Here is a 68,335-nt window from a genome sequence, read left to right as displayed (position 1 = left end):
CTGATATTGTTGCACCCAGAGGGACAGACCAATTATGATTGCTGCACATTTTCTACATAATTAAATCCTCTACCACACCGCTTGCTGCACACCTTGCTATAGAAATGTTATTTATTCAGTGTTAATTAACTGGATTTAAATTAGAAATACAGGCATTGAGATGCTCGTTTCACTCTGCCACTTCCCTGGGATATAGTCAGTGCCTGGTGTTTAACAAGAGAATTAGGGAAAATGGGATGATCACCAACTTTGAACAGACCCTGGAGTCACACAGGGAATTCATCTTCACCCAACAGTCACAGGAAAGGCAAGGCAAGAGGGAGGTGAGGCCCTGGCACAGGGTGCCCAGAGCAGCTGGGGCTGCCCCTGGATCCCTGGCAGTGCCCAAGGCCAGGCTGGACATTGGGGCTGGGAGCAGCCTGGGACAGTGGAAGGTGTCCCTGCCATGGCAGGGGTGCAGCAAGATGAGCTTTAAGGTCCCTTCCCACACAAACCAGTCTGGGATTCCATGAAATACAACTGGGATTGCTTTGTATTTTCTCCTTTCTGACATTTCTCACGTGGAAGTGGCTGCCTTTTATCATCCTTTGTTTACTTTGGATTGAAAAGATTCCACCTGAGCATCCAGCTCTTTCTTTTCCTTTTATTAACAAATTGTAACACCATCACTGGACCTCTGTAAAACATTTACCAGACACAGCTGCTTACAAAAAGACCCCATTTTTCTTCAGTCTCAAACAATGTCTGTCCCTTATCAGTGTCCTTTAGGGCAGCACTGTTGTCACAGACCCTGTCCATTCCTGGTCCCAACCAGGAGCATCAGGACATCAATCCCCACCTTTCAGCAGCTCCTGGAGATAGACTGAGTTGACGTGGTAGGCATTCATCCAGCTGAACTGCCAGTAACTCCTGCTGTAGTGGGACACTGCTGCGTAGTAGCTCTGCCAGGTGTCGTAGTAACATTTCCAGTACTCCTCGTGACTCCAGCCCTCATGCAGAGCATCATCCCAGGAGCTGCAGGTCTGCTCCTCTTCAGTTCTCCTCGTGGAAGGACTGGAGAATTGATGGCTGGGGCTTTTCTTGTGTTTAGCACTTGGTTTCAGAACTTTCTTTTTCACTTCATTTTGCCTTGGGATGTGGGGTCGCTCCCAAGGCTTCTCTGGTGTAGGACAGAAACCTGCCGGGCCCTGCCGTGCTGTGGGCACAGCATTTCGGTCCTGTGTGTCTGAAAGTGCCTCAGAGCACGACTTATTGGCCCCACTACTAAGGGAATCCCTGGAGCTGTCTGAGCCATCAGAGTCAGCAGACACATCCCCATGTGCTGCCATCTCTGTGTGATGTTCCATCTCTTCCCACTCCACATCCCCACTTCTGGGCAGCTCACGTTGCTCTCCTGGGCCTGAATAACTTCTTAAAATCTCCACCTCTCTCTCTGACCCTTCTTTAATGAAATACTCATAGTCTTCAACGAAATCTGAGAAGCTCCAGGGATTGGTGAGTTGGTTTTTGAAAGAAGACAAGCATGGAATTTTGGGAAGATTTTTTTTTAAGGCCTCCTCATCTGGAGCCTGAGTGCTGTGCTGTGCATCCATCCTGGAGATGGGTTTGACTTGATTCCTCTGTTCTGTGCGACAGTTGGAAGTTTGGGGGGTTCTACTATTTTTCTCTACATTTGCGGGATTTGTGCACTTTTTTATCTTTTTTTGCTTCAGAGTCTTTTTTGGCCTTTCTACAGAAGAATTACCCCTTGGAAGATTAGAGAGAGGCTGAGGTATGTCTGAAAAGCCATTCTGGACAGGCTGCAGCACTGGTTCCTCTGGTTTAGGACACACAGTGTCACAATTCCCCAGAGGAGCTGTAGGTATTGCAGGTTTAACTTCTACCTCCCCATCTTCAAACTGCTCCATCATTCCAGGAGGGATGGGCTCTGCACAGCAGAAAAAGCAGCCACTCAATCAAGTGCATCCCTCCCTCTGAACTCACACAAGTACCCAAGTGAAGCTTCTCAAAATCACATGTTAAGACATCAAGTGAGGACCACAAACCAACCCCTTCAATTCTTCAAGAGTTTAAAGAGCCAGAGCATTTCCTTCATAGAAGGCATCAAAGACTGCTCAAGATAAACACTACATCACTTCTCAGGAGCAGAGTGTGAAGAACCTGGACTAAAAGCAAAGCAGCCCCAGCAGAAGAGCCACACATCAGCCCCCTGGACTCGTCTGAAGCTCTGACTAGCAGAAAACCCCCAAGCCCAGCGGCATCCCCAGCACAGAGCCTACCTGGCAGAGGAAGAAGCTGCAGGTTGCACTTCTGAGCAATTTTCATCATCGTGTTCTCCTCCTCCCCACGGCAGCAGTAGGTCACAGATAAACCCAAGGTGCCTGTGAGATGGAACAGAGTTAATTCCCAAGGAGGGCCAGCAGAGCCCAGCAGAGCTGCAGGGTGCCAGGGCTGTCCCTACCGAAGCGCCCAGCTCGGCCAATGCGGTGCATGTAGGTCTCCCAGTCCAGGGGCACGTCCAGGTTGATGACCAGGTTCACCTTCTCAGCATCAATTCCACGAGATGTCTGCAGAAAGTGAGGAGGAAAAAAGGGCAGTGAGAGCTGAATAATTCAACAGAGCTTTAAATAAATACAGAACCACAGAGAGGCTGGTCGGGACCACAGTGGGGTCATCTGGTCCAACCTCCCCAGGGTCATCTCTGCTACGTTTGGCACTCACAACACACTGCCCACTGAGAAAAACTTCTAGCTGCAAAGCAACAGATAAATTGAAAACTACTTTTGAGCCAGATCACAGAATGGGTTGGGTTGGATGAGCCCTAAAAGTATCAGCTCATTCCAACCCCCTGCCATGGGCAGGCAGATGAGGCACTGGGGGTGATTTCTGAGCCTCGCAGTGAAAAGAAGTCCCACTCCACGGTGCTTATCAGCACATTCATGTTCTCTCCACTTCCAAGCCAAATCTAATCCTCTGAAGTAACTTTATGTGCAATACTCCTGCATGCTGTAAAAGTTGCAGAGCAGTTAATAAATTTGAAATAAAATCTGTAAAAAGCTTGTTTGAAAGCAGTAAAAGCTCACCAAGTCTGTGGAAATCAGAACTCTGCAGTGGAATTGCTTTAATTTAGCCATGGCATCAAGTCGCTGACTCTGATTCATGTTGCCTAGGAAGATAAAAATCAGAAGCAGGTTACATTCCTCATCTTTATGCCCCTCACATTTTAGAAAATGCTGCTTTGTATCATCAGAAGTAAGATAGAAACTTCCTCAAACACCAGTTCCAAATGAGTAAAGAAGGAACAAACAAAACTTGAAAACTCAGGTCACTCATTACAGAAATAATTCTTTTGCTTGTTGAGTCTTAAAAAGACCTGTGAAGGTTCAAATGCTCTTCTCAGCCATTTAACCAGAGGCCGTGCAAGGCAAGATTCAAGATTAATTTTCCTATTTTAGGTCACATTTATGCACGATTTCAGTAGAATCAGAAAGTTGTAAATGGATTTACCCGAAATGCACTCGGCAGGGAAGCCTCTGGATGTCAGTATTTCAGCCAGATGTTGAGCCCTGAGGGAACACACACACTGAAAATTGGAAATAAAACCCCAGGCCTAACAACCCCAGGGCATTTCTTAGGTTATTCTCTACAGCCAAGGACTGTATTTTCAGTATTTCCTGTATTTTCAGTATTTCCCACTGCATTCCTCAGGGTGTATTTCAGACCTGAAGTTTGCAGACTGCTCTGAGACCTCACAGGTCTCATAAATTTATCCATATGCACAGAAATTTATCCATGGCTGGACATTACAACCGCTGCTTTCAAACCAGCTTTGTCCAGAAGTTATTTCAAATGCATTACCTGCTGTGCAGATTTGAGAAGACTAAGGCTTGGTTGAATGGGATCTTACTGAACAACTCCTGCAGGTGCTGGGTTTTTTCTTCAAAGGTTTTATGTGGAAGGGGATGGGAATTCACAATTTTGTAGTATTGCTTCAGCCCTGAGCAAGAAACCAAAACAACAGATTAGGGGTTGCCATAAAAACCTGCACAGAGTCCTGTAAACATGTGATACTGCAGCTGAAGGAAAACTTCAAACAAAGACACGCATAAGAACCTCCAGGAAAAGTTTTTCTTAAAAGGCTGAAATATTTTTTGAATGATAGAAAAAGCAAAGTTCCATTTGTCACTGGTATTTTAAATATACAGAATCACAGACTGGTTTGGGATGGAAAGGCCCTCAAAGACCATCTCATTCCACTTCAAGATTCACGACATCAACACTGGGAATCAATATTCATAAACTGAACAACTCAGATACAGGTGAAATTATGGAAAATCATGCATTTTAAAGGCATGTGTTTTGGTTTTAGTCTCGTCCTCTTAATTTGTTGCTAACAGTGTCGCTCTAGCTGTTCATGCACTTACCAAGGAGGCCTGGATCCGTGGGGTTCAGCCTCACAAACGTGGGCTCCCTCATGTACCTGGTGAGAGCAGCAGCCAAGGACTCGGGGTAAGTGGCTGAAACTGCCAACATCTGCTTATTGACTGGGAGTGAAGAGTAGATCCAACTGCGGGACAAAGCCACGGGAATTATTTACCAAAACACACCGGATGTAATGAGACAGGCACGAGGGAAGGGTTCTTCCTTACTTGATCTGTTCCTGGAAGCTGCCCTCCTCCAGCAGCTTGTCTGCCTCGTCCAGGACGAAGAGCCGGACGCTGGCTGTGCTCAGGTAGTCCAGCTCGATGAGCTGCTTGATCCGACCTGCAGGGGAGGCAAAAGTAAAAACAGCTTCAAGAACACGAACTGAAACGTTCTAATGATGAACTTTTAAAGTATTTTTAAATTACCTTTGAGGCTGTGCCCTATTCATGACAACAAACAAACCCAACCCAGCCTTCCAAAGCCGCAGTTATTGTACTGTGGAGGATCACACAGGACACAAATCTCAGCAAAGCTCCTCCCTACCTGGGGAGCCCACAGCTATGTGGCACTTCTTCAGCCTGCTTTTGTCCTGGCTCAGAGGAGTCCCTCCAATGAAGACATGGCATTCCAAGCCTTCCATTTTTATGGCAATCGCTGTGATCACGGCGTGGATCTGCACCGCAATCTCCCTCGTGGGAGCCAGGATCAGGATCTGCGCGGGGCAAGGATTAAACGGGAGGATTAAAGCCGCAGGACGGCGCTGAGAGCTCGCCCCCAGCGCGGTGGTGCTTTCAGCGCTGTGTCTCACGGCCTTCAACGCCGTATTTCCCCCAAAAAGAGCGATTTCCTCTCCCAAAGCACCCCCGGGCTCACCTGCGTGGCGGGGCTCTCCAGCAGCACCGCGTCCAGGGCGATGGTGGCGAACACGCAGGTCTTGCCGGTGCCAGACTTGGCCTGCACGATGAGATCTGCAAAGAGCGGCCACGGGGGTCAGGGCAGCCCCCGGGGAGACCCCGGCCCCGCGCCCGGCCCGCCCGCTCACCCAGCCCGCAGCGCCCCAGAGGGATGGCCTTCAGCTGCACCGGCGACGGCCGATGGAACCCGGCAGCCTCCAGCCCCGCCAGCACCGGCGGCGACAGCAGGAGAGAGCCGAAGTCGGAGGGGCCGCCGGGCACCAGCACATCCCGGGTGCGGAACCGGCCCTGCGCCTCCGTGGGCGCCGCCATCTTGGCGGGGAGGGAGCGGGAAGCCTCGCGAGATGTGCCGAGATCCCGCGCCGGGGCGAGCAGCCGGTGCCGCCGCCAGGGGGCGCCGGGGCAGAGGGAAGATGGCGGCGGCTCCGCCTCAGGGCGGGACAGAGCGGTCCCGGTGCGGACGGGCCCGGAATTCCCCGAACCAGCACTGCCCCAGCTCCTGGCCCTGCACAGACACCCCAACATCCCACCCTGCGCTCCCTGAGCTCCGGCAGCCCTGGGGCCGCGCCCATCCCCGAGGAGAGGACACAGCTCACCGAACACACAAACATGATTTATGAGCCTACAGAAAATTTTTAAAAATTACTACAAAAAATTAACAGTACAGTATTCACTCAGCAAAGGGTAAACGTGTTAATCTGTATGTGCGTTACTTACTACCCTCTGTAGACCACTTATTTTAAATCGTGGGTGGGTTTATGCATATCAACTTTTCTTGTAGCACTTCAGAGGCTCTGGACATGCCGCTTCCATTCATTGCAAGGGGATTTGGAAAATCTCCACAGTGGCTTCTACTGTACAAGCACATACACTGTGGCATTATTCTTACAGTGCCGGGCAGCCTAAATGAATTTTAATGGCTTTGGTGTATCACAGGCTTGGTCACGCCTTTGAAATTCCTCATGTCTATATTCCTGGGGCAGAAAAGTCTGCCAGATTCTATTCAGTTATTTTTTATTATGAAGATATTTTCCTGTGAATATCTGCGTACCGAACACTGCAGGACAAAGAGCAGTTCCAGCCTGGAGAGCTCCCCTCCACCAAGGGGGACGCACCAGGTGACTGGGACTGTGCCCCAGAGCACAGGGAACAGGATGTGAAAAAGGATCTACGGGCATTCTGCTGGGCCAATTATTTTTAAAGTTTTAAGTGGATATTCTCATTGGTCGTCAAGGGGAAAGAGTCTCCAACATGAGATAATTGTCTCTGGATAAATCTGGGAAAGGAGACAGACAAAGACACCTGGATGTAACAAACATTTGATTAAATACAGCCTTTCATAACCCTTTTAAATTGATGTGATTTGAACAGACAAGAAAGAGCAGTGAGGAGGGACTGTTCCCGAGTGGGAAGGGCAGCAAGGAGGTGACAAAGCAACCCCCAGAGCCATTGCAGGAACTGCTCCCCTCTCTGTTTTTCTCACTCCTTTTCTCCCCTGAGGTTTCATACAAGTTGCAGTACAACCAAGGTGATCTGGAGACAGACATTCTTCTCTGTGGTGCATTAATGAGACACTCAACCACCTCGCTGTCATTCAGAAACATACTGCAGTTTGTAGTTATTTAATTTTCCTTCAGATGTTCGATGCAGACAGATTCCAAACCATCTCCCTGTGTGTGACACCCTTCCCCACGACGACTGGCAGATCTGTTGTCCCTCTCCTGCTGGTTTTGGCCTTGACTGAGGGGGTTGTGTCACATTTCGGCTCCTGCAGCTCTGTCAGTCGATCCATGAAAAGTTTTGTTTTAACCCTTATTCCCATATTAAATCTTACCTGCTCCTGCTCCTCACGTTGTTGTAAGCTCTCTGTAAGTGGTGTGCTGTGCCATGAGTCACAGTATAAATAGGAATCTTCACCCTTCAGGCCTTGCTTTACCTCAGTGACTCTCGAGTGCTGAATTCCCATTGTTGACATTCACATGTCAGCCCCGCCAAGAGGAATCTGCAGTTTTGCCATGACATTGCTTTGCTTTTGCTTGCAGTAGGATCCAAAGGAAGTATTCCTGCTCAGAGCAGCCTTTGGAAATCTTGACATTTAATCTGAATACTCTGCAGGCAGAGTAGGTCCTGGGAAAGGATTTGGGTTAGTAAAATAAGCAGATGAGACATCCTTCAGAGCTGGAGTATTACTAAAATAACAGGTTCTTTTGAAGGGATATAAACTCTCTAGCTCGGGGCCATAAAAATCCTCAAGGTTTTAGGATGTAGAAAAGCCCTGCTAGGGAAAATTCTTCCATACACACTGAGAGCATGTTTTATTCCTCCAAGAAAGTGCTCAACACATTTTTGTCCCTGTCACAAAGTGCACATCACATATTTGATTTTAATTCCATGGCAGACTTCTTTTCCTCTGAATCTGTATATCAATGTACCAGCTTTAGATAAATGATATTCTAAGACACCTGTGAGTGATGCTGCTGATACTCAAGGTCAGGTTCTCGCTATTTCAGACTATTTCAGCCTAACACCTGCAATACCAGGTCTTAGTACCTGTACTAAATAATTCCCACAGATTTATCCATCTCCACCTTTTGTTATAAATTTACTCTTCATTTACAACACTTACATTCTTGTTGTGACTCTTTGAAATACTGAGGTAAAGTGCTCATGGATAATTTGTATTGGCTTCCTGAACTGTTGGGTTGTGTCTTACGAATATATTCATTATAGATTTGGACATTGCTGCTGCAAACAGGCACCAGCTTTGCCTTATTCCTTTGCCTTCAAAGGATTTGTCTTTCAGATCTGTCAAGACATGGAATTATTCAGAGCAAATCTGGTTTACATAATATTTGTAGAATATTTTGAAAGTGAGATAATCTCATCCTCCTCTCCCAGATGTTTTCAGATTAAGACAGGGAAGCTTCTCTGTTCTCTGCAGCACGTGTGAGTCACTCTTTGGAGTGTGGGACGTATTTGTGTTTACACTGCCATGGAAACTGTGTTTGTTCTCTGTACAGTAGAGCCCAGGACCGTGAAAGGGCCATTGATCCCAGCAGAGACAGTGGCTGCATATTCACCACCGCAAATTGACTCTGAGCACCCTGCACATTCACTTTCCCTCTGGAAAAAAACGCTGCATGGCAAGTTACCAAGGAGCAGCAAGGCTTTGGAGCAGCAGAATCTTCTCTGTTGCTTTAGTAACTGACAAAGTTGTGGGTTTTTCCCAGCAAGTCTGGTGCATGGAGCTGTCATAAATAATGATGATGATGAGGAGGATGGTGATGTCTTACATCCATCTAGAGCTCATTTCAGTGCCCTCCTATGGAATGGATTTGGTTCCTTGTCAGGCACATTCTTCACAAGGATCAAGGAGAACTCCCCAGACTTCAGATGGAGTCTCAAATCCACGGGGGAGTCACCACAGGCACAGGCATGGGTGCAGCTGCAGATAAAAGCAAGCAGACCTCAGGGATCGGGTCAGAGCAGCTATTTCAGCTCTACAGTGAGAAATGCCAGTATTTTGCTCCTGTTGTTTTCCTCCAGATAAATAAACATCACCCCATTTAAATCTTAGATACCAAGATTTGCTAAATTATTTTTTCAGCTCGTATGAGCACGATCTAGGTCACGAAAACGCAGCGAGCCGAGATGAAATCCAGTAGTTCTTCAGCACAAGACAGCACAGTGCTGCACAAGGAGCTTCCCTGGTACTTACTCCTGGCACTCAGCAGAGCAATGCCAGGAGCTGGAATTTGGCTGGAGCAGAGTTAAAAGTTTTTATTTTGAGGATGGGGCATAGCGAGGGATTGGGGCATGTCACAAGTGCAGAGACTGTATGCACTAAATTAGACTTAAGAAGAAATGGTCAGATTTTCAGAGATATTTTATCTCTGGTCAGATTTTCAGGGATATTTTATCTCTTTATGCACAAATATAAAACCAGGCAAAGTTCTGACATTATATCCTTACCTATGGGTGGATGTTTCTGCCCCAGTGGGTTTCAACAAGGATGGATGCAATTCAGGTCATGCTGCAGCTGAAGTGGGAGGAAATTCTGAAAGGTTTGTTGTCAGCGTGCAGGAAAGTCGAAAGGAAAGAAAATTCAGCGGTAACCACGCTTGTTAGTTCAGCAAAGAACAGTCACGTGGGAGCCTGGAGAAACCAGATCAATGAACTGAAAGACAACAAATGAGATGAGCCTTCAGCTGTGAAGGGATGGATGTTTCCTCAATCAGGAAGGAACAAGGCAGCTCACAGAAGTGGAATACTCCACTCTGAAGGAGTATTCTAATTTTTGCCCAAGGATCTCAGTTTTTCATTTTATCCTGAAATAAACCATGTAGCTTTCTGCTTGAGGGTGTTTTATTCTTGGCTCTGTATTTTCTCGGAGATCTGATTTTCCACTGCACTGCACCATCTGCTCATGGTTTACACCATGACAGAGCGGAAGGAGTGCAGGGCCTGGCATGAGGTGTCGGTGCTGCTTTGAACCAGTTGTCTACACGCAAGAGAAAAATGCTGCTTAGTAAGGAAATCCCACTGAGAAAATATTTCAGATTTTTCTCTTCTCTTGCAAGTTCCCAGGAGTTTGGAGCACATGAATATTCTGGTCTTTTCTTTATTCTGTGCTCATGAACTCCTTTATCAGTCTCCTGGGACAGGAGTAGCCCCGGAGGCTGGAAAATGGATCAAAAAGATGTCCTTAGCAGAAGCCAAACAGAGCCTAGAAACTCTTCCTGTTCATCTGCCAGAAGATCACAGAGTCTGGTGTCTTGCAAGAGGTACAGGTGCTTACAGCATCTGCCACTTGCCATGTACACGTGCAGGTGGCCTCCTGAATCCTTGACACGTGCTGAAGGTAAAACATTGTGTAAGCTCAGTTTGAGCCTTCCAATAACCACGGCTATCATTGGTATCTCTGCTCTACTGCAGTAGTCAAAGGATGTGAAAGCATCAGTTAAATTTGGGAGTGATGCAGTGAACAGAGACCTGGGTGCTGAGCTGGCCCTTCTTGCCCATGTCTGGGACCCTGGAGAGGCCTGGGCAGCCTCAGTAACTGCCCGAGCCAGGCGTTCCGGCCCCTGTGCTCCACTGGAGCCATCCCAGCTGATTTTTCACTCCTGCCTGGCTCTTCAACCTGCCATATGCTTGGATAGGCTGTGGACATCCACACCGGACCCCGGCCCATGGGGAACAGCCAGCTGGCCAACAAATCCTGCCAGATTTCAGGAAAAAATCATAGCTGGGTTAGCTGGCTTAGACTGTACGAAAGACTCGAGACTGGCAAGTACCCACTCACATGATGGCACATCACATCCCTGTTGGAAGTGATTCACTTTTTGATAAGGTCATTTCTTTAATAAATTAATTTATTATCCCTGCATTCTACAGAGTCCTGAAGAGAGATGCTGTTCCCATGCTTAACAGATGGGAAATGGGAACCCTGAAATGAGCGGAGACAGGAAATTTTGATCCATAATAAAAGAGACAGTGGAAGGATCAATAAGCATTAACTCTGGAGTGTTTCCCTAACACATGTGAAAGGGCAGATCGCAAATTCCCCATTTAAATTGGATTTTGACACAAAGGTCAGCTTTCAAAATCACAGAAACTGATTTCTATAAACAAACAAGCAAACAAACCAAATCCTATTACCATCTATAAAAAATGTTTTCCTCCAAAATATAAAGACCCGGAGAGGCAAACATTTTAGCCAGTCTTTGTCAAATCTATGGTAAAAAACCAAGTAATTACATTTTTAATCCCAAATTTTAGAACACAAAGTAGTATTTCTTCTCCTATCAAGTTCTTTAGTATTGCGGAGCGACTCAGACAAACCTTGTTAAATTATCACAGGGGGCTCAGCATTTATCATCTAAACAACACATTTTGCAAATAAGATGAGAGTAATATTTATTTGTGAGAAATACTCAAAACTTCAAACCCTCTCAAATTCAGAGCAGTTCTAGAGTCTGATGATCCAAAAGTGTTTGTATTTTTTTTTTCCTGGCTCGCCTGTCCATCTGTTTGGTGTCCTGTGGTGACAAGCAATATTAGAGGTTGTTGATCCGAGATAAAAGAATCCTGGTCTTAGAGGGGCTCATCCGTAGCTCCCACATCCCCCATACCCCGGAGTTTTCCAGGTGCTCTGTGTGCGCAGGCTCCCACGGGCTGAAACAGCGCCGGTGGAACAGCGATGGAAAACTGTTCTGGAAATAAACCCCGCTAAAGGACTTTCAGCACCTGTCTCTCGCGGCTCTCTAACATGTGCTGTCCCTGACAAAGGGCGCTCGGACTCCGGCACGGGCCAGGCTCAGTGCCTGTGCTGTGTCCCCGTGCCAGGGGACCGGCCACATCCCCCGTGGTGGCCAGGCACGGCACGAGCCCCGGCCGCAACCCAGCCCGCCGTCAGGACAAAACGGGGACACCGCAACTGGGTGGCTTTGCAATTTCTCGTGATTAAGGCCATGTAGGTTAATCCGTGCTTTTGGTGGGGTGGTCCGCGCCTGCGGAGCAACGTGCAGAATCCAGACCACAACAAACTAAAGCACCCAACTTCGCCGGGAGCAGGGCCCGCTCCGCGCCCGGCACGGGCGGAGCGCTGGGCTGGCTCTGCAGGAGCGCCTGCCGCTTCCAGCAGGGCTGCGGGCGCCGGAGCCGGGCGGGGGGATGCGGCTGCCCCCGCCCCGCCGCCCGCACACGCGGCCCCGCCGCCGCCGCGCTGCCCGGCCGCGCCCGCTGCGCGCTCTGCCCCGCGCTCTGCCCCGCGCCCTGCCCCGCCGGCAGCCGCCGCCCCCCGGAGCCGCCCCCGGGACACCGGACAGCCCCCCGGACAGCCCCCCGGACAGCCCCCCTGCCCTCCCGTCCCGCGGCGGGGCCGCGCCGAGCCGGGCCATGGAGCAGCACCTGCGGCGCCTGCGGCAGGAGCTGGTAAGGGCCGGGGGTCGGGGCAGCGCCCGGGCCGGCCCCGCGGGGCTGCGCGGCGGGGTCGCCTTGTGGGCACGGAGGGGAGGGCAGGGCCCGGCCGGGGCGCGGGGGTCCCGCCGCTCCCATCCCCGTGAGCGGGGGCAGGTCCCGATTATGGGTCGGGGGTCCCGCCGCTCCCATCCCCGTGAGCGGGGGCAGGTCCCGATTATGGGTCGGGGGTCCCGCCGCTCCCATCCCCGTGAGCGGGGGCAGGTCCCGATTATGGGTCGGGGGTCCCGCCGCTCCCATCCCCGTGAGCGGGGGCAGGTCCCGATTATGGGTCGGGGGTCCCGCCGCTCCCATCCCCGTGAGCGGGGGCAGGTCCCGGTCAGCGGTGGCCGCTCGGGGTCCGTCCGTCTATCGGAGAGAAACCGCGGCGGGGGCGTGCGGGGGCTTTAGGGACAAGCTGCCAGCACAGGTCAGAAATCAGAGAAGCAGCCACAGAGATGGATAGGAACAACTTTCTGGGAATCAAAAGGCTGTTAAGGGAGCGCGTTGGCACCTCCGATACGCTGTGAAAATACTTCTTTAATAGGAAAGCCTTTGTCAGAAACGAGCGGTGTTTTCGCCCTCCTGCCGCTCCTGCTCTGGGGTAACCTCACTCCCGGAGCTTGCTGGGGCTTGTCCACCAGCCCGAAGGTATTGCTGGTGCTCTGGGGCTGGCTGGGGTGGGTTGGGAGGAGGAACTGATACTTCCCAAAATAGGGTTCCAGCGGGTCTGGCTCGGAGTCTGCGTTATCCTGATAAATAGATAATGAGAACAAAAGGGGAAGACAAGGCAGAGCAAGAACGGGTGGGTGAAGTTTCTGAATGCAAGAAGCTCCCGGTTTGGACTGGAAAGGATGTTGATTTCAGCTGGGTTTTGTGCTCCCCGGAGTTCTGTACAGTGTCTGCATTGCAGGAAGCATTCCGTGTGGAACAACCCTGGTGAGTCCCTGCGGAGCAGGCAAAGTTCCAGCTGCGCCCAGGGCAGGACCAGGGCTGGAGAGCCCTGTGCTCCTCCAGATCCCAGTGTCTTGTGAAACACGGGCTGGGGCAGTGGCCTTTTACTCCCAATAAATGTGGCAGCAGTGACATTTAACCTGCTGGCGTTCCCAGTGTTTCCCCAGCAAACATAGGAGCTGAATGACAAACTAAAACAAAGGAAAATGGGAGTCACTGGTGTGCTGTACACCGGGTGTGATGAATGAAATGCAAACTGCAAACCAGGACATGTACAGAATAATCGGAGAGTTCTTGAAAATCTGAGTGAGTTGGAAGGTGAGATGGGAGAAGGAGTAACTTCCAGAAGAACATCCTAAGAATAAGGTTCCTAAATCAGTGTTTTGTCTTCTAACCAAATCGGTTTTGTTATCTGAGCAATATTTTTGTAGAGGAGCCTAAACACTGCACCTCTGAGTCTAAAACATGCCTGTTTTGTAGTGCAAAAAATAACTTCTGAAGAGTCAATATATTCAACAGAAAGGCAGATCCCTCACACAATGTGAAAGCCAGAAAAAAAAATACTTTAAATGAGAAAATTCTGGCTTTGTTCAGCCTTTGCTATAATGAAGGAATAGATTTTCATTGTAAAAATGCAACAGTTTTTATTATATTAATAAACCATGAGTTAGCCTGGCATAAATCTGTGTATATGCTTGGCTTAAAAAACTGGGAAGGGGCAGTTCTCATCTTCAGCTGGACGAGTTGTGACTTGACTGAGAGCAGCCTGGATCTCCATACATTTGGTTTTCACCAGTCACATTTGTTCCCCCTCCCACCGCCCAGTTTTTGTTACTCAAACTTTAAAACTTCCTTTCGCTCGAGTTCCCCGGGGATCCGAGCGCAGTCGTGAGCGCGGCTGTGCGGGACATCCACGGGGTGCAGCTGGAGAGAGCCTTGGGGTCACCTCCTTCAGCCTCCCTGCAGCCCGAGTGAGCTGCAGGCTGGAGTGAAAGTAGGAGCTGTAGCAGTTAAAGCATCCATCAGTGATATCCTGAGCAATAACAGCTTTTAGAAATCAATTCTGTCCTGATAGCCCGGAATTAAAATAGATTAATGTTTCTCTAAGGAGCAGCTCGAGGGACAGCTGGGCCCGCCCGCAGCGCGGGCAGCGGGAGCTGCGCTCCGGGGCTGCTGCTCTGCCTCGCCTTTGGATGCGCCAGAGCCGCGGGCACCGGGCAGGAGGGGTGCGAATGGCTTTGGCCGCGGGGAGCCAGTGAGTGGGGCAAAGGGGAGTCCGGCCCCGGGGCATCCCCGCGGATTTAGGAACACCCTGGGCTGTGTCCAGGGAGCAGCTCTGTTGTGCAGGGAGGTTCTGCAAAACTTCCTTCTGTGAGGAGCTGGGCTTGCTGGGGCTGCCCAGTGCCACATGGCAAGGTTAGAGACTGTCCTGTTTGCACAAGTTTAGTTTGTCTCAGTGCAAACAGCCTCTGTTTTGGTAGACCAGACTCTTGGCCAGTTTTGAGGAGGGGATTTTCTCAAAAAATAGTGGATGTTGGCACAGCTCCCAGTTCCCAGGGAAAGGTTATCTTCCTGTGCAATTCAATCCCGCACCAGTGAGATAGAAGGATTCCAGTTCTGGTTTTTCTTTCCCTTGCTTTGTTTATTAAAAACATCTTTAAATGCTGATGTGCTTGGCTGGGGTGCTGGTGATCCCCCACATGTCACCTGTGCCCTGAGATCACAGAGGGCTGTGCCAGACAAGTCACCGAGGAGCAAGGTCCAGGCATGCTTACCCTGCTCTTCCCATTTCCTCTGGGAAAGCTCTGCCGCGGCTCCCCAGGATGAATCTGACCCCTTTCAGTCAGTGCGAGAGAGCTCTCCTGTTCCAGTCGCATGTTTTCCATTGTAAGCTGATAGTTTCTGGCATGTGTGGTGTCCCTTTGATTGGAATCCATTCAGAAGCTTCCACATGCAAATGCTTCGCAGCCGGGAGAGCCTCAGCTGACACAGCCATTCATCCCGGCCGGGTGGGATCAGGGGCAGCTCTGCTGGAGCGGGGATCCTCATCCCGGGCTGACAGCGGAGCCAGCGCCGACAAGCTGTGCCAGCTCTTTGCACCTCATCCCCGGGTGCAGGAAGTACTTAAGACCTTGTTCTCCTCCGGGGAGCCCCTGGAGATTTATGGACACAGCATGCCTTGTGGGAATGTGCAGCGCTGGTTTGTAGGTCTGGTGATGGAATAAGCTGTGCTTCTGCACTCCTGTCATCTGTCCTTGCAGTGGCAGTTGTGAAATGTGCCCCAGAGCTTGGGAATCTGCCACTCACGCAGTTAATCTCGATACTCAAAGCCCTTTTCACTGTATCGGCTGCATTCAGAATCTGCAGGCATCGTCCCGAGGCACAGCAGAGTTGTGCCTGCTCCCCGAGTCACAGAGCGTTATCTCAGCTGAAAGATCAGATTTAACAAGAATTGTCTTGCTGGGGCATTAGCAGAGAGGAGTTTCATTTCCGTGCCTCCCTGCACTCTCAGACACCAGCACAGTTTGCACTGACACGTACCAGCCTCACACGTGTGCTGTGGGATGGGGGCCTGGAGCTTGTCTGCAGTTAGAATAAATCATTATTTTCTGCTGGGGACTGGGGAGTCCATGGGGCAGATTTCTCTGGCACATTGGGTTTGTATGGCTGTAACAGGAGGGGGCACAGCCACGGTAGCTGTGGTTGGAACTTTACTTTGCGTGTTTTGGTCTCTCAGATGAATCCAGGCTGTATCTGGGGTTTCTGTTGCTTTCTTCTAGGAGGAAAAGTATTTAAGTGCTGTTTAAAAGAAACCTCACCACTCTGACTTGAACTTTTAATGTTCTCCCTGCACATTTGTCATAAAAGCATTGAATTACTGAGTTTGATAGAGTCTGACTCTCTTCTTACATTAATTTATGTCCTGGTAGACAATGTTTCTTGCTATGAATATCCTGCAGGAATAGAACATTCGGTCCGAGTGAAAAATACAGCCAATTATTTTTACTCTTTGTCTCACACCGGCTCCTATTCCGGTAACTGTGTCACGCTCCAAGACGATCTGCTGTGTTTTCATTCCTGCTCTCTCGGGAGGGGCAGCTCGGGTGGTTTGCAGTCTGAGCAGCACAAGACAGCCCTGAGGGTCCAGTGTCGCTGCTCCCAGCTCCAGCAGGTGGGAACAGGCAGCTCCATGTGTGTTTCCACTGGTGAAGGGGTCCCTTTTTGGGTGACTTTGCCCCTGGCTGCTGGAGCAGTGCCAGGAGGTCGGGTGCTTGTCACAGGATCTCATTCCTTGGTGCTCCTGAGGGGAAGGTGCAAAGGAGTGACTTGACAGCAGATGTCCTGTCACGTATAACTGGGGAGAAAAAACAGTCACACGCTTCGTCCTCTTGGTTATTTCCAGAGCAGTCTCCTAGAGATGAGGATGGATTTTTTCAGACTCCCAGCTTCATGTATTCAGGAATTTTAAAGAGCAGATTCCCAGAGAAGCAGGTCTGGGCTGAAAACTGACATTTTAACCATCATCTGCAGTGGCCGGTCTGTCCATCGAGGCCTGTGGTCTCTCTTAGCCTTGGGTTGTGAGTAAAAGTCTGAAGATTGAAGTTATTTTTGGTCCATTTTTATCCTGGTTGAGGAGAATTGATTTTTCTGATTTGCTTTTAAACATAGGGAGTGTGATTGGGAAGCACAGAACAATATTCTTGCAGTGGGAAGGAAGGTGGATAATGGAGTGATGTGAACCACGTCTTTCATGGTTAACATCTGTTCAGGATCTATTTAAACTGTTGTGAGGGGGAGTCTCTGGTTCAGTGTCAGCATCCTTCCTCTTTCAGAAAACTGTGAGCTCACAGTTAACATCCTCATGAACACCTAAAATACCCTGGGAAGACAAGAGGTAAAAGAGAGACTTGGAATTATTGTGATAAAATGCAAGGACTGAAAGACAACTGCAGGCCCTTGGCATCCTCCAGGGGAAGAAAAAGAAAGGTGGAATGTGGAGCTGGAGAGCAGCTCTGTGTGAGCTGTGCAGCGAGGGCTGTGCAGCCACAACTGCAGCCTTGTTGGAGATTAATCCAGTTAGTGACCCAAAGGGAAACACAGAAACAATATGATCAGCTCAGCAGTTCTAAAATAATTTCAGTCTCTATTATGTCATCTGCTTTAAATACCAATTGTTTGTTGCTGGGTCTGTTGCCCATCAGAACTATTATTAAGAACTATTTGCCATTTGTTCTTTCCTGTCCTCTTAGCAATAACTTCCTCTCTTTGCGTTTCTTTTATCTAAGAGCTGGACATCTGTCTTCCTCCTGGTTGTGACAAACACTCTCAGGGCTCTTCTTCCCAGCTCTGTGCTCAGCTGAAAGCCGGAGGTGTTGCTGGGCTTTTCCTTTCCATCAGCATCACAAAGCTGCTGTGGCCCTGGGCAGGCAGATGTGTGGATGGGCTGGAATGCAGACAGCTGTGGCTCCAGGAGATTGATTGGAACTGGATTCTGAGAGCTCGGTGAAGGGAGATGTTAATAGAAAAACACCAGTTCCAGAGTGGCTGGTAAAAGTTACTTATTTACCTGGGAAATGGGAAGTGACAAGGAAAATCTCCCTTCCTTGTACACTTCAGATATTTGAGGCTGAATTTGATGAAATGCCAGTAACTGCTGGAGGAGGTTCCTTGGGACGGGCTCCTCTCCTGCAGCGTTAGTCATTGGTGGAAGATCATTGATTGCCAACTGTGTAAAGCAGTTGTTGGGTTATCCTTTGGGGAGTGAGGAGATGGTGGAAGAGGTGGCTCCAGAGCGTTTGGTGCCTTTACTGCTCAGGATGGGACACTGCCAGTGCAAAAACCCCTCTGTATCTGGCAGGTTTTTGTTTGGTTCCCCCCCTCCACGTTGAATATCCCCTGATGATCATTTGAAAGTGGAATTTTGCACTTCAGTTTTCAGTGCTTGGGGTGTCTGTAGTTTCAATGAGCTTTGCTTTGGAGGAGCATTGAGGCTGAGCTGGCTGGGTCACACCTCCACAGGACTGAGCCAGGTAATACCTCAGTGCTGGAGAAAGGAACCTCTCCCATGACACACCAGTCCCGGGCACCGAAGGGGAGCACTCAGCCCTGTGAGCACTTGTCTTGCTTTAAAAGGCATGAATTGGCTTGTGCAGAATTAGACGTAAAAGTTTTCATGCCAATTTTTAGGGATTGCAAGAGTTTCAGGAATAATGAGATCCAATTTGAGGCATCTGATTTTTAACTGGTTTATAGAGATAGATTTGGGTATCTGCAAGTTGTCATGGTTCTAACAGGGCTTTTTTTGGAAGCAGAGAAGCCAACCAACCACTTATATTGAAGGGCAGAGTGTCTCAGATTAGACACCCGGGGCCCTGGAAATGCTGATGTATTTGTGCACCTTGAGCAGGGAGCAGCAGGAGCCAGAGGGGAGGGCAGGCTCTGTGCAGACCCGAGTCTGGCAGTGCTGCTGCCCCTGTGCTCTGCTCTGCAGCCCCACTGCTCCCACAACAGGTTTGGGGTTTGCAGCTCACAGAGAGGCACAAGCCAGAGCCTCTCCTGATGCCCAGCTTACATAACAGCACTTGCATAACCCCCAGTGTGGTCAGGGTCTCTCTCCACACCACATTAAGGCTCTCTGGGGTTCTGTGTCACATTCACGCTCTGCTTGGAATTGACTTCATCACAAATTCAAGTTCCTTCTACATGAAGTGTGTGACAAGAGCCAGTGAGGCTACAAGGGCTGTCCCTTCAGCCTGGAGTTCCCACTGCCTGCAGTAAAGCATCCGTTTGATTTCTAGCCCAGTCTGCTGAATTATTTGCAGAATCCCTTTTTCTTCTCGCAGACCAGGTAGTTCAGTCCTGACCCTCTGCCAGGGAGGTGATCTCTCTTCTCTAGGACATTGTTCCTTTTCTGGAGAGTCTCAGAGAAGCCAGTCTGAACTTGGGAGAACTGAGGTCTTGGCAAGGAGGAGAGGCTGGCAATTAGACACTGGGGAGGGTTTTTTCCCTCCAGAATTTTCTTTCCAAGGTGAGTACTCTTAATTGCAGGTGGGTGGAATCCAAGCCCCGCAGGCTGTTTGGTCACCAGGCAGTGACTTCACTTTGGGCTGGGCTTCCCCCTGCTCTCCAGCTCTGTAAAAGACTGAGCAGACACCATGACGAGCAAAAGATAAAGCAGAGGGGGCTGGTTTGCTTCATTTTTTAACTTGCACAACCCGAAACTACAGCAGCATTTGCCAGCAGAGTTAAAAGGCTCAGGATGCTGAAAACTCTGTCGGTGCTGGTGGGATTCACCTTTGCAGAGGGACACTGAGACTGGAGGGTGGGATTCACCCCTCCTGAGGCAGGCCACTGGAGCAGGACAGAGGAGTCACAGCCCAGAGCCTCCTCTCCTCCCCCTGTGCTGCGAGGGAGGCTGAGCCCAGGCATCCACATCTCAGTCATTCACAGGAGAGGGTTTCCACAGAGGAAAACATCCCTGCTTCTTTTCCAGTGGCTCAGGCTCCCCAGTCTGGTGCTGGCACCGGGTTCCTTCCTTTGTTCAGAAGGAAAAGTGCTGGGTTTGGAACCGTCGGGGCTCAGGTCTGTTCCTGCCGGGGGCAGCTGGATCTGGCTGTGAGGAGCGAGCCCAGCGCTGCCCAGCGAGGAAGGGTCAGTGCTCCCGAGATGTGCCTGGCTGAGCCCGGCAGGGATGCCCCGTCCCAGGGCAGGTAATGGAGGTCGTGGAGGGAACGGAGCTGCCCAGCAGATGCCGAGGGCTCCAGGAGCCCGGTCCCGGGGCAGGAGCCTGTCACTCCCCACGGCGCGATTACTGCGCCAGGGGATTTGGTGGGAAGTGGCCAATGAGGGGCCACTGGCTCCAAATCCAGCTTTTTCCAAAGCCCCAGATCAAACAGACTGCCATTAATAAGGCAAGAAAGGTTAGGACGAGCAGCATTACAGCAGATCTGGAGAGGTAAGGTGATAGTTCTGTCTGAGGCTGGCAGAGCATCTGGCCCCAGCTTGGTGTGGGAACCAGGAGTTCGGTGGGGCTGGAATTGGGACATTGTTTGCATGTCTGCAGCAGGAGTTTATTTGCTGATGTTAAAAAATGCCATCACTGGAGGCTCTGGGTGGTGGAATCAGGAAGCTGAGCACAGATTTTCTGTATCTTTGTAGCTGTGTGCTCATTCCAGATGATAAACAACTTTCTTGAGAGAAAAGCCCTGAAAAATGACCGTAACCTGCTGGTGAGTTTAGTTTTAGGTTCTGGGGTTTGAAGTGGGGATTTGTGGTCAGAAACTGTTGAGCAGTTTCCGCTTACAGAACTGGATTGTTACAATTTTCTGATGGCTGCTCTTTCTCACTGCTCAGCCCCACGTACAGAGATGGAAATAGAGCAAGTAATTGAACTAGCTTGGTTAAAATGAAGGAGAGGTAGAAAATAAACCTTGGTAATGTAAAGCTGAACATAAGAAAAAAAGAAAAAGCTGGCCTTTTTCACCCTAATCTTGAGATCTGTTGCTGTACAAAAAATGGTGGTGAGCCTTTTAACCTGTTTGTGACGGCGTAGGCTGAAGCTTCCTTTGACAGGGGTAATCTCTTCTGCAAACCACCTCACAGCAGTGGGACATGCCTCACCTCCAGCCCTGCCAGCCCCTGCTGTTCCTCCCCTCTCCTGCCCCTTCTGCACTCCCCCTCCCTGCTAAAAAAGAGTAAGTGGCAGCTGTTGGAAAGTGGAGCCCGTTTGCTTTATGGTGCTGCTTTGGGAATATGATCAGATCCTGCATGAGAGAGAGAAAGCAACAGAGCAAAAGAGAAGGGGGGGAGTTGGGAGGCTCTGGAGAATAAGTTGCTTATTTTAAGTCTGGTATAGAAAGTTGAATCTTTGTAGTGAGGTTCAGGGATGAAGCAGAGCTGCTACTAAAGGTCGTAGCCTGGGAATCGAAGAATTCCCGGTTGAATGTCAGTAATCCTAGAGTTTGTTGGTTGTTCTGTACAAAATTTCCAATGCATTGAAATGTCTTTGATTGTCCTCTAGCGAGAGGTGCCTGCGCTGAGGGCCTTGAGAGCTGAAGATGTGTTATGGAGTAACAACAATTCTTCTTGGGGTTTATTTTTAATCTACTTCAGCATTTCAGGTAAGGAAGCAAGGCTCTCCCTGGAAGGCACCTCTGTTCAGTGTTCTGGCTCCTGATTTCAGCTGGTGACAGGGCACAAAAGACACAAAGGCACAGGAATATTCTAAAACTGGCAGCAGCCAAAACCATTCATAATTCTACACCTTGGGCTTCTGCCAACCACTTAAAGGAAACTCAAACTCTTTATTTTTGTTGTCAGGTCAAACAATCCACTTCTGTCAGCTCCTCTTATATCCTAGAGGGACACTCCTAGAAAAATCTAAGGAAAATCTGAGTGCCGTTCGCTGAAATGGATGTGGTGCAGGTGGGACGCATGGCAGATGCAGTCAGGAGGGAGGGGGATGTCTCAGGAAGCTGCTCAGCCCTGCTCTGCTGCCCTGTGCTCGCTGTCCTGCTCCATGCTGGGGACACTGACCCGCCTGTGCTCTTCCCTCCGCAGCTCTCCATGAAGGAGGTGGGCGACGGGCTGCACGAGCAGATGAACTGCATGATGGGCGCCCTGCAGGAGCTGAAGCTGCTCCAGGTGCAGACAGCCCTGGAGCACTTGGACATCTCGGGGCGCCGGAGTCCCGCGGAGCAGCGCCGGTGCTGCCGGAGCAGCGGGGCCGGGCAGGACACGCAGCTGGGGCAGGCACAGGGACATTGCCCCCCGGCCCTGGCGTGTCCTGTGCCACGGCCAGCGGGTTTGTCCCGTCCCACTGCATTCCCAGAGAGTGACCACCCTCGAGACACCCCCTCCTCTTCCCAGAGCCTCTGTGGGGAGGACCTTTATCCCCCAAAAGGACCTTCCTCTGTGTCCAGCAGAGTGGAGCACGTCCGGCCCCAGACATTCGAGTCCAGCAGCCAGGGCACAGCTGGGGGGTGGGTGCTGTGCCAGGAGTGCCCGGGGTGTGATGATGGCCACGACTGGACATCGTCCCTGATGTCCCAGAGCAGGAACCGGCAGCCGCTGGTCCTGGGGGACAACATCTTTGCAGACTTGGTGGGGAACTGGCTGGACCTGCCTGAGCTGGATAAGAAGGGGGAGAAGAGCGAGGCGTCCCTGTCCATGAGCAGATCCCAGGAGCTCTGCAGGAAGTTCTCCCTCACAGCCAACATCTTCAAGAAGTTCCTGAGGAGCGTCCGGCCGGACCGAGACAGGCTGCTCAAGGAGAAACCTTGCTGGCTTCCTCCTGAGGACAAACGGCCCGAGATTTCCAAGAGGTCCAAAAAGATCAACAAACTCAAGGGGACATTTTACTTCCCCCTTCACGGGAACCTGCAGAACCATCACAGCAAAGCAGAGAGGTGCCCCAGGGCAGAAAGCTGTAGTGAGCACCCCAAAATCGGCACCAAGAAAGTCCACGATTCCAGAGACTACAGCCAGGCGGGGTTTGACATCAACACGGCCGTGTGGGTCTGAGCCTGTCCTCTGCTCTGCCCAGCGTTTCCACACCCACCAGCAGCTGGAGGCCACACTCACCTTTTTGGGAGACTCCGGATCTCTCTACAAGGACAGGAGAGGAGTCCTGCAGAACACGCTGCGGGCTTCACTCTCCTGCACATGGAATTTTCTGGAGAACTACGGCTTCAGGGACTGCCTGAGCAGCAGCTGGCACAGCCCCACATGGGGAGACCTTTGGGGACCGATATTTGCAAAAATAATCCAAATCTTTAGCAGCTCTAGGGTGAGTGGTGCCACAGGCGAGCAGCTCCTGGTGCAAGGCCCATTCCATCATCTCCAGTTCAATGGCTGCAGCACAAAACCCACGCTGTGCATGTGTGTGTATGAGTGTGCAGATATATATAGAGAGAGAGTTGTTTTAAAAAAAGCTATTCCTGCTTGTGTGCACTTGAAACTGGGTTATACACCAGGCATCCCGAGCCTTGTACCTGAAGCACTTGTTATTTAAGTGGAAAGAAATAAGTTTGAATTTATAAGACTTGAACAATCGCTGAGTGGGGCGAAAACCCCCAACTTTGGGGGGGTCTCCCCTTAAACTGCATCCCTGGTGCCCTCCCAGCAGCTCTCCCTCCCCTGCCAGTTAAACCAGTGGGGCACAAGGCTCCTTGCAGGGGGTTTGTGACGTGGGGGTCTCGGTGGGTTTGCCCCTCTCGCCTCCCCTTGTCCCTACAGATCGCTCCAGATAAATCATTGCAGAAGTTTATGGTTGGGTTTTCACCCAGATGCAAAGTTCCATCCCCTGTTTATTGTTGTGTTCCCTGTTGCTGTTGTGTACAAACCTCGTCTTGACAGAACCAAGTTCTTCAGTGTCCGACTCTCCAAGAGTTTCCAATAAAGTGGAATCGGTCTCATCTCTGCTGTGGGACACCCTCGGTCTCTTCTCTCACTCCGGGGTTTTCCCTGGCTGTCCCAGCTGGGACCGGGGCGTTTGGGGAGCAGCCAGGAGAGTTTCCATTCAAGGAGAGGTTGTAAATCACGGCAGAGCTCCCTGCCAGGGTGCCAGCACTGCTCCAGAGGCACATCCCCTGCAGCCCCTGCACAGCCCCGAGAGCCTGCAGGACTTCTGCAGCTTCCACACCCATCCTGCCTGCCCCAGCACCGGGAGAGGCAGAGGGACAAAGGTTTGGGACAGAAACTGCTGCCAAGGAAGAGCCTCAGAGCCACACGGTCCCTGGTTTGGGGAGGGGAACAGGGCCAGGGGTCCTACCACAGCTGCAGGGAGCACAGAGCTGGTGAGGGCACTGCAGCCCCGTTCCCATCAGCCAGGAGCCCCAGCAGATGCTCCATGTGTGCAGCAGGGTTGTGTTCCAAAAACCTGTTCCACTCACTCTGAGTTTAGGAAGGGTTTATGTGCAAGCAGGGGGATTATTTGTTTTAAAGACACAACTCTATTCCTGTTGTAAGGCAGAGAGGGCAGTGGGGCAGAGGCACGGAGGGAGAATTCTTCTTCTTTGCAAATTAAATATAGGCACAAGGCAGGCCCTGTTTGTGCCCATACAAGGAGAGGAGCAGGGCAGCACCCGAGCGCTGTGCTCAGCACTTCTGCAGGAACCTGAGCAGGCTTTTGTCTTTCCTCCTCGTGGGCTTTAGGGCTGGTTGTTCCCCCTTCCTAATTTCTCTGAATGCTGAAAAGCTGCTTGTAAAGCGTTTTGTTTTCCTCCTCTTTTATCTGTAGTTCATCCTGTTTGTTACCTCCCTGCTCCTTTCCAGAGGGTCAGCAAAGGGGAGGAGATTTCCCAAGAGAGGAACAGCTTTTCCTGCACCTACCTCAGTCCCCAGAGAGTGTGGCCCCAGCCCTGGGCTTCCCTGCAGCCCAGGCACAACCTGGGGGTCCCAGCCCGGAGCCCTGGGGCACCCCCATCCCAGATGTGCCCCATTGGCACCAAGGGCTGAGTCCCACGGGGAGAGGAGCACTGTGCTGGATGGGGATTTACTCAGCAGAGCTGAGCACTCCCACCTGGGCCTTTGTGAGCTCGTCCCTGGCACTGCCCTCAGGTGTGATGGGCAGTAGCGGGGCCAGGCTGAGCATGGCACGGCCACGGTGACATTTGGGATGGGAGGTGAGGAACACGTTTCTGCAGGTGGCTGCCTCTGCAAGGCCTTGTGTTACCCAGGACACAGGATGTGTGTGCAGGACAGGGAAATGTGCAGCCCAGAATGCACACGGGGAACCTTCTCCATGGGAAAGGCCGTTCTCAAGGATCGCCCCACGTTCCCTCCGGCCAGCCCGGTCCAGCCGCACCCCAGGGCTCTGGGAACTGCCCCGCTCTGGCAGCTCCTGTCCCTCCTGAGTGCTGACCCCAGCCCAGCAGCTGCTGGGGCCGTTCCCCAGCGCTGGGGGCTCCTCAGGAGCCACGGGAAGTTTCTCTGGAGGAGCAGCACTCGTGGCCCCACGTGCTCCCGACAGCTGCCCCCGGAGCTGTGCCAGGAGCAGCTCGGATCAGCTGCTGGGCCCGGCCTTTCTGTCCCTGCTCCAGGGAGAGCCCATTGTTCCGACTTCCACGTGGAAAGGGCAGCTCTTGGTCCCAGCTGCCTCCCACGTGTTCCTTTCCCACCCAAAAGGCTCCTGCTCCAGCCAGCACTGCCCAGGCCACCTCCCTGGGAGCAGGGACAGAGCCGGGGGAGCTGCTGGCACCTCACAGCCGCTGCTCCTCCCTCCCCTCGGCTCTAGGGACAAAGGAGGAACACCTGAGGACAGAAAGTGTGGGGGTTCCTTAATTTGTTCCTTTTCCAAAGGATCAGATCCCCACCGGGGCACTTTGCATGGACAGCTGACCAAATGACCAACATGGTTTCAAATGTGTTGTGTTCTCTCTGCCTGTTAAGTGTATCTTCAAAGGATGTTTTGCATTAAAATAGGATTTTCCAGGATGTTTGCAGTGACAAATCCAGTGTGGTCTAGGCTTCAAACACTTGGGAATAGCGAGTAAATGTAGCTGCGTCTCAAAGTTCTTAAGAGAAAAAATATTTAATAAATATTCTTTATAGACATTCAAATAATAAAGAATATCACCCAAGCCAGACATCCTCCCTAATTTAGTCTCCAGAGCAGGATCTGCTAATAGATCAGAGTTGGATTTGTGAATTACCATTTCAATCTTCTCCAGGGACTTTTCCTGAAATTATAATGGCTTTTGCTCCTCTTTTTTTTTCATGAAACTGCCACAAAATTGTTCTCCATTATTGAGTATGAAACCCACCTAATTAGCACAATGACAGTGTCTAATGAGGCCCTGGCTGCGTTCTGCATGGCTGATAGGAGTGGCTAATCCCAGACATGGGACAGTAATTACAGGAGCAGGTTCCCCATGAAGCTGCCTGGGAAGGCAGCGAGGGCAGAGGCAGCCTGGGCATTCGGGTTTATTGGGAATCTCTGTCCAGTCTCGTCCAAGGGCCGAATGAGCAGCACATCCCAGAGCTTCCAAAGCCCAGGCACCCAGCGCTGCAGCTCCACATCCCTGGGATGGATGAGCGCTGGGTCTGGCCCATATGGCTTATTGGAAAGAGAGGATTTAGCTCTTAACATTAATCGAGTGCTTTTCCAGGAGCTGCTCTGCTCGGCCTCCCTGGGCTTTCCCTGCCCAGTGCCCACACCCTGCTCTCCCGGCCAGATGGCCTCCAGAAGGCTCCCAAATGTGCTTGTAATTAAAAAGCCTTCATTTTCAAAACCATTTCACAGCTTATTCTTCTGACAATGAGATGGGGCTTCTTAGGCTACTGCGGGGCAAGAGGAGAGGAAAACACATCTGGCTGCCCTTGGGAGTGTTTCCCTTTGCCACTGACACGCCTTCTATTTACTGTTTGTGGAGCAGCAGGACAAGGGGCAGTGGCTTTAGACTGGAAGAGAGTGGCGTTAGATGGGATATTGGGAAGGAATTCTTCCCTGTGAGGGTGGGCAGGCCCTGGCACAGAGTACCCAGAGAAGCTGTGGCTGCCCCTGGATCCCTGGCAGTGTCCAAGGCCAGGCTGGAGCAGCCTGGGACAGTGGGAGGTGTCCCTGCCCATGGCAGGGGTTGCAATTAGATGATCTTTAAGGTCCCTGCCAACCCACACCCTTCTGGGGTTCTGTGATTTACCCGCTGGAACTGGGGGTCCCTGTGCCCTGCAAACCTGCACGGCTGCTGTGTGCCCAGCTGACCTGAGAGGCTTTCTGACGGCACACTGAGCAAACACAATTCCCCTCCATTCCCCTTGTACTGAGTCCAGCAGGAAAGGAACCAATCGCCACATCCTGGCTGCACTCAGATCCGTTTGAGTCCAAATCCAGCACTGGTTTATTCCCTCCAGCACATCCCCCATCACCTTCATCGTCATACTCATCATCATCAGAATCCCTTCCACCGCCAGCGCGGCCCTGCAGGAAGAGGCTGGGGTTTATTTCTCCTCCCTTTTGTTCATTTGTATCCACGTGGCATTTCTAATTAAGGACTCGCACCCCTTCCAGCTGGCAGGCAATCTCCTGTGCTGCTCTTAGAGCACAAATAGAAGGGAGTTTAATGCAACAATTTGCCTCTGGGAGGCTGAGCTGTGGCAGCTTTGGGGACCCCCAGCACCCCTGGTTTGGCTCTGCCCAGCCAGACTGGGCTGATCTCTCCGGGCTCCTCGTGGCCTTCCTGCAGCTGCAGGGGTCATTCCTGGCCGGGACCAGCGACTCCTCATCTGTGGTTTTTTGGGAGCATTTCCTGCAATAACGCTCCTAGCAAAGCCTCTGAGCTGGCTCAGATTTCTCAGCTTTCACTGGACAGGAAAGCGAAAGGGGGAAAATCAATATCCCAGAAAGAAAAACTGCCGGGTTCTGTGTCAGTCCTCACCTCGGCCAGGCTGGAGGTCAATTCGGAGGGCGCTTCCCGCATGCTGTAACCGCACCCTGAAATCCCAGCGGGGCTGGAAGGACACGAGCTCTGGGATTCAGAGGGGAGGCTGCAGGGTCCCAGCTCAGCCCCCTCTGCCCTCAGCACCGAAGCCCACCCGGGGAAGGGGCTGGATGTGCCCTGGAGGAGCGGAGGGAGAGTGGCCTCGTGCTGTCCCTGCCCTGTCACCTCCCCAGGGTCCCCGGGCACGCAGAGGAGCAGCCCTGGCAGGGAGCAGCCCCATGCCCTGGCACAGAGGTGGCACTGAGGTGGCACAGAGGTGGCACTGAGGTGGCTTTGCCCGTGGGGCTCCCACAGCTCCAGAAGGCGGGGGCACGTCCACTCCTCATCACCAGCCCACGCCAGCAATCCAGGCTGGGCCTTCCCCGAGGGCTCTGCCGCCTTCCCCACGTCGGGCTGGAGCTGGCCGTGTGACATTTCGGACCCGCAGATACCGAACGTGACGTCGTGCCAGGGTTAATGAGTCCCTCTGCTCTGCCGGCGACAGCCGCTCTGGAGGCACAGCCTGGCCAGGGCGGGCAGGGACAGGGGACTGTCACCTCCAAAGGCTCCAAGAGCCGCGGGGAGCAGCGGGGGAGACTCGGGCTGAGAAAAGCAGCTGCATGATGAAGCAATTGCTTTATTCTTCAATGTGTGTGCTAACAGCAGCCTCCTCTGCCTGCTTGGGATAACTGAAGGGTCACTCCAGGCCCCCACTCTGTATTTTCTGTACTGTTTTGTCTGTAACAGCCTTCTGGGGCTGGAGAAGTCCCTCAGTGGGCTGGCCGGGTGTTGGCAGGGAGCAGGAGCATTGCAGAGGATTGTTCAACTCTGGCCCAGACCGAGGGCATTGCAGCACAGCTCCTTCCGAAGGGCAGCAAGGAATGGGATGCCAGTGTAGGGTGGCACCTCGGCAGGGCCGGGCAGGCAGTGGGGTAACGTGGCGAGGAGCAAACTCGCCCAGCGCATCCGTGTGTCCAGTCACTCTGCTGCCAGACAGCACAGATGGCCAGGGCAGCAGGAAAAGCGTCCTGGGGACCTGAGGGACCTGTCTGTCCCTCTGCCGTGTGCAGCCAAGAGCAGAGCTTGCGTTCCTGGAGCCACTTGCGGAGCCCAGGGCGTTCCCTTCCCCGGGGCTGCGCTCTCAGTCTGGGGATGCTGCTCCCGTTCAGCCCATCCTGGGATCGCTCAGCTGCAGCTCTCCCGAGCTACCTGCCCCGAGCTTCCCCCCCTCCTCCGCTCTTTCTGTTCCAGACCAATTACCGGGAGCTCGCACCCAAAGGCAGCCAGCCAGGCGTTTATGCTGCAGCTGCCTGATCTGCATGTGCTCATGCTAATGGTGTGGAAACGATTCATGGTCGGCTTTGTGCTGAGCTTCCTGTGCCCTGAATTGAGCTCTGCTTGGAAAAAGGAGAGACCGCGTTCTCTGGATTTGAAATAATTCAAGAGGGGAACTTTTCTGTGTGCTGCTTACCTGGTTTTCAAACGCGTCACTGATGTAACGCTGTTGGCAGGATGATCGGAGCTTTGCACGGAATCTGCCTTAAAGAGGCAAATAACAGATCCATTCCTAAGAGGAATTCTTATTTATTCCTCAGAGGAATGGGAGAAACATTCTATTTGCAGCTAGAGAGTATTGGGAAATTCTCTGGAGATAAGATGCATTGCCAGGAAAGTCGAGCAGAAGTCCTCCTTCCGCAGAGGTTTTATGGCAGCTCTAAATCACTGAGAGATGGACTGGATAAGACACCTTAAACAGCCAGACCTGCGGTTTCTTCCCAGCACCCTGCAGGCAATTCCTCCCACTCCTCTTCCTCAGCTCGGGCACAGGGGCGGGTGCGGCCCTTCCTGCGCCGTGTCGGGGCTGGATCGGCCCCGGGTGACACCGTGGCACCGCTGGCTCCAGCACCTCACCGGAGCCGGGCAGGAGCACGGGGCTCCATCAGGGAGTTCCTGTGTGTGTTTAAAGCTCCCTGGAATAGCCTGTCGCTCCTGCAGCACGTCCCAGGGAGCTTTCCCGGTGTCCCGACCCGAGGGGGTTGTTCCCAGCAGGGTTCAGGTTCTTTGCCATAATATGATTTCGTGGGACGAGCGTAATTAGCTGTGACACATCTTTGCAAAGATTCGCCACCTTGGAGAATCACAGACGAGCCGAACATCCAGCAGGATGCAGAGCCCCTCATCCCTCCGTGCATCGCAGCTGGAAAAAATAAGCACCAAGTTGAGGACTTTGCAGCGTTTCCTTTGGGAGACACCGAAGTCCTGAACACGATACTAAAAATTAATTATTTAGATTCCAGCCCTGCAATGAGAGCCATCTGGCCAGATGCCTTTACCCTTTCCAGAGCCCCCAGGAGCTCTCAGCACTCCACGCTGGAGGAGCGAGCTCTCCACGTGTATCTGAACAGGCTGAGGCTCCTCCTGCCCTGGAGGAAGCAGGAATAGAACCAAAATCACTCTCAGCACTAGGGTTCCTCAGCCATTCAGTTTCCTCTGGAATGAAGGCAGCCCGTGAGCCCTCAGTGCGTGTTTGTCTGTGGGGAAACCGCCCGGGCCGGGGCTGTGCCCCGGGACAGGGACCTGGGGGACGGCTCAGGCGATTCATTATGCACGGCGAGGTAATTCCCATTTCGTGGGGCCTCCGTTCACAGCTCGGGTGCAGGAGGGACGTGTTTTCCTCTGCCACTGTCTCGGATTAGCCTGGATTTAAAGGCAGTTCTGTATTCTCAGAGTTTCAGATGTTTGTAGCCTTCAGGTGTCCTCCACATAACCCAGGGATGGCGACTGTGGGGAAAGCCAATCCTGGTCTGGGAGAAGCTCTGGAAGAAGCAGGGAGAGGCTTTTTCCTGATAAAACTTCAGCGTTGGCTGGAGCAGGCCTGACCCAGGGGAGCCCTTCCCGGGGAAGAGACAAGAGGGAAAGGGTTAAAAGCTGTCTCCAGGCAGGAGAACAAAAACACCATTGCACTCATCTCGCTGGCTGTGCTCATCTAATTACGTTATTTAACAGGATACCCTCTCATTGATTTTAATTACTCACATAATTTGGGAAGTAATTCACAGCACATCCCTGCAGGGTGCACGAGGCTGAGTCGGGAACAATGTGCTCGAGTCTTCCTGGCTACATGGAAGGAGGGAAGGGGAGGACGAGCCCCAGCCCCGCAGGCCAGGGGGCCCTGGGGCTCTGTCCTTTGGGGAAGGCTCCTCCGGCATCGGAAGCCGGGATCCCCCGCAACAAAATATTGTCACCCGTGGGGGGGCCGCAGGTCTGCCCCGGCCAGCACGGCCCCGAGTCCGGGGGTTTTGGGGATCCCTGGCTCGGGAGCAGCGATGCCCGGCCCCAGCTGCCGCCTGGAGGGATCCAGGCAGGTCCTTGTGTCCCTCCATCCCCCGTGCGGAGCAGCTGCGGATTAATTGTCCCTTTGGTATCAGTGGGGTCCTGCCAGGGACGATTCGCTCCTGTGGCACTGACGGGGGGATGCTCATCCCTCCAGAGCCCCCCTGGCTTCCCTCAGCCAAATATCCTGGAGAGAGGAGCCGCTCCTGATCCCCCAGGACGGTTCACCAAACAGTCCCCGTCACTGGTGACTCTTAAAAAGCTTTTAACCTCAGTCCTGCAATTTTAACTTTTTTTTTTTTTTTTTTTAAGCCAGTTGCACACGGTTTAGCAAAATTGCACCCCCAGCACGCACTTGTTTGGTTTCTTTGCTGTCTTTTGTAAGTTCCCCGCTTAATTAGGATGCAAACAATCCCAGAGGAATGTTTAATTAATATTATAAAGCAACAATGGGATGATTAAGCAAGTCTGAGCAGCTGCTATTTATACACAGGACATGTGGCACTTGTTGGGGGCGAGCGTGTCAAGGAAAAATCATTCCATGGATCTCTCCGTGCAGTGTTATTCCTGTTCTAATTGTCTGGTTCAGGCCTTTCCTCCTCTTTGTGTTCGCTCTGGCAGAGCGAGAGAAGCAGAGATTTTACTCGGTCTCTTGTTCAGCTTAATTACAGTGAAAGCTTTCAGCAGAGGAGCCTCCCTGCCACCCCTGCCCTGCCCAGCCACGAGGGCTCCACAAACAGCCCAGCGGAAGCTTCAGGCAGTGAATGCCCTAAAACTGGGCCAGGAATAGCATCTGGGAGGCCCCTTCGAGCAGAAAAACATCCCCGAGGAGGGGCAGGCTGGGAGAGCTGGGGGGCTCTGCCAGGAGCAGCAGCGCCCGCTGGGCTCCCCCGTGCCAGGGCAGGGCTGAGATGGGGTGTCTGGAGATGACCTCCCAGCCCCCAGAATTCACGGAATCACAGAACGATCTGGGTTGGAAGGGACCCTCAAGACCCCCTCATTCCACCCCGTGCCGTGGGCAGGGGCACCTCTGCTGGGGTGGAACGTGCTCCTCAAACGGCTCAGTGATGCTCTCATCCCCCAGCGCCTTCGTGGCACTGGGGTTTTTGGCATTTCCCATTTGGAAATGATTTCTCCGTAGCTTCTCAGAAGCCTGTGCGCAACCTGAAGTAATTGTATTTGCCTTGGGTTGAACTCTTTTGGCACCTTCTAAAAATAAACACTTGATTTCTTCTCCTTCCCATGGAGCTGCCTCTGCTGGGAGCAGAACCAAACAAACTGGTAAAAAATTAAAGGAAGTGGGAAATCCAACAGAAGGGAAGCGGAGATGGCAACAGCACAGCCCCGAGTCTGTCAGGAAGGTACAACTCACATCAGACAGTGGCAAATAAATTCGTGTCTTGCAGGGGATGGCCCCAGCTCTGCATGCTGGGTGCTGTCCTTCCCTCACTGCTCCTGCCCTGGCAGCTCCAGCCTTGGCACTGATGAGGCAGAATCCCAACCCCGAGGGTGCTCCAGGGCAGCAGGAGCCCAGCCCTGAGCCAAGCACCCAGAGCAGCACGATTTGGGGAGCTCTGCATCCCAGAGAACTCCCTCTCTGCCTTTTCCCCCCCAAAATCAGCTTCTGGCAGCTCGAGGGACTCGGTCCCACCTCGGGCAGCAGCGGAGACACCCAGGAGCCTTTCCCTCCTGCCCAAGAGCAGCTCTTGCCCTGACTCATCCTGACGTGTCTCATTCACCACCTCACACTTATTCAATTATTACTTCAGCCCTGGCCCCACTCTGGGAAGCTTATCTCACACCAAATCCTTCTCAGTCAAGCCCTAAACGCTGATTGTTTCAGAAGGAAAGGGCCAAAAGCTGCCCGTCGGCTGCTAATCAGCCTCTGCATCGTGCACTGAATAGAGGGAACACCCTGAGCTCGGCAGGGCAGCACATCCAGGTCCTGTTCCTGCCGAGGCTGGTGGGGAATGTGCCCCAGCTGCAACAGTCATTTCTAACACACCAAAATCACAGCCTGCCTCAGTGCACAGAGCCAGGGACAGCAGCTTCCTCAGCTCCTGCTCCTGACACCTGGATCCAGCCAGGTTCACCCAGCACCCCCTGGCAGAGGGTTTTGAGGCAGCCCAGTCCCTTGTCCAAGGACTCCTTTAGCTCGAATCCATCTCCTGGGGATGCTCAGCACTTCTGAAATCTTGGGGAGGGGGGCAGATGGATGCTCTCCTTGTTTCCATTGAAATCCCTGTACATTTCCAACAAGAGTTCAGAAAACAATTGGCTCCTGTTTGCCAAATTTCAGTTTCTTGCCAAATTTTGCTGCTTCTGCACTGGACAATATCGAGAGTGAGGTGACTGAGGTGCATGGGACAGCACAGAAACCCTCAGGTATGGAAGTGTTGGTTCATCACAGTCACTGAGGTCAGAAAAGCCCACTGGGATCAAGTCCAGCTGTCCCCCAGCACTGGCAAGGCCACCTCTGCCCCCCTGGCCCACACGCACAGGGCTTTGGAACACTCCCGCGGTGTTACAGAGGATGCTCTGTTCATTCTGTGTTTGGGGGGCTCTGATGGTGCTGGAGCTGCTGCTCTGCCCACATCCAGCCCTGCCGTTTGCTCCGCTGGGCCCTTCTTGTTCCTGCACATTAATCCGTGACTGGAGCTGGAGCTGGCCGGTGTTGGGTCTCCCTCATTTCAAACATCATTTATCAAAATGGATTATCCTGCAGGGGCTCCTGTGCAGTCATATTTAATAACAGAAACTGCTTCAAATCAAATGATTTCTCCTGTGAATTTAAACCAAACTGACGCAGCAGTTTGACACTTCTTATTCCAAAGCCAAATGAAAAATGGGTGTAGAGCACTGGAAGTCTGTGGCCCTCGAGATGTTACACCCCCGCAGTAACCACGGGCAGGGGGGGTCGAGGTGCAGCAGGGCTGGAGTCAGTTTATCCAAGGATTTGTATCAGCCTGGGTAGGAAAGGGCAGCAGAGCTGCAACACTGCTCCCTTTCGCTCCGTTCCCCCATCACTCACCCAAAATGGGTTGCAAGAAACCCGATTTCCATGTAAAACACCTGCAGGGAAAAAGGCAGGATTAGAGAGAACTCCCATGTCACAGAGGGCTTGGCCTGGGGGGCTCCTGCTCTCCTTGGGGCTGCTCTGGAGGAGACCCAGGCGCTTCTCAGGTTTCTTGGCTGGATACCGGCGCTCCATGGAAATCAGTCCTGGGAGCCCCCGGCAGCACCCCCGAGCCGAGGCGGTCCCGACGGGCACAGAGGGGCCCTCACCGTGCCAGAGGCTCCATAAAGCTCCAGTGTCCCCAGCCCACGGAGCCGCTCCCGCCCCGTGAATTTGCCCTTTGTTGGGTGCCTTGGGGCGGTGGCAGCGGGAAGCAGCTGCCACCAGGCCGGGCTGGCCCCGCGTGGGCGCTCGGAGCATCCTCCCTCCCATGCACAACGCGCTCCTTGTGCCCCGGAGCCGGCCTGCCGTGCCAGCAGGGATTTGGGGCTGGAACATCGGTGCCTCCCGAGGAAAATGCCAGGGATGTTTGACCTCAGGCGTCTGCCAGGGCCGGCGCTGGGGGAAACGGGCTCATCTGAGCAATCCCTGAGTCCCCAAGGTCCGTGGGGCAACCGGGGTCGAGTCCAGAGCTGGCAGGGCCGAGCCAGGGCGGGCACCTCTGACTCCAGCACGGGGCTGCACTCCAAGCTCTGCCACAGACTTGTCCAAAATCTCTGGCAAATGATTTCAACTTCTTCTGGTGCTGCTCCCTCTGAAGAGCATCCTGCTGGATATGAGGGACAGAGGATCCAGGACAAGGTGGATAACGGGGTGTCACTCACCACAGGAGGAACGAGCAGAGTTTCCTTGTGTGCAGCTTCCTGCAAAGGGAGGAGAAAAGGCTGGTTTCAGTCCCGGGATAATACAAACAGTGTTTCCCCATTTCCCTGGAGTTGGGAAGTAACTGAGCTGGAGAGCTCAGCCCCAGCCAGGAGCAGCCGCAGGGGCAGAACTGTTCCAGGGCTGCTGGGAGGCTGCAGCATTGGCTAATTGACCATGGCTTGGGGCTACTGAGCCCAGAGCCCCCACTCCTGCTCCTCTCCCTCCTCCTGCACAGGGTTTGTCTCCAAATTTGGGGAGTTTCTTTCCAGGAGGAAAGACAGTGCTGTGGCTGCAAGCCAGACCACTGACCAGCTGCTGCAGGGAAAGCAGTGCCAGATCCCAGCCCCAGCCAGGAGGCCGGGAAGGATGTTCAGCCCCAGCCAGGATGGCTGGCACATGCTGGTTATTCACCAAATGGCACCTGGGCCTCTGGAAAATCCAATTTCATTCCTCAGTGCCCGGTCTTGGCAAAATAAACAGAACATTCATTAGTTTTGGTGATTTTGCAAAGGTTAATGGTGAATTTAACATGAATTTTCAAGTTTCTCTAGTGGCTGCTGGATGCAAGACCTCCCACACCAGCCACTGCAATGGCAGGAATGCAGTTCGGAGCCAGCAGAGCAAACCTGGATTTGAGCAGCCTGGGAAGGTGTTCCTGGCACTTGTTCGGGTCAGCATTGCAACCTGCAATTAAAACTTCCCAGTGAGGCAGGACGTGTGGGATGATCTGATCCAGCCCACACTGGATGGGAAAACATGACTTAAAATAACCTTTAGAAAACACTGAAAATAGGTAAATAGGGGCTGGGGAGTTTGAGAGCGGCACATTTGCAGAGGTGGCCGGGAATCTCTTTGGTGGAATTTGTGCACGGCTCAAAGAGGAGCTCGATGGCTCCAGGGGCTTCAGCGAAATTCTAAATGTGCCCCTTTGCTCACAGCAAAATGTCACTGTGCTCGGCTGGGTTCTGCTCAAAAGCAGAAGCCTGGGACTTCTGGGAGGTTTTTCTTCTCCCCTTTCTTTAGGACACGCTGCAGCGAAGCCACTTTTAACCAAGTGCTTTAGGACATTTCTGTTCGACACCAAACGGCGCGGCGGCTCGAGCGTGTCCGGGGGGCGGCACTGGGGCTATTGTGCTAAAATCCATTAAAGAAGAACTTTTTCTTAGCCAGTGAGAAGGCGGGAGAGGAGGGGGCTGGGAGCCGGCGCTTCGCCCTGCACAGAGCCCGCGCTGCGGTGCCGGGGAGCGCTCCCGGCCCGCGGCCGCTGCGCCTCTCCCACACTCCCATCTAGCGGCCAGCGCCGCTCGGGAGCGCGCCCCGCTCGGGAGCGCGCCCCGCTCGGGAGCGAGCCCCGCTCGGGAGCGAGCCCCGCCCGGGAGCGCGCCCCGCTCGGGAGCGAGCCCCGCTCGGGAGCGAGCCCCGCCCGCCCCACCCGGCTCCAGCCGCACCCCGCACGTACCGCCGCACACAAGAGACGTCGAGTAAACACCGTGCTCATTGAAATTACTTTATTACTAAAATATTTTTACATTTAGTAAAGAGAACCAACCTGCAAACACCGTGCTTCTGCTCCTCCTGAAAAAGGAGGTGCAGAGTGGGTTGAAGACAACCAACTGAAGTAACTACCCTTGTCCTAGTGCTTGGAAGTAGGCAGATGTTGTCACATTATCCAGATGTTTTCATCCAGTCTTGTTTGGGCTGCATTTAGAAACTGGGATCTCTATAATTCAACAGCTGCATCAGGAACACAGTTTTAGAAAAACCTATTTACAAAAAACTTTTCCCCCTGGTTTCCAACAAACTCTACAGCGGGTCCAGAACATCTGTCACACTTTAATTTCCCATTTTAACCAGCAGGACAAGGCCTGTGCTGAGTTTTCTCCACTGTGAAGATACATTTCTCTTCTCACTTACTGGGAAGCGAAGCAGGAGCAAGTCCTCCAGCCCTGTGGGGATTCCAGCAGCATCCCCCGAGGACGGGACTGGGATCCCACAGGTGGCTCTGACTGCACACAGACAGGAGGATGGAGCACCCACGGGTCTCTTCATATCCTGCTCTTTGAAACTTTATGAAACCAACAGGTATTAAAAAAATACAAAGAACAAACCCAAAATGAAACCAAAACCCCCTTCAGCTGATCAGGGACCACCAGCCAAAACCGGCTTTGAAACAGAGGATCATCCTCCAAGTCAGAGCTTGGAATGAAACCAAACTTGTGCATATCAAAGCCATGGTACAGAGGAAATATTTGCAGCAATACAATCTTTTAACAGCCAAAAGAAAACACAAGAGTTGCCTGCTGTCCTGTGGGAGGGGTACATTAAATACAACACGGGGGGAGCGGAGATGCCGCCTCAGCAGAACGGGATGGGGGCACCTCAAAAACATCCCTGATCCACCAGGACAGGAGAGGAGCTCACAAAACATGGAGCAAACCCCAAGTCTGGAAACAGTAACAAAAACACAGAAACAAAAATGAAAATGTACTAAAATTTAATCATTCATAAAAGCTGTAATTTAATCTGTGACAGTAAAACACAAGAAGCAATATTAGAGTTGGTTTAGTATATTATATATTTTTGCTTTTAAAGCCATAGAAATCAGTTATCCCAGTTTTTTTCCTATAAAAGACCCATTTTTCCAAAGCATTATGCACAAACATTTTTAATTAGAATATAATGGCAGAATGAAAATAATGATATTCCGTAACTTTTAAATATAAAATGAAGTCAATGACTCAAAAAGTTATTTGTTGCAGTGAGTTCAAAGGGAAATTTTGGATAATATATATCTATAGTTATAGATATAAAATATAACAGTGGAACATTTTTAGTGCTTGATGGGGAGAAATGATGATAAAATGGTCAATATGAATTTTAATTATAGTAGCAATCTCTAACATTTGAAATGCATCCATGCTCCTTGGGATAATCATATGCTAGAGTCAATTATATTTATTTTCACATCTGTTAATTGCTGTTGCAAAGGAGGAGGAATATTGGCTTAAATTTCCAAGAGATATACACAGAGCAACTGCTTTTTCCAGGGACTGTGTGCAAACCATTTTTAAGATCTAAATTCTTCTCGTAGTATATAAAAAACAGGAGAAGCTTCTTCCGATATGTTATTCATTTCCATAAGGTTTTGAAGTTGGGAATGCTGGCACTTTCCACTTAGGCAACAGTTCTTCATTCCTGCAATCTGGCGAGAGTAAAACGAAATAAAAACAGAAGGTGGATGGAGGGACATTTCTTATTCTGCTGATGAGATCAACGATCTCAAAGGCCCGAAAGCTCACGGCCCGTGCCCACAGGCAGCAGAACTCATTTTCCCCAGAATTCAGCTCTGTTTCTAGGTACAGAAAGCAGGAGATTGTGGGAAGTGTAACTCTCCAAGATGTTGTTTTATCACGGCCACAGAGCAGTGGCAGACAACTGCCGCCCGTCTGTCACTGCCCGATACCGCCAGTGCCCGGCTCAGCAGCTCCGAGCCAGGAGGCCTCCAAGGGCTCTGGAATTCACCCCTGGATGAGCAACGCGGGCAAGAGGGATTTCATCTTTTGTACTTTGAGATGCTCTCAAAGCTTGATGAGTCAGAGATCTCCTGAGCCTGGATCCAGGCAGTGAATCGGGAGGAGATTTAGGGAGAGTGGTGGGCGGTGGAAGGAGAAGGGCTTTAAGAACCCTGCGAACCCAAACCATTCCATGATTCTGTGATTCCAGGTGACTGAACACAGGAACTCCTGCAGCAGTTCCCAGTATTTCAGTGCTGCTGCACACGGGATCCTGGGAGGGAGGGAAAGGGCAGAGATCGATTCCTCCCGGGCTGGGGAAGCCCAATTCCATCCTGGCTGAGCAGGAGGGATCACCTGAGCAATAGGAAAAGCCACTTAAGGCTCTTCAGTTTCTTTTCCTAAAGCCATTGTTTCCCCACAGGCCTGAGCTGTTATTTTCTGGCACCCAAAGCTCGGGCTAAGAGCCTCATCCATCAGGGCAGCCCATTAGCAGCCTCTAACTGCAGAGCTCCACTGATCCTCCTCAGCCACACCTGGGCCATGGACTGCAGGGAATTCAGGCCTGGCAGAGTCCCCTGCCCTCAGGAATTCATCCCTGAAACCCTTCTGAGTTTGTCTCTAATGCCGCAGGACAGGGGCAGCTGAGCTGCTCTGCTTGATCAATACAGGACAGGCCAGAGGCTCTGGTGGGTCCCAGAAGCCCTCCGAGGGTGACAGCCTGTGCAGCCCACCGTGACAAAGGCAGGTGGCAGAGCTGGGCCATCACCCAGTGCCCTCCTCTGCCTCTGAACGGGACATTTCTGTCCCAAACCTGGAGCTACAGAGCTGCTGTTTCCTTCCAGGAGCACGACACAACAGCTGTGAGCACACAGAGTTCCCTGCCAAGATACACAGGAAGATTATTTATAGCTGTGTCCAGCCTTGGCATGTTTTTTTGGTTGGCTTTGGGTTTTTTATGTTTGTTTTGGTTTGGTTTTTTTTTTTTTGGTGGGCAGCTTTTTATTTCTGTGCCATTGAATCCCATGTCCCACCCAAAGCAATTTGTAAGTGTCCCCAAAGCTCCCAGCACGGGGACAGCAGTGGCAGCACTAACACCAGAATTTCTGAGGATAAAAAGGAAGCAAAGCGAGCCCTGGTGGCTCAGAGCTCGGTGTCACAGGCCACAGGGAGAACCCAGAGGAGTCAAAAGGAAGTTCCTGCTCAGCCACACTCCAGGAAGAGCAGCAGAGGGAAGGGGAGCTCTGAGAGGAGCAGCTCCTGCTCTGCTCACCTGCCCCACGTAGGGCTCAGACACCTCTTACCTGGCTCAGAGCTGCTGCGTGATGGGAGTCTAAAGCAGCAGACATGATTTCTTTTTAGGCTTCTTCTTTTCCACTGGTGTTTTTCTATTTATCTGTCTGACCAGGTCATAAAAGATCTGCAAATGAAAAACACAAGCTGAAAAATTCAAATAATAAAACACAAGCTGTCCAAACTGAGGCAGGCTGGGGAGCTGACAACTCTTTCCTGGTGGCTGTAGCTGTGTAAATTGAATTAAACTGCTTGAATTTATTAAATGTTTCTCAAGCAGCTGCTTATGGAAGAAGAAACACAGAGCTCCCATCAGTGTGCAGAACATAAAGGAGTTGAAAACTCAGTTTATCATCACCAAAGCCTTCAGAAGAGCACAGCAATGAAATGGCAACAATTTCCTTGCTTTGGAAAAGTGGGAGAAAACTCGGGAATAACAAAGGGTTTTTTAAAGACAGGCATAATATCCTCAAGGATCATCTTCTCAGTGGGCTGGAGGTGTCTGCAGACCCTGCCCCACCAGCCCAGAACATTCCCCGTGCAGGGAGGGGACAGGGAGCCCTTTCCCTTGGCTGTCCCTCCCAACATCTGCCCTGAACTCCGACATTTCCACCAGGGGACATTACAGGGACCTCTTTCAGCTGCAGAGGTTTTGTGAACGCTGCTGCTGTGAGTTGTTTTCCCAGCAAGACTCAACCCATTTATAGCAAAATGAGCTTTGCAAAAATGCTTGGAGCTGGGTCACAGCACTGAGGAGAAATATTTCAACCTTCAGAGGGCTCCACCCTTGTCCTCGTTTATTTTTTTTTCCCTTCCTGGAGTGGCTGACAGCTCACAAATTCTTGTTGATTCCAAAGAAATTCAGAAGACAAAGAAACAGTTTATAACATACTGTAACAACTGAAATTTAAGATTTTCCTTTCTCATAAATTAGATTATTTAGGTGCTAGTATTGACTGTGAGTACAGAAGTCTGCAACAAGGTTTCAGGAATGCCACCATCCCTAAAAAAGGTCAGTGTGCTGCAAGAGCATCTCAGAGGTCACCAGAAGGACACTTGATTCACTCTGGATTAAAAGCTTATTATCTGAAAGGTTTGATTCACATTCAGCAAATGCATGAAGGAATTTATCACTCTTTGCCTAGATTTTAACAATTTTAGAAGCTCCAAAAGTAGTGAGAAAGCAAGAACAAACCCCAAAATAATGCAAATGCTTCCCTGGCTCAGGAGCCAGCAGGACAAACTCCCAGTGCACTGAGCTGCTTCATTCACAGTTTCTCTTTGATTTCCTCAGCTTTTGTACTTTTCATAACTCGAAAATATCAACTGGCAGGAAACCAGAAAATGAAGATCACAATGAAACCAGAAACTCATTTTCTCACATTCTTCTCTGATGTGACCTCACTGGAGGCTGCAGAGCCGGCAGGGAAAGCGGGAGACCCAGGATTCCCACGTTAGGGATGAGGGGGTGTCAAACCAGGCTGTGCACCCACCCCGGGACAGCCCTGGGCTCTGCCCCCCACAGAACCCCCTTCCCACGGGGTGAGGCACCTCTGCCTGATGAGGGTCAGTCTGCACCCCCAAACTGTGGAAATGCAAACAGCCCAGGATTTGTCACATCCCCTGGGGATGTGTTTGATGACTGAGCTGCTCCTTGCTTCATTACCAGTCCCAGTTTTACTCCAGCTCAGCCACACAAATAAATCCCTGCTGGCAGCATGGCTCAGCTCTGCTGGATCCCTGAGCACTGCAGCCAGGCTAATCCCAGCCACAGGAGCTGCAATTCACGGAGCCTGCAGCTCCCTTCCCTGTCCACCAGCCCCATGCAGCACATCCTGCTGGCTGCCAGATCAGCCCTGGGCCCAGTCCAAGATCCTGCTGCTCCTGCTTATCACCCACCCCCTGAACGGTCCCACTTATCTGCTGGCACCAGTCCAGCTGTGCTGCACGGGGTCACCTTAGCTTTGTGCCTGGAAACTTGGCCTCTGTCACAGGCCGATAATTCCCAGCACAGAATAAAAACGTGGTGCCTGACGTGGAGCAGAGCTCCCTCAGCACAACCCCACAGCCCCAGGCAGCAGGAAAAGGCACCCCAGAGCAAAGGGGGTCTCAGTGAAACTCAGGGAACTGCTCAGATCTGGGTTTTGGGCACCGTTTTGGCAAGTTGGGGCTTACAGAGGGCTGTGACGAGGTGTCTGCAGCCAGAAATGCAAATACTTCAAAACCAACAGCCAATACCACACAAGACAAGGAGTACAACAGGGCATAAATCCACGTTCAGAATAGCAGCAGTTATCTTGACAAAATATTCTTTCCAGATAAAGTTTATCTAAGCTCAGAGTCATGCAGCCAACTGGGCTTGCTCAGGACCCTCTGCTATTCATGGCCCCTGACAGAGGCTATAGACACACTCACCTGGGAAGTCACCCTCCCTTTGCAAAGAAAAGGGAGCAATCTTAAAACAGACAGAAAGAACCTAAATACACTGCAAGGCAACCCCTCCTAGGCTGAGAATCCAGAATCATCCTGAATCTCCCCAATTCAGACACACATGCTGGTTTAATGTCACGTTCATGCTGGGAAGACAAGGGAGCAGGTGGTACTTACCTCATTTACGTTGATTTTTGACTTTGCAGACGATTCTAGAAAGGCACAGTTACACCACTGTCGTGCTAAGTTCTGCCCCTGCTCTTTGCCCACGACTCGTTCTTCCTCCAGGTCACATTTATTGCCAACCAGAATCATGGGAACCTGCAGAGGAGCAAGCAGCAGGAGAGATCCATCAGCAAGTTCATGTACAGTGAACTCTGTGCTGCTGTGGCTCTCAGACTGAGGAGGGGGAAATGCACTGAAATGAAAAATACAGTACGAAAAATACAGTATGAAGTATGAAAACCAATAAAAATCAGGAGTTCAGCAAAGCTGACAGACCAGGCTGGAATTTAGATGCCTGCTGGGAAAGGGTTGAGCAAAGTTCACACCACACACACCCTGGTGCACTAAATTAAACATATACAAAACCAAATTATAGTGTTTCAGCAGAATTTTAAGTCAGTAAAGTTGTATTTTCTGGTCTCGACACCTTTCTAGTCCAAAACCTAGTTTACTCCTGAAATGCATTTGAAATGCATTTCCTGTGCCTTTCCTGTGACAGAGGCCGAGCTGCTGCCAAGAGCCCAGTTCAGAGCTCTTCTGTCTGTCCAACACACACACACATTTTCAGACATGGATTGCACGTTCCAGCCCCTCTGACCTGCCCTGTCAACCTGCCAAGCCACAAAACAATGAATGGAAGCACCTTTGAAAAGCACTGCCCTGATGCAGAGTGAAAAGGAACAGTCCCGTGCAGCCAAGTGTTCCCCGAGCCCTGTCCCACCCCAACCTCACACACTGACACGTCCTGCACACACAGAAAAGGGGATGCTCACCACAACAGGCACAAACACTGCCCAGTACTCATTAGCTCAGAATAATGCACATGTCCAACGAGTGCCCACCCAGCAGCTCAGCTCCTGAAAGCACAACACTTCCCCAAAATCATCCCGTGCAACATCAACACAAACACTTGACGTGTTCAAAAGACCCATTCTACACTCATGATGCACATGCAGGCAAATCATTTGTTCAAGACAAGGGTGAGGTGGCATCTGCCCCTCTCCAGTCTCTGTCACGGCTGTGGCCCTCCAAGATGTCACAAATAGGTACAAAAGTGTCCAAGGCCAGGCTGGATGGGGCTTGGAGCACCCTGGGATAGTGGAAGGTGTCCCTGCCCACAGATGAGCTTTAAGGACCCTTCCAACCCAAGCCACTCTGGGCTTCTGTAACACCTCAAAGGAGGGAACAAAAGCCATGCAGAAATCCCTCCCTCACAACCCCAGCTCGTGTGCACCTGCACGGTGACGGGAGCGGCCCCAGGCGCTGCCCCAGCTCCATCTCCCCCTCGTGCCCCCAGTCTGAGGCAGCTGCAGAGCTCAGGGCTGTGCACACCTGGGACCTGGGGGCTCTGCTCCCCCTGAGTTCGCTGGGACAGCTGCACCCTCGGCTGCGGGGATGTCACAGCCTGAGAGCAGAGCAGGACGCTGCCGCAGCCCAGCACCATTTCCTGTTTCCCTCACGCTGAGAAGCAGAAAAAAACCCCTAAAGAGCTGCTGATAAGGGTGTGCACCCGCTCCATTTCCTCAAACATTTCATTCTTTGTGCAGAAAACGAGTCCTTTCCAGCTGGAAAATAAATCACTATCCGCTTCCTTTGGTAATTTACAACACACTGTGTGTTTTTAATCTACTTCAGTGTTAATATTTGTAGTCTCTTCCTGACACAACTACACTCAAGATTAATTTCTGTCTTTAAAACTCCCAGCCATACCCATTAGAAAGTGATCATATTCTTATTTTTGAGTCATAAATTTTACTTATTTCATCAGGAGCCTTAAGTCACAGTACAGATGAAGCAAATGCAAAAAAAGTTCATTTGAAATCAGAGATCTACAGGACATTTACAACTCTACCAGCTTAATCCTGTTCTTTACAGTTTTCTAGATAGTTAATTTTCTCATACTGAAACATGAAAATGTGTTTTGAACGTGTTCAGCAAAAAACTAAAGATGTGAAATAATAGGGCAAAAAGTGATACTGAGATGAGCAAGCAGTACAGGTTTGAAAGGACATGAAACTCTGTGTAAGGTTATTTCAAAAGGTGTTAATGATTTATCCAAAAATGGAGTTTGGTGAGCCTCTGATAATTTCCTGTTAGGTGTAGAAGATTGGAATTTAAACTCTTCCAGACATATATAATTTAATGATTTATGTATTGGGACTTTAAGACACATTCTGATATGACAGAGGGGAGATATTTCCTAGGTCAGCAAAATGCAGCTTAAACATTCAAAAGGTTCTCAAGCTTGCATTCAACAAGTAGCACACAAAGCAAATAAATGCATTTTAACAATGCAATCAGATCCCTGCAGTCCAAAGGGAAGCAGCAGTGTCTGTTGTGGGATGAACCTGCCCAGCTTAGGGTGCAAATTCCCCCTGTGAGCGCAGCCGAGCTCCCAGCACAGCCAGCACAGGATCCTGTCAGCAGGGATTTACCCCAGCATAATCCCTGCCTCAAGGAAAAGCAGTTTTGCATAAATAGAAGCTCAACTTGTTAAACCAAGGAGGGGCCCAGAGCCATTCCAAGCAGGTAAGCAGCACACAGATGATGCTCCAAGGGAAGCAGCCACCCTCGGCCCGAGCCTGTCCCACCTTCTGTCAAACAGCAAACTCCCCACAGCTGATTTTTCCTGATTTTAAAGAGTTTTAAACAACCAAAACAACAACCCAAGACTCTATCAGACCCTTAATGGTTTAGTTCACGCAACTGTGTGACCTCCTTGGGTGACAGATTTTGCCAAGTGACCGAGAGTTGAGAAGCTGCTCAGGGCTCCAGAGAATTCCCAGCTGACCCCTGGGAAACGTGACAGCTTTGAACCACAACTTTCCCTTCTCACATTTGGAATAGCCCCCGTCAGTCTCCAGTGCAAGACAGCTGCAGAGCTACCGAGAACATCATTACTGTTGAGTTCAGCTATTATTTTTCCTTAAATCTGAAGGAAATAAAGCACAGCTATAGCACAGAGGAAGAAGAAAATGCAAATCCTGGAAAGGAGTTTAAGGCACAAAAAATAAGTGATGTTGTTTTCAATCAACTCCCACCACTTCAAAAGACTGTGGCTTCCAGGACTTGGGAAAATCTGGTTTTGTGATGCCCTTAGCAGGTGCTGGGCCTCAAACAACAACACTGGAAACTACAAGGCTCTGGAAACTTAACACTAACCAAGAATATTCTTTGAAAGAAACTTTGTATGTAAACACACAGGAATTTGAGAGCAAACACTTTCTAATCATTTGCAGAAATAAAACCAACATATTCTACTCACATCTTCAGTGTCCTTAACCCGTAAAATCTGTTCCCGCAGGTCCTGTAGGTCGTTAAACGTGGACTGTGCTGTTATAGAATATACTAGTGCAAACCCCTGCCCATTCTTCATGTAGAGATCCCTCATGGCTGTGAATTGTTCCTGCAATCAAATATTTTTTAAAGTAATTAGCTGGTGAATGCAGCTAATGAATAGTTACAAAGGAATACTTTTATTGTACTGGAGACAAGAATACAGTGCCACACAGCATGGATTTACATATTTACCCCTCACAGAAACCCACTGAAGCATGGAAATTGAATAAAAGCATTAACACGCTCTTTCCCTTTGGGTTTTTTTTTTCCTTAATAGAGAAAAGGGCTTCTTGAAAAAATGGGGAAAAGATGAAGAGCAGCAATAAAAACATTTCTGCAGACAGACTGAAATGCCAGAGCAGGCTGGACAATGCCAGCTTGGAGCTGCCTCTGTCCCACCAGGGAAAGGACTTTTACCATGCCCACACAACCATTTCTGCTTCTGCTGTTGAGAATTGTCAACGCTTTCTCAAATCAACTTCCAGGGAGCACCACCTGCCCTGGGATGGGCTGCCAGCCCCCACAGGGTTTGTCTGCTCAGGGACAGGGCTCTGCCAGCTGCAGGTGACGCTGGCACGGCCAGGGGAGCCACCCCAGCTGTGAGGGACAACAAAGGCCTCCCCAGCAGCACGGGGCCGTGCCAGGGAGGTGCCACCATGTGAGGGAGGGTTCCTTGGCAGGTGCAAGGTTTGCTGAGGAAATCTCCCCACCACAGGCTGACGTGACTTGCTGGGAAGCACCCCCTGTGCCTGGCACTGGCTGCAAGCTGTGTCCTTGTATTCTGGCCACTTGCAAAATTAATGTTTAAAATGCTCCCGGACCGGAATGTTGATATGGGGGATGGCAGAGGGAAGGGCAGTGGCACAGGAGGCACCAACCTGTGTGTCCCAGCACTGGGGCACCAGCTGGGGACAGAGCTCAGCAGGCCACTGGCACTCACCACACTGGGTTTGGGTTATTTAACAAAATCCTTCCATTTACATTACTGCAGCTGATTTATTGCTTTCGCTTGGGCAGGATTATCATTCTTAACAAAGAAACTCCACAGCAATGAGACAAAGAAATGCCACTTACTGTCCCTGCTGTGTCGAGGATCTCCAGCATACACTGTTGACAGTCTACTTCCACTTGCTGGGGAAAAAAGGGAACAAACTGTTCAAAAATTGTCTGAAATGGGACAGGCAAGAGGAATCTCAGCTCAGTTTGTACTTCTGCCACAAAGGGCTCTTAGCAAAGCAGGCACCTGCACTTCCCCAGGGCTGAGCAGCACTGCTGTTAGAGGATTAATTACGCCCCAAGCCAGGCATTTGGGTCAGCTCACATGCTCCAGGACTCCCTTCATTAGCAAGCCTTAAATGAGTAGCTCACTGTAAACATCTCAACTTAAGTGAGATTGTAAATATCTCGACTTAATCCACTCTTACAAATCAAAGCACCTTAAAACTTTAATTTTTCTTTGCTGCTGGGGGAGAAGGGAATAAGGAAGAGAAGAAAATGCAAAATATTTCAGGATCCTCACAGTAAGACTTCGCAAATCTTCCACTCACTGAGAAATGTCTCAGATCTAATGAGGGTAATTCCAGGAAATTCAAGTAAATTTAACAGCAGAACTCATACCACAATTTACATTTAATTATCACAGGCACAAATGTCACAAGTTTTTAGTGTATGTTTCGGTGCCTTTAATGCTGGTGACATTTATGCTAATCCGTGAAACAATGGGTCACTTGACATCCATCCAGGGAAGAAAGCAGCTCTGTGGCTGGAATTATGTAACAGCTCAGGGATCCTACACAGACTTTTGCTCAGCAATTCCAGCCCTGCATCCAAAACAGCTCCGAAGAATTTCATATTCTCTGTGGCACTTGAAAGAAATAAAAACAATGGTACTTTACCTTTCTGTATGAATCTTCTATTGTTGGATCATATTTTTCAACAAAAATTCCCTGAACGAACTGTACAGTCTGGGTAGGAAGGAAAGAAGAAAAAACCTAAGTGAGCTGAACACAACCAGAAATATTCACCAAGAAGCTCTTTAGGAAAAAGTAACAGCAGTAAAACTGCTCTGCTGCTAAAAGTCAGTAGTGATGACCAGAGAAAAAGACATAAAATTACAATTATGAAAAAAAAAATCGTGCATTTTCTGTTAAAATCCCTTTATTCAAGCATGTTTTCAAAACTGTTTTGCACGTCAACTGTTTGTTTGCTTTCCTCAGAAAAGAGGATATCCTCAAAAATGCCTCTACTCCACTGCCTGTGACTTTAGGATAAAAATCGCCAAATATGGAAGCCTTGAAATTTCAGCAGAACCACTGGCAACCTGTGCACTGCGGAAAATGCACATTTCAGTCCAAATCAGCCCAGAGTCACCGCGGAGCTGCCCTGGACTGCACACCCAGGGACAGGCAGAGCAGCAAGTGCAGCCTGGAGAGCCTCCAGACACTCCCTGTGCACAAACCACTGAAGGAGGAGCCCTCACTCCATTCACAGGGAAACTCTTTCTTCCCTGTAATTATGCAGAACAAATCTACTCAGCATTTCCCACCGAGCTGTCACATGGATGTGACCATCCCTGGACAGCCCAGCTCCGAGCCCTGGCTTCTGCCAGGAGAATTTTCCTTCTCCTCTGGGAGGCAAAGCTCCTTTTTCCTTTTCACCCACAATAACTTGCAGTAAAACAGCACAGGAGTGTCTGAAGATTTGGGTGATATCTGTAAAACACGGTGGTGCTTGTTTGTGAAGCTGAGATCCCAGCACAGAATTTTGTCTCTTGAAAATCAACAAACACACCAAATACCTTTTGCCAACTGAACCTTTCACAAGTTTTATACATAAATACTGCAAATTTGTGAGGGAAGTCTGAGAAGCCACAACTACCTCATTTCAAAATCATTATATATCCCTAAATAAATGTATTTTACACTCTAATGAATGAAGTCTCTGCTTCTCCAACATTTTCTTGTCACACTAAACAGTTGTCGCAGTCTGCCTGAGGTAACAGATCTCAGCAAAATCCTTACAGTAAGACACCCCTATGAACGTGGATAATCAACAACAAACCCAGCAGCCAGAGCTGTAGGTTACAGATTGTGTTTTAGGATTGTTTCTGTGTATTCCAGCATGGTCAGGCTAGCACAGCTGCTCCCCAAAGAGGTCCAGAGGAGGCAGCTCTTTGCCAGAGGCTCACACATGAGCACTCTCACATCTGTCCCGCTCTGTTTGGGGAACTCTGTGAGCCAGCCCTGAGTGGGAGAATCTGACAAACCACTCCTGACACGTAATACTCAATCTCTGATGGGCTTTCTTTTCACCTATCATAAATAAAAATAAAGGCCAAGGGAGAAGCTACAAATCTGGGGGTGGTTTTGGGTTAAGCAGATCCAAGACTTTTAGAAGTTTCCCTTCGTTTTGGTTGTGCAGCCCAACTTTAGTTTCCAGTTCTATGTAAGACTGTGCACCACTGGACACCCTTGTAAATAGTGTCCCCCCTGCCACTCCAGAAGATTTTTAGCCTCAGAAATGGGATAAAACTGCTGTACAGGAAACAAAAGTTGCTAAACAACTGTGGCTTTCTAACTGTGAAGGTTTTCTGCTACTCCCTCACTGTTACCAGAAGCACCATGGGCACTGTATTGGCACAGAAGAGTTAAAACAACAGGAGGATCTGCAGTGAAACAACCCCAGATTGTCATCTGCACTCGAATGGAAACAGAGCTGCAGATGAACACCAGGCTCTTTGTTGCACAGGTCAGTTTATACAGTTGGAAGAATGAAATTTAAAGTGACCCCCATATTATTTTAAATCCCACCTTGTAGCCTCTCCTTGCTAATGCTTGTAAATAAGTACACAGACTCTTTGAAAGCTAAATATTATCCACTCTTAGCTGCTAATTGGCACTTACTGTGTGCTCTTACAAACATAATGGATCTATGCTGCATATGAATTACCAAATATGCTGACTTAGCACCCAGCCTGTCAAAAAGAGTTTAACTTTTGTTTACCAGACTATTTGAGTATTTGCATTTCAGCTGTTAAAAAGGTCAGTGGTGGTGCTGACTCAGACTTCAACATCACAAAGAAGGAAATTCAACTATGTCAGATGCTGAGTAATTTTTATTTACAGCATACTACTAAGTGCCCTGTTTCACCTAGTGAGTCTTTCAGTGTTACACAAGAAAATTAAGATAATCGAGGAAGTGCTGGAGGAAAAAGTAATACAGGTTGCTTAAATTGCTGTGGAAGAACAGAGCTTGTAAAATATTACACCTTGTAAACATCTTGTAAAGATTAGGATGGGATTGCTGAAAGAGTGCATCAAATTTGATACATAATTGAATAATCTCTCCTCCTGTTCACCTGGATCCCACAGGTGATTTACCAGGACTCTTACCTGGTTGTACCAGCAGAATGAACAACGGGGCAGGACATGAAAGGCTGCTCAGCCATTATCATGTCTGTGACAAGGAACACTGCAGTTCCTTGTTGTAGATAACTTCACACTTGACCAGTTCTTTGCCTTTCTGTTGGAGAGAGCTGCTTGACTGGTGAGTGATAAATGGGTGACACAAGTCCCTCTCACAATGCTTTGCTATCAACCCTGCTATGTAAACCTCTCCTTGGGAACAAGACAGGCACTTAAGGAGTGCAAAGTGTTATCAATCTGCTCCTCCCTCTGCTCTGCACAGGCTGTAGGATTCTCAGTCCTGGTGTTTTGAGCCCAGGTGCTCACTCGGGATGGAAAACACGCAGCCTTCGAGGTGTGCAAGGCTGAACCCCCTTAGTCCTGTGATTGATTCCAGCCAGACTTCTCTTGCTGTACCAGGCTGGTTGGGCTTTTGATACTCACTCCAGCCATGTACAATACAGCACCCATGCAGGAAGCAAACATGAAATGCTAATTATCAGCAACTAATCACCTCTCCAAAACCATGACACCCCTCCACAGCTCTCTCAGCAGTGTCACAGTGGCTACGTGGAAGTCCTGGCACATATTAAAAGTCATACAAATACCCCAAAGCCTCAGTAACCTGCTCTGCAGTGAGACAGGGCTGTGTACGGGCCTCAGAGCTGCTTCCCCAAACTCACCAGAGCGGACTTGCCCACACCTCCTGAACCAAGGACCACCAGCTTGTACTCACGCATGGTGTGGTCTGTTCAGAGAGCGACCTGCAAGGCAGGAGAAAAGGCAGCAGTTAGAACTGTGACAATGCATCCTGAAAGCAGCAACACTCCCCCTTCACCCAATCCTCCTGAGAACGAGAATGTCTTTATTAACAGCTCTGGGTTTCGTTTTTCCACCTGGACACTCAAGTGGGGAAGGCCACTCTGACAGCCCCAGGTCACAGGAGTTTGCCAAAGCTGGATCACTCTGCCTGGCAGTGCTCGGACAGGAAGAGGATGGACACACCATGGGACAAACACAGAGCCTGTCCCAGCTGTGCCGGGCACCACGAGCTGTCACTGCCTGCCCCTGCTTCCTCAGCATTTCATGGCACAAACCAGAGTATGGGACAAGAAAATTAGATCAGAAAGATGCGAGTGGAGAGCTTTCCTTCTCCCCTCCACCCCCAGCAGGGAGGGATTTAGGTCAGTGTTTTCTCCCTGGAAAAGGTCAGGCCCAGCACACGGCTGCCAAGGCAGAGCTCTCTGCTCGCCCAGCACAGACTCTGCCTTTTTATGGAAATCTTGCAACTCCCGCAGGTCACTACGCAGCACCAGAAAACTTCTCATTCTCCTCGAGATTCCCTGACAAATAAGGCAAATGACAAAGCTGGTGATAAACACTTTACTCTCTGTTTACATTAGAAGCCAGGCTGGGCTGTCCCGCTCGTGGAGCTGCGGCAAACAATGAGCTCAGCACGAATCCCCCCTTCCCCACAGACAGCGCTTCCTTCCCAAGTAAGGCTGCACGCACTCGAGTGCTGGGAGCCTGGGCAGGCTCCCCTCCTCTAAGGCATTTCAAACTAACGTTGCACAGGATATTTATGGGTTCACTGGCTACAGCCTTTAAAAAGAAAAACGTCTTCCAAGGAGTTTGATAGAGACATGTATCACCTTGTCGACTGCCGTGAACAAGCCTGTGAAGAACAGGGGTTGTATTTTTAGCTTTGCAATGTGGTCAACTCCCCGACAATCCATGTCTCAAGTTTATGTAATCATTAAATCGGGACAGGTTCTCTTCTGTCATTTCAACTCCCAAGGGGAAGATGTAAAACAGAGTCAAGAGGAGGAATCCCGTGTGCTGCTGCTCACCCATCACCAGTCAGAGCTGAACCGGGACCTGCTGCTCAACAGGGAGCTGGAGACCCTCCCCAAATATCCTCCCTTAGCCCTCACCCTCAGCCACAGCCTGTTTCATGGGCTGAATGTCACACAAGTACGGGTTTAAACAAAAATTTTAAAATCCCACGTGCAGCTGGAGAGAGACACAAATTTCTGTGTTCAGTTCAGCAGGACTTTAAGCTCATTCTGAAGGCAGAATAACAGAAATAAAGGACTTGCCTGTGCTGAGGCTCTCTGCAGTCACATGGCCAAGCTGCCCTTCCCTCATCCAAGCCTTGGAGAGGGAGTAAGGCTCAAGCTGTCAGTGCAGCCCATCCTTTTAAGCACCTGGAGGAGGTTTTTCTTCAACTCTTGAAGCCCATGTGAGCTGCAGTTGCCTAACTGCAAATTGTGAAATCAAGTCAAACTGAAAGGGGTTTTCCAGAAACGGTCTCAAAGCAGAGCAGGCAATGTCTGTGCACACCAGGACATTGACAACAGTTTTGGCTAAATTCTGGGAACTGTAAGCTCTTCTGCTTGAACATTTCCCTGAGAAGTAACATTCACTTCCTTTCTTTCAAAAATCATGATTTTGAATGGGAAGGAGAGGGGAATTCCAATTAACAATTATTTTCCCCTTGATAATCCCTAGGAATTAAAAGGTGATGCATTTTTTATGAAGTATAAATGCAACTTATTGATCCAGTTTGTCTTCATTTTCCTACAGCCCCACAGTCAGTCCCACCGAAGAAAACCCAGAAAGCAATCAAGCTAAGGGTTAAATTTAGCTGTGAACTATTTCACTTCTTATTTATAGTAGAAAATACTTGTGGGAAAGTTTAGGCTGGGAGCAGTACAAGACTAACTTCTCATTTCTTCTCTACAGTATTTGCTAATTTTTTTTTTTCAGGTGCAACAGGAAACCAAGATCCTGAAAGGCACGAGCCTTATTACTGTAAACCCCACATGCCTTAATTATCTTGTAGCTCTTTCACAAGTATGTTATCTGTTTATACAACATGAATAGAGTGCTCAAGAAATTACTATGCTGCATCCCAGCCAACTTTTCATTTGGCAACTGTTGAAGCCCACCTAAATACAGTCAGACACAGCAGCATTCATTTCCATCCAGAGCTCTCTGTAGTAGAGTCACATGCTGTGAAGCAACAGCTCCATTTCAAAATGGAATTAAATTGTGAGTGTTAAGTGTTCCTTTAGAGTCAAGAGAAGAGTATGATCGCTAAGGAGTAAAAAAAAAATTAACTGTAAATGTTGTGAAACTGGCCACATTAGTTCTGAATGCTGTGGTGCAAAAATAAAGCAAAAGCTGAGTGTGTCTCCTTGCTCCTGGCTCCCTTTTCCCAGGCACAGCCACGGAGCTACAGCAGGACAAGCCCGGGGCACAGAGCACGTGTCACATCCCCACCACTGCCCTGAGCTGCAGCTCCCTCTGCCCATTTCATCACTCTCCAAACCACCTCCATCACCTACAGAGTAATCAGGCAGAGGGTTCTTTCTTCTGTAATCATGAAAAAACTTTGCTTCTACACCATCAAACACCTGATACATCAGAATTCATCTCTGTTCTGTATCTTTAACAGGAGCATCTCTCCTCTGTTGCTGCTGTCACCAACACTGCCCAGGAAGAGACAGAAATGGACATTTGTGTATTCACAGCATCAGCCCCAAGCTGTTCAGCTCCTTTCTGACAGAAGAGTGAAGGGCTCTGCCCTGGGAACAGATGGAGAGGTGAAAAAAGCTGCAGGATTTTTGTGTCAATATCCAAGCCAAAGGCAGTGCAGGCAGAGGATCCCTGCGAAGGAGCAGGGGGTGAGTGCAAACACAGCTGAAGCTCTGAAATGTGGCTCCCACTCACCTGCACCTTTGTTCAGCCAAGCCCTCCTGCACTCCCCAAACTGCACAAATCATCCTTCACCCTCCTGCAACCCAGGAGCTGAATCACAGCAGAAGAAGCAAAACTTTCAGGGTATTTCCCAAGCAGCGGAAGAAGCGGGGCAGAGGCTGGGGGAGGTGGGAGGGACAAGGGCTGAGGTCCTTCAGGACAGAAACCTGATGCAAAAACGAGCTGCTTCTGTTACAAAAGTTTCAGCAGCTCATCAAGAAGTTTATAATTTGGGCGGTGGGGAGAGAGAAGCATAAACCAAAATAAGCAAACACAGCACTGAAATACAGTGAGTGGAAGAACCTCACTTATCAATTATCCACTCCAGTGTTCACAGAAATTTCATTTAAAATATAATGACAACACTAAAAAACTCTTACCTTGGCATAAAAGATCTCTCATCAGTGTTAGCAGCTCTACTGAAGGTTCTTCCAGGCTCCCCACAAGGAACTGAAAAAAAGAAGAATTAAAAAAAGAGTTAATAATTTTTCAAGTGTCAGCATTTGTAAAGCATCTCTGCAGTGCTTAAGCCAAACCACCCTCCTCCTGTGGACTTCTCCTCCCTAGAATACTCCAAGGAAGACTTCACTTACAAAAGACAAACTCAAGTCAAACTAACCATGTTTGAAGTTGCATCAAGTTCACAACTAATTTTAGAAGATGAAAACTTAGTACAGAAGGTATTACCAGAAAGACAGGAGAAAGATTTAGAACAGCCCAATGTCCTGCTGATGTTATAGGGGGAAAACCATCACTTATCTGCTCCCAATCAGCACTGCCATGGTAAAATCCAATGCAACACCTCCAAAGCACAATTATTTTACGGAATCCATCAGGTTTGTGGCAGGGGGTGGAATGAGATGAGCTTTAAGGTCCCATCCAACCCAAACCATTCTGGGATTCCGTGACAGTCCTCGAGGGCAGAACAATTCCAGCGGCACCATCCCCCCGCCCCAGGAACCTGCTGGCTCCTTGCCCAAGAGTTTTAGAAGGTGGTAACACTTCCAGTATCCCAATCCTTTGTTCAGTAACACTGAACAGCAGCAGTACTGATACTTCAGACAGTTACCACAGCACTGGCTACACCCTGCTGCTATGACAGGCAAAGCGTCCTCTCATTTATAGGTTCAGCACTTTATCCTTTCTTTTCAAGGGATAAAAAAAAGAATCAATTGTTCCTCTGGAATCATAGGAAGTTTAAATGAAAACTTAGTATGCTGGTTTTTTGAAAATAATTTTTTTTAGCAGCTCTAGAGTCACAGAAATCAAAATTGTTTAGAAACAGATAATGAAACTCTCATAATCCTTGTCAATTATTTTTCCAAGTATAAGAGAAAGCGAGACTAGAGGGCAGGGTTAGATGGGATATTGGGAAGGAATCCTTCCCCATGAGGGTGGGGAGGCCCTGGCACAGGGTGCCCAGAGCAGCTGTGGCTGCCCCTGGATCCCTGGCAGTGCCCAAGGCCAGGCTGGATGGGGCTTGGAGCAGCCTGGGACAGTGGGAGGTGTCCCTGCCATGGCAGGGGTGGCACTGGATGGGCTTTAAGGTCCTTTCCCATTCAAACCATTCCATGATTCCATGATTTTTCATGAAGGTGCTGCCAGTCCCAGCTCCAGCACTGCAGACAGCAGCACTGGCTGCACTTGCACTCAAAAAGCACAGCCCGAGTTTAAATGAGGGTGAGAGAAAAGGAACAGAAAGAAGTGAGGCACGGAAAGGAGCAGCACAGAAACCACAGCATCAGTTCCTAGAGACAATGTGAGACGGCCTCTCAAGGTGCAGCTTCTACACCCACGTGCACTGTGAGCCTGAGGGGAATTTGGTCTCTGCTCTTCCCCAGAAAGGTGCACTGGGATAGAGAAAGATGTCCCTGGCAGAGAGGAGAGGGAGGCGGGGAGCAAGGACCACTCACCTGGCTTCAAGGAAGAAAAAAGAGAACAACTCCTTGCTTGCTCATCACTCACACCTCCCTTTTTCTGATTTTCACCAGAGGAAACCGGAATATTGAACGTTTCCAAGGGAAAAGTGCCGTCAGCACTGTGCACATTTGGGAGAGAAGTACAGATGTCTCTGAACTCCAGCACCTCCACTCCAGGCTGGCTGTGCCATTCCTGTGGCCATGCCCTTCCCATTTCCCAAATGAGAGGCAGATTCTTGGGATGTTGCAGCCACACGTCCTGGTTATTTTTATCCTGGCAGTTAAATACTGAATCGTGGCTACTATAAACAAACCTGTTTAATTTTCAACTTGTAAATGTTCTCCGTGCCAGTTTTTTTCAGTTACTATAAACTAGGCCATGGAAAGGGGTGGATTTTCTTTTTTTGAAAGTGTCAACTAAACATTGCTCAACACTCTACCAAAATCCCTCCATTACTCAGAGCCATGTTGGCAAAACAAACCCAAACCCAGCACTTCTGCAAGGGGAAGATTTACAGTGATCAAAACCACACTTAAACTGACAGATTCCCTCCACAATAAAAAAAAATCCAAACAGAGAGAATGCTACAGCAGTGAAGGCTGGAAACACCAGACCAAGGATCTCTCTATGGCTTGAACCAGCCCAGCCGCTGTTCCCGGCACTGCCCAGCGACAGCTCCACTCAGCACCTGCTCCCTAATTTGTTCTACACCATGTTCTGAGATATTAAATTATTCAATGAAGTCGAAAGCACATGAAATATTCCCCTAATGCTCATCAAAACTGTCATCAACTACGCAATGGTTACACGCAAGCCGTGCTGGGAACAGGGATGTGCATCCCAAATGAAAGGGGAATCCCGAGTTCATTAGCAGATACCACCCCTAAACAGCAGCAAGACAAACACTGTCATAGATCACCCTGTAAGTTAACAAGGAGTTTATTTAATTAATAAAAATCACTGCCATGGATTCACTTGCCAAGCCCCTTCCCCAAGGCAGTCAGACTCCCTGGCTCTAGGGTGCAGGGAAAACCTCCTCCACCTTTCCTGAGGCCAACAACACCAGAAAAATGAGAGGGAAGAGAAAAACAAAAGACTAAAAGACCAGACTAAGCAGAAAGCAGGACTTCAATGTGACTTCAAAATTAGTTTGACAAACTTCCGTTCACAGACTCTGCATTTATTTTCTTACTCGTTATCACTGCGGTACCTGACACCAAAGTAAGTGTGTTTTACATCTTAACATTACGTAAGAGGTAACATTTTATAATTTGTGCCAGGAATCTCAGCCTCAGTTTTGTAATTTTAACAGTAAAATCATTACCATTTCCACTGACTGCTTTCAGCATCAAATCAAATACCCATCAAGGCAACAAATGTGTAATTAGCTATGCACAAGCGTGTTGTAGGGTGAGTCATGACCCCACTGTGGTGCATTCCTGATGCTGGAACATGCATGCTGTCCCCTGTCCAAGTCATCAGCAACTTAAGTCTAAATACATTTTCCTTTTGTTTTTTGCATAACAAATAACCCCAAAAAGACACAGCAAGAAGCACACACAGAAAATAAAGCTGGTGACAAGCCAAATAAGCAACCAGGTATTTGAGAACACAGGAGAACGACGACACTGGCCAGAGGTGTTATCTGAAGAGTTCTATCAGGAAAGGCAAGACAGCAGCCTTCAAATCTTGCATCTATTCCCAAAAACTCAAGGCCCAGCATTCACATCCCAATCACCATTTTCTCAATCACTCCGCATCCTCCGCGGTGCGTTGGGAGGTTCCTGAGCAAGGGCCAAGGCCATAAAAGCCTGGGCGAAGAGTAAAGTCCTCCAGCAACAGAGCCCTTCCGACTCCAGTGTTGTGCTGAGCTGGAGCTTTGAGCAAATTAACTGCAGCCCACACAAACAAGGCAGAGAAACAAACTTCTTGGAATACAGCAATAATTCTGTCATTGGAAATAGTCATTTTGTGCACAAACACTCTGGGATTGATCCTCCTCAGCCTGTAATCTTTTGTGCAATCAGCTTCACTCTGAACCTGGAATTTCAAATAACATAATGTTAACTTCTATGGAAGTGACTGCCTAATTATTCATTGGAAACTGCTTTGCTGTAGAAGCTCTCCAGGCAAGGAACAAGGGCTCTGGGCAGCTAAAGCCTGCCATGCTGAAACGGCTAATTTATTTTTTGTCCTATTGGTCTGCACTTGCAGAAAGTTGCTAGGGACATGTGCCAGCCAGACAAAGGCAGGGGAAAGGAAGCCAGCAGCACAACTCAAAGACCAACACAAACTGCATCCCCAAATTAGAACAAAGCGCTACGTCAGTGGCTGGAGTTGGCAGCCTCCCCTCCGGACGGACTGCGGCACTCTGCAAATTAATACTAACGAGCACCGAGCTGCAAACAGGACACAGCCACCTCAGCTCAGCACATCCAGGGCTAAACACACTTTTCTCAGTTACAAATATCTGAAGCAGCTTGATAGGAAGGATTGTGAGGTCACAGGTCCTCCCAAGCAACACCACAGCCGCATTTGCCATTTCTCCTTTTCCCACCTAGCCCTACTGGAGTAGTTCAGCAGAGGGGTTTACACCATTCACAGGAGTTCTCCACAGCTTTTTTTTGGACAAAAAATGAAAAAAATACTTCCTTTCCCCCTTCCTCATCAGCCAAACATGTAAACGTTTAAGGGCATCGCCATTAGACACAGCAGCCGCTTAGGGGACCTCCTCCATCTCCTGTCTACCACATCCACAACTTGCCACTGATTTTTAAGCCCTATGAAGTTTTTTATTCCTCTTCATTTCCTTTAGTGGAAAAAAATATCCTGACCTTTTATAAAACAGATTAAATTCCAGACAGACCCGAGGAGGCTCAATCGTAGCAAAAGACCAACTCCATTCTACTTGGTAGGAATAATTTGTTGCGCTGATAGTAGCTTGGCAACATTCACCACTATTCTTCCTGGTTTATATAATTAAGAGTAAATAAGTGACATGAGGTAGATGGATTGTCACTGCAATTTCAGCTTGCATGTTAATTATTTCATTTCTGCAGCAGTAGTGACCAGACATTGGTCATAAAGGCCAGTTTGACCTTACTTGGTCTCCAGCATAAAAAATTTAATGGAGAGGCAAAGCTTCCAGCCCACGAGGGGTTCTTTGAAACTTCTCATTAAAATTGGAGAGGTTTAAACTGCTCTTCCCATGTATTTCAAACTGACATTGGGTAGGTTAAGATTAGACATTGGGAAGAAAGTCTTTACTTAAAGGGTAGTGAGTCCCTGGCATAGAGAAGCTGTGGCTTGCCCCATCCCGGAAAGTGTTCAAGGCCAGGCTGGAGCACCCTGGGACAGTGGGAGATGTCCCTGCCCGTGGCATGGGGTGGCACTGAATGAGCTTTAAGATCCCCTTCCAACCCAAACCATTCCATGATTCTATGATTTACACCCACCAGTGATAAATCCTAAGACTAATACCAAGCCTCTAAACATGGGGCACTTCCCAGCCCTACAGGAGACCGGGCTAACTCACAAATTCCAGAAAATATTGAGATTCTTTAAATCTCCCTGGCACAGCTGCAATAATCAGTGTGTGTGTGTGTTTATACACTGGATCTGCCCGTGCAGCCCGTTCTAAAGGTCAGCTTTGCATGTGCAGCCCAGAGATTTTCACTTGCCTGGTGTGTGGCAGCCACAAGCAACCAAACCCCCCCACCCCGTTCCCACGCAACTGCCGCTCATTAAACGCCTCTTTTAACAACGATTTTCAGAATGAAAAGCCCCACTGACCATATGGCCACTTATTAATACTACATTTGTTTATCAGTTTAAATAAACCCCCTACAGCAATGAGTATCCATGTAATGAGGACTTAAGCACAGCTAACAACGGATGCGTTTTAGCACTGCCAAGTAGGACTGCACCTCCTGAATGCCTTTCACGGCAGATTTTAAGGCTTGATAGGTATCTGAATAGCAGTAAGTGCACAGAATTAACTTCAAATAGAGGGGAAAGTAACAGTTTCATTACGTTTCGTAAAGAAATTAAGTTATTTAATGTGGTGCTTAATCCTTCAGTATCTAGCTCAGCCCCTTAATGCTGCTTCCTGGAACCTTGGGGCAGAGTGGGGGTGGAAACTGAATTTTCTTCTATAGCGAAAATGAAACTTTCTTCTGTGTGAAGGTTTTGACTGAAGGAATATTCAAATGCTATTAACACTTCAGTGCTGGAGTGAGAGCTTCGAGGCCAGGGGGGTTTTAACCAAACCACTGCCAGACCTGGACTCTGCACTGGGGCTTCTCTGAAGTTTTTTAATCCTCCTGAACCTGCTTAAAAGGGCAAAACTCCTTTGACAATTCATCCTGGAATTTCCTTTATAGTGAATAAAAGGTGACATTAAAGGAAACAGCTCTGATAGTTTAATCATTTTTATATGAACCATTTCAGTATTTATAGGTCAAGCTTGATTACAACCAAAATAGACAATTATACAGCTGCCTTTAAACAGCAACAACCCCCAAGCCCAGGGGCAGCTGGAGTCCTGCTCCCAGAAGAGGGGCTGTGTTTGACTCACACGGAAGGGAGGACACATCCTACCCATGAGCAGCACTGGCATCAGCCAGTCCTTCCCCTCCACCTCATCAACACTATTCAAACAGGAACAAAAAAAGTCTTATTTTTAGAATGTGTCTTTGAAATGATAAGGCATAGGGCAAAAGGAAAAAAATCATCTCTCCCATATTAGTATGTAAATTTGTCAAACACATGGCCTGGGGACAGCCGGTTCTGCACTCTGAGCAGGACCTGAGAACACACCACACTTCACTGGGGTGTTAATTGCCATCTCCCACAATTTCTGTGCTTCCCCCGTGGTGAGGACACCTTCCCACCAAAGTTAAAACTCCCAGTCATCTGTTTTTTCTGGAGTAAATCTGCAAATACAACATCAGCCAAACCTGTGCCCTCAGCACAGTTCTACCATCACTGGTTCAAAGAAAGTTCCTGAATATATTTCACCTTCTGCCCATAGAGATGCAGTGGATGTGACCTTGGCATGAAAAGGACAATGAAAGAACTTACAGCATCCCAGCTCTGCAGACACAACTTCACTCTTCTGACACCTGCTAAGCCACCCCAGCACTCAGCTCAAGTTTGCTTTTGTGCTAAATGGATTTGGACTCGATCCTGTGTTTATGACCAGGATTTGGGCAAACAGTTCATTTAACAGAAGCTGCAAATACTGAAAACTACAGAATAAAGGACAAGACCCACTTTCTCAGAATCACACCACCGAGGAAGGTGCCCTGGAGCATTACAGTATCTGTTTGATCATTTCAAATGGGATTCCTGAAAAAGCTTTGACTGCATTCTAGTGATCAATATGCCAATGCAGTGTATTCACAAAACAAGGCAAAGCCGTAATAATATTGTAATCTCCACAACTTCATAAGTGATCTGATGAGTTAAAAGCCCTAAATGCATAAATATTTCATGAGAAAGGCTGTCTGGAACCACTTCAGTCTGTATCTTTAATCTTAATGTTATTTTCAGCTACAATTACTGTTACAATCTAAAGCAGAAAGCAACAATTGCCTAAATTTATCTTCACCCTTATTTACTTCATAAACCCATCAAGATTTTTGTTTTTCAGGCCTGATACCCAGTAACTGTTACTCAGCACAGGACTAACAAACACATCAAATCTCAGGGTAAAGCAAGATGTGCTGGAATGAGACTGTTACACAAAAAAAAAAAAGGAGAATTGCGCCAGAAATAGCTTTGCCCAGTGAACTATGAGTTACTTTTAACTATCACGTGGTGAGTGGCATATAAAAAGATATTATTCTGCATGTCAGCTGTCCGTAATGAAAGTTTTCCTCTTCTCAGCTGCCCCTCCCTACAACTTCAAGTTTATTTGCATGAGAGAAAAGAATATTACATAAAAATACAACATAAAAGGCACTGCAACCAATACATCCAGCTGAACTGCTCCTCCCACCTCCTCCGTGCTTTCCAGATTAAGGGTCTATTTCCAACTAAAAATGTGAGAAATGCCTGATTCCAAACAGATTCTTCACTTGGACAAAAACCTACAGCAGCCTTCCTTCCAGCGGCAGGGAGCAGTCCCAGCCCCAGCTGCAGCCAGAGATGCTCAGATCCATCACGAGCAGATTGCACTGCCCTGAGTTCACACGCAATACCCTGATTTAAACATGACAAGTTCGCATTTTTTCAGTATTAGAACACTGCAGAACACAACATCATTGAATCCAACAAATATTTCAACTAAAAACATTCCAGCCAGCCTTGAGTCTGCAGTTGTAGCCACTGACAAGTGAAATGCAAGTGTCTGTTTTCGTGCAATGCTCCAGCAAGCAGCAGTTATGCAACACAGCCCCTTGACAAACACGCTACTAGTTGCAGTACATTCCCAAAAAGCAGGGGTTTTGACAAAGCAACAATCACCCATTACAGAAATGCTCATCCTGCTCGTTACATCGAGCATATTTCTGAGTGTATTTTGCCTCACTGAAGTGATGAATAAAGATTTGTTTCAGCCCTAACACAGCCACTGCTGTGGGCACATCCAGACCTCTCGCTTCAGTGCCCCAGATGGATTTAAGTATTTTCCATCTTATCAATATTCAAAATAAGTAACAAACCACAATGCCTCGGGCCACCTGCTCAACAGGACTGCCATTGCCTGGCTCCCCACTTTAAGTTAAACAAAGTGAAACAGGTGAAAAAGCCAAGAAAACCACCTGCAGCCATGGGCTGTGAGCAGCCCTGGAGATCTCTCTTTGGCTGTTTGTCCTGTTACCTGCTTCTTCGCTGGTATGAAAGCCCTGTGCAGGGTAAGACTTCCCCCTCAGACAGATGATTTTGTTATCAAAAGAAAGCAGCAGCAGTTTTCAAAACATACCAAGTCTGCTTTTGTCAGCATCTGGATTTCTCAACCAAAAAAAATCCAATCCGTGCCTTTACCTGGGTTCAGGTCAAGCCACTGCAGCTGCAGTGAGGAAGTGCCTGTTCAGGTAGAGCAGGTATTTCCCAACTCCCAGCACCCCATACCTGCCAGAGCACTCGCAGCAGGGAGCAGAACACGCATCAAAACATCAAAACATCGTCTTTATGTGGCCACGTCGGGGTTCAGCAGAGCCACCCGACCTGCTCCAGAAGCTGACACGGTGAGAAAGAGCCCCAGCCCTGCCCTGGGCACTGCTGCCACAGGACAAACAGAATCAGGCAGCTCTGAGCTCTCCTTCACCCAGGTGTGCTGCCTGCTACAGGGTTTGAGTGCAGCCCACCAACAGAAAAGTTACAGACCCCAAAATGACTGGAGATCTACATTACAGATGGGTTCTGGTGTCCCATTTCTTCCCACACACACCCCAAAGGATCTTCCCACAGCACTTGAATGCAATTTAAGTTTAAACACAGCATTTCTGATTAGGAATGCAACACTCAGTGGCTCCTCCTTGAGCACCACCCTTCTTCCCACAGCCTCCTCATTTTAATTTTGTTAAATGGATTACTTTAGACAACCTTAATTATTGCAGTATTTGCAAGGGAAGAAGTGATCTCTCAGTAACCAGTTCCTGTCCCTTTGCAGATCAAAACTTGTTTCATAGCAAACCTGGGAGTGAAATGGCAGCAGAGGTGCAGCACGAAGTGCTTCAGTGTAAAAACCTGGCCCGGGTGTGTCCTGACTGATGCTCTGCTGTCACTGGGTCCCTTTTTCTTCAGAGGGGAGCTCATAAAACAGGCATTAATTAACAAAATTATGCTATCACAGGAAATAACAGGAAGCTTCTAATAATGAGCCATTTAGTTCTGAAGGGTTTCAGTCAGACATGTCAAACCAGCTCACAGAGGATGTCAACAGTCACCAGCAACAGGCACAGCCAGCTGAAAAACAACCAGGGGAGACCCTCAATTTGTTGCAACAGAAAGGCAGCTCAATGGAGCTCCCATAAATGCAGGCTGGTTCTTGCAAATAACAACCTCTTTGGTATTATTCTGGCAGCCCGGATAAGCCACAGGTCACGTTCTTCCCAGTTGTCACAGGCAAGCACAAGGCTGAAGGATGCTGCCCAAGCTCAGATGTGTCAGGAACTGCAGTTTCTTGTTCTCTTCTCAACTCCCTGCCTCCATCAGCGGTGGTACTGGCACAATAAAAGTGTATCTTCCTCACACCTACTTTAATCCTTTCTCTTCAGGTTCAACAGTTCTTCACTTAACCAACACAGATGGCTTTTTCACTCTAATATTCGTGCTGGGGACACTAAAACTGTATCAGTCGGACTCTACTGGGTTCTTGCTTCCAAGAGATCCTGAATGCTCAACAGTAAAAGCTCAACAATGGGAAAGCAAAGGAGTTCAATCTCTGACTTGCCTTGCTCACCTCACAGCGCAGCTGCAGGGGCTGAGTATCCCACTACTGCAGAAACCAACCACTCTGGGAAATGCCTTACCCACAAAAACTGGGCCTCTCCTCCTGGCCTGACCACTGCCATCCATCACCTGTACAGGGAGGATTGGCATAAACTCATCTTCACAACTTCACGCTCTATTTCACCATTTTTATTAACTGAAATGTACTGAACTTGATTCTACCTCCCAGAACCTGCAGGGAGCCAACGGGAAAGATGGAGAGGGACTGTTTACACCTCACACAAGTTTTAACATCTGAACAAGATAGGCTGGAGCAAGTAAGAGAGCTCAGCAAGATGAACAGCTCTTTCAGAAAACTTTGGGACATTCTTACTTATCTCTGCCATTAGGTGTCATGTTTCCAGCAGCAGCAACTTTCCTAAAGTGCAAACACAAATGCCTACAGGAAAATCTGACCCTGGAATTTAGGAGCACCCCTTTCAGAAGACACTTCCATTAAAATTCTGTTTAATTTCCAATCCACTATTAAATAAAAGAGTAAAAGCAAATCAGTAACTACTTCGGAGCTCAACATAAAATGAATTGAGGCTTTACTTTAACCACCATCCTCACTACCTCATCTTCAAAAAATAACCCAACACGCCCCAAATCAAGGCCAAAAAATCTAAATACAACCCTAGGACTTCACCAAGTTTTAAAAGCAGTGTCTCTCTTGCATCTGCTTCTGCAGAATTAAATACACAAAGTTATAAGAAGTGATTGATGTTCAACATTAATGTGGCCCATCAGAAATTAAAAGAAAGTGATAAAATAGGAAGTCTCCCATATTACCCTAAAACCCTAAAGTTTTGATCAGGATCCACAGCCAGAGCCAGCTGAGCTGATTTCAGCAAGGTTGAGACTAACACTGGATCAAGGATAATCCTGAACTTCAAACAGCTACACGTAAAAAACATTCTGAATATAAAGCCTAAAGATTTGAGCTTACATATGTTCAAAAGATTCACTTTGTTTTCTCTAGGAAAACAGATAACATGTTCCTGTTGTCAGAGTATTAGGATTCCTCTTGAAGATGTTTTTTTTAAGTCTGCAGAGTTGCACAGAAGCAATCTGTTCTCTAAACACTGAGCACAAGTTCAAAGTGCCACCGAGTGCACTGTGCACGTGCAGGGTACAAGAAAAAGCCCTGCAATATAAAGTACAAACAAATGCTTGGAGTTGTTTATGCCCAGGACGACGATTCAATATACAATTAAAACTTTTATGTTCAAGTACATCCACATGTTACACTCTTGCTATTTAATTACTTTTCAGTTTTTTTAAGAACAGTCCTCAGACTGGCTGAGCAGCCACGAAATGTATCACTAATAACCTATGCCTGTCTATTTGCACCTTCTGGTTTCAAATATAAACTGTTTCGATGCTCTGGGTAAACACGAGTCTCCAAATAAAAGCATTAACCTGTCACTGGACTTATGCTGTGCGAGTAATTCAGCCCGTTTGGCAGGGAGATCCTCTCAAAACCTTCAGCAAAGCTACTTACCCTAAAAGCAGCCAGGCCAGAGCCAGGACACGTGATGGCAGCCAGCGCTCAGCTCCCTGGCAGCCCCAGGGGTGACAGCCCGGCTGTGACACCGCCGGGCCCGGGATGGCACCGGGGCTTCCCTCGCACCGCCGTGGTCCCTTCGTCAGAGCCTACAGCCTCCTGGGCACCCCACACACGGGCTGTGAGCAGGACCTGCTGTTAAGGGGGACAGCTCAGCTCCCTGAGGAGGATCTGAGGAACACAAACACTGCGTCGCAAGCACTGCGCACGAAAACAGATTATTTTTAGAAGCGGTGCGAGCGCAGCGCTTCCTGACGACTCCACCTTGAAGAACGACAGACGCTCTGTCACCCTCCATTCCAAAAGCAGGATTTCACAACTTCTGCTACCTGCCACAACAGAGAGAGGCAAGGGACAATCTGCCGAGAACGGCAAGTAACGATTTCCCAGTTTATAACTTGGCACTAAGAACTTCTGTTGGAATATGCTGTCAGTCCTCACTCACGTCAATAAATCAATGCCTTTTTTCCTGCCACAGGGATGAACAGAACATTAAATGTTTTTATTTATGACACTGATTTTTTCCATAGCAACCGGATGTGAACACGGCATTCCCAGTGCAATGAAGTCACTATAGCAACGTGATAATGATGTCAGAATAATCAGACAGCATTTCATACTCGTGAAATACATCACTTCTGTGAATTCAGAAAGTTGCAGAGACCACAAAAGCAAGAGAGCTCCATCTGGAACTTCCCTTTAACTTGCCTGGTTTTGGATAACTTCTCATTAAAGGCACAGAGCTTTGCTAACGCACCATTTTCTGTTTCTCCAAGCTTCATCCATTACTTCCTGAAAGTCTCACAAATTCCCACATTAAAACCCTTTCAGATCCGAGGATCTGCTACACCAGGGAGAATCACTGACACACCATTTCAGCATGAAAAAAAAGCAATGACACAAATCACAACAGTGAAACATTTCACAGCAGACAGGCACTGTCAACTGAACAGCCGCTTTCCTCAACTCTTCAGACAGTCTGATGTCTCCTTACATGAAGCAACACAACTACTCAGAGAGAATTACAACAGCAACAAAAATTACAGAGTGCCAATACAATACTCCGAAGGCAGACAGGTGTTTTCAAGTCAAAGAACTATTTTAAGAAATATTATCTCCCCTGTTAAGCTACTGAAAGGAAAAAACCCAGAATGTTCATGGTTTGCCCTTCCTGTTGGCAGTTCTTTCCAAGCTGTGAGCAAAGCAAAGCCCAATTCCAGCTCTGTGTCAGTCGGAATTGACTCGCTGTGTCCAAACCCCAACCCTCCCACTGATGAAGCTTCGCAGGAATCCCTGCACCAAACCCAAATGTTCTGTACCTCAAAATATCACAAGCAAAGACGCCAATCAAAAAGAAGTATCTAAACACCAAAGTTTCCCTATGCAGAGAACAGTTGCTCTTTAAAGCGACTGAAGAAATGCAAGAAACCTTTTCAGAGCTGAGGTGGTCCGAGACAACCAGTCCGTGAAAGTGGAGGATGAGGATGGGCCGGGAGGATGAGGATGGACCGGGAGGATGAGGATGGACCGGGAGGATGAGGATGGACCAACCCGTTGTTCCACGCGGCTCACGAGGGGCTCCCCCTTGGCTTGTCCCACCTGCCCACACCTCCTGCCGCCCAGCCGGGCCGGCGAAGCGGAGCGGCCGGTGAAGCCTGTCCCGAGTCCTGCCATGCCCCTGCCCTCGTCCTGCATCCCTCTGTCCCAGCCCGCCCTCCGTGCCTCCAGCCTCGCTGTCCCTTTACCTCCGGTGCTCCTCGGGCCCCGCACAAGCCCTTGCGCCCCTTCCCCTGGCGGGGAGCAGCGAGCACGGGACGCCCCGCACACACCTGACCCCGCGAACACCACAAGAATTCTGGTTATCTCCCGAGCTCGGCGGCGCGCAGCCCGCCCGGTGCCGCGCAAGATGGATGTCCGGCGGGGCTGGGACGGGACCGGCCGGGGCAGGACGGGGCCGGGGCCGGGGCCGGGGCCGGGGCCGGGGCCGGGGCCAGGGATCAGCCGCCTCCCCCTCGCTGCCGGCCGGGCTGCGGGGAGGGAGCGCTCGGCGCGGCCCCGCTGACACCGCCCGGCCCCGCCGGACTCCGGGCCGGCCCCTGCCCCGCTCCGCCCGCCCCGCGCGGCCCCGCGGCCTCGCCAGGCCCCGCCGGGACACCCGGACCCGCCGCTTCCCCCGCTGCCTCCCCCGCTCCGGCCCGCGCCCCGCCGCGTTCCCCGCTCACCGCTGCCCCCGGGCCGGCTCCCGCCGCCGCTCGGCTCCCCCGGTGCGGGCTCGGGGCTCGGAGCTCGGCTGCTGCTCTGCGCGGCGGCGGCGCCGCGTCCGCTCCGCCCTCCGCGGCCGCGGCCCGGGGAGGAGCCAGCGGGGCGGGCGGGGACGGACGGGGCCGCCGGGCCCCGGCAAAAGTTCCGGGAGGGCCGGGGCAGGTGCGGGGCTGCCGGCGGTGTTGGTTCCGTGTCGGGAATGTGCATCCAGCGGGACCGAGCAGGGCTGTCCCGCGGGGCGGGCACGGGCCGGGGCTCTGCGGGTGCTGTGTCCAGGGCTGGGCCCCTCGTGCGGGGGCTGGAGCG

General features: G+C 49.8%; 3 protein-coding genes across 4 annotated transcripts in view; 1 reads left to right on the top strand and 2 right to left on the bottom strand.

Annotated features, from left to right (window-relative positions):
- The window catches only part of DDX20 (DEAD-box helicase 20), a 7,749-nt gene extending 2,086 nt beyond the window's left edge, over positions 1–5,663 (bottom strand). Inside the window, exons 1-11 of the mRNA XM_068995868.1 lie at positions 5,468–5,663; positions 5,299–5,393; positions 4,969–5,137; positions 4,650–4,764; positions 4,425–4,567; positions 3,859–3,997; positions 3,508–3,566; positions 3,084–3,166; positions 2,462–2,567; positions 2,280–2,381; positions 1–1,927 (exon numbers count right to left, since the gene is read on the bottom strand). The exon at positions 1–1,927 is cut by the window's left edge and continues 2,086 nt beyond it. Of these exons, the coding sequence (XP_068851969.1) occupies positions 828–1,927; positions 2,280–2,381; positions 2,462–2,567; positions 3,084–3,166; positions 3,508–3,566; positions 3,859–3,997; positions 4,425–4,567; positions 4,650–4,764; positions 4,969–5,137; positions 5,299–5,393; positions 5,468–5,651 (2,295 nt within the window). The 5' untranslated portion in view covers positions 5,652–5,663 and the 3' untranslated portion in view covers positions 1–827. The remainder of the gene's footprint in view (positions 1,928–2,279; positions 2,382–2,461; positions 2,568–3,083; positions 3,167–3,507; positions 3,567–3,858; positions 3,998–4,424; positions 4,568–4,649; positions 4,765–4,968; positions 5,138–5,298; positions 5,394–5,467) is intronic.
- A 6,474-nt stretch (positions 5,664–12,137) lies between these two features.
- On the top strand, positions 12,138–24,158 carry INKA2 (inka box actin regulator 2). Of its 2 annotated transcripts, XM_068996011.1 has the most exons (3): positions 12,138–12,272; positions 21,570–21,674; positions 21,810–24,158. In XM_068996011.1, the coding sequence occupies exons 2-3, from the start codon at positions 21,660–21,662 to the stop codon at positions 22,770–22,772; spliced, it is 978 nt and encodes a 325-aa protein (XP_068852112.1). In that variant the 5' UTR covers positions 12,138–12,272; positions 21,570–21,659; the 3' UTR covers positions 22,773–24,158. The 2 variants fall into 2 exon arrangements, with proteins under 2 accessions (XP_068852112.1, XP_068852111.1); XM_068996010.1 differs by lacking the exon at positions 21,570–21,674 and having other exon boundaries at positions 12,207–12,272.
- A 13,199-nt stretch (positions 24,159–37,357) lies between these two features.
- RAP1A (RAP1A, member of RAS oncogene family) lies at positions 37,358–68,114 on the bottom strand. The gene is made up of 9 exons (XM_068995617.1): positions 67,990–68,114; positions 54,225–54,294; positions 50,766–50,846; positions 47,575–47,643; positions 46,754–46,810; positions 45,606–45,746; positions 42,293–42,436; positions 39,697–39,812; positions 37,358–38,082 (listed from the first exon to the last, which is right to left on the bottom strand). The coding sequence occupies exons 3-8, from the start codon at positions 50,820–50,822 to the stop codon at positions 39,726–39,728; spliced, it is 555 nt and encodes a 184-aa protein (XP_068851718.1). The 5' UTR covers positions 50,823–50,846; positions 54,225–54,294; positions 67,990–68,114; the 3' UTR covers positions 37,358–38,082; positions 39,697–39,725.
- Between the last annotated feature and the right edge of the window lie 221 nt (positions 68,115–68,335).

Source organism: Aphelocoma coerulescens, chromosome 26 (assembly GCF_041296385.1).
Source record: "Aphelocoma coerulescens isolate FSJ_1873_10779 chromosome 26, UR_Acoe_1.0, whole genome shotgun sequence".
Taxonomy (NCBI): Eukaryota; Metazoa; Chordata; class Aves; order Passeriformes; family Corvidae; genus Aphelocoma; species Aphelocoma coerulescens.
The sequence above is the reverse complement of the archived record's forward strand: the minus strand, read 5'-3'. Positions and strand labels throughout refer to the sequence as shown.

Excerpts from the sequence above, each read along its gene's own strand:
- INKA2 (XM_068996010.1), top strand. The coding sequence starts at position 12,237 with ATGGAGCAGCACCTGCGGCGCCTGCGGCAGGAGCTG. Across the intron at positions 12,273-21,809 it reads GGCGCCTGCGGCAGGAGCTG|CTCTCCATGAAGGAGGTGGG; the intron begins GTAAGGGCCGGG and ends TTCCCTCCGCAG.
- RAP1A (XM_068995617.1), bottom strand. The coding sequence starts at position 50,822 with ATGCGTGAGTACAAGCTGGTGGTCCTTGGTTCAGGAGGTGTGGGCAAG. Across the intron at positions 46,811-47,574 it reads TAGAAGATTCATACAGAAAG|CAAGTGGAAGTAGACTGTCA; the intron begins GTAAAGTACCAT and ends TTTTTTCCCCAG. Across the intron at positions 45,747-46,753 it reads TCCTCGACACAGCAGGGACA|GAACAATTCACAGCCATGAG; the intron begins GTAAGTGGCATT and ends ATTTGATTGCAG.